Genomic DNA, 72089 nt, shown 5'->3' on the forward strand with positions numbered 1-72089 from the left:
TAAACAAACATCACTTACCACAGGTTGATCTTTGTAAACAGTTCATTATTTTACTGCATAAACTGAGATGTAATTTCTTCCTGTTGACGTACTCTTGGCTGAATGGATAAAGTGTGACTCTCACAGAGCAAAGGAATGATATCTCTCTGACCCACTAAATGTTTGCTCACATATTTCATGAAAAATGCAATGAAGAAAACCTCTAGGGTAGTTAGGGGCGGGGGTGTCTGCATCAGTATGTTTTAAAACATAGAGATTATGGAAGAGTAAAGGTCTCTTCTTTCCAGACTAATTATGACCGCATGACAGCATTCTAAAACTAGGTCTAAGAAGCAGGGAAGGGAAAAGAAGGGGAAAAGGGAAAGAAAAAGAGCAGGATAGGAGAGATGTATGAGTAGTTGAATTCTGAAGGAAAAGAAGGGGAAAAGTAAGTAAAAGAATTTGATCCAATCTGAATTTGCTGTCGTGATTCTGTACTTGAAGCTTGGAACACTGAAGAAGAGTCAAGAAGCTAGTGAACCACTATTAAAAAATCTGCTTAGGCTTCCAGGAATGCTTAGACCTTAGTGGCTGCTCCATCCCCAACTTTTCCCCTCTCCAGTTACCAATTTGAAAGTTACACTCTGAAGCCAGGACAACACAGAATAGAATTGTTTAGAATGGCTTTTTTAAAAATACAAATAACACGGCTACTTAAGGGAAATCAAAAACACTGTTGACCCTAAGCTGGGACTTTTACACCTATCCACTGACAGCCTTGTACTTGGCTAAATAAAAGAGAAAGAAAATGTCCAAAAGTAAAGCACACATTTATTTTTAGCATGCTTTTTCACTATCTGCTTGCAATAGTCACTTTTTTTCTCCCATCCTGTACTTGGACTGAAAGTTCCCCATGGCAGGGACCATTTTCATTTAGTACAACGGAGTGCTCTCTACTGTGGTTGTAGCAGTCAAGAGGTACAGTATAAAGGTATTTAGAACTCATCATTATAATGGCATTCATACTCAGAACTGTTATTGTTTGTAGATGCTACTTCCCCCATGCTGTTTGGTAAAAAGCCTTTACTGCAGGGTGTCATGCAAGCCCTGGCACTAAATAGCAAGGTTCCACTTCCAAGGAAGATGAATGAAAAAATGGAAGGAGTTGATTAACTTTCCATCAGGTTGACATTAATTCACAAAGAACCTACTCCCACCAATATGACTGCAGATGTCAGCCTGGAAATGCTGAAAAGCTTCAAGTCTCAGCCCAGTGTTAGGCTGAAACTTGGCAGCTCCAGAGGGAAATCAGGACATGGCCAGATGGGAAGAGAGGTGAGCCAGAGCCAAGAGTCCAGAGAGAGGGAATCTGGCAGCCAGGAAACAAAACCTTGGTTTAACTACATAGAAACCATCCTGTAATATTTCCATCTGTCTTCCTCACTATTTTGTAATTTTTCCACATTAATCATTCCACCCAGAACAGGGCAACATTGTACCCCAGAGCTGAAGTCTAGTGTTCAGTGCTCCAGTGGCGAACCAAAGGGAAAGAGCCAGTTGGTGACTTGGGCATAGCTTAGCAAAAGTAGAATGATCACAGTTTAATTCAATTGTTGCTACCTTGTAAAAGAGAGAGAAAGAAAGAAGAAGGAAAAAAATATCCAACACTTTTGATGTTTACCTCTGCACTCTAGTGTTCTGTTCCTCCTTATTTCACATATTTCATATTGCTCCCAAATTTTTTTCTGGAGTGAGCTTACAAGACCTCTCCAAGTCACAATCCAGTGTTGGTTCACCCCTTGGCTGCTCTGCCTGGACAGTACACATCATATTTTTTACCACTTTGGTTCACAACCAAACACTCATAAAACATTACATACACATGAAAGGACCAGTATGGTTCATGTATGATTCAATCACAGCTCATCAAAGTCCTTTGGGTAATTTGAACAGAGGGAATAAATAAATAAGCAAATAAATAAATAAATAAATAAAAACACACATATTTCAAAACCATCATGCCCCATGCTCCATGAAGGGGCTTAAGCGGTCCTAGAAAAAAATCTGCAATGTGACTGCAATCTATTCTGATTCCCCCTTTTTATCAGATGTAATTAGTGCAGAAACATCAGTTAAGTTTATGTTACCAGTCGTCATCTGGAGATCTGGAGGAGCCTTCCCCTCCACTGATTGATACAGAGGGAGTTTAAGGAGACCAGTCTCCTGACTTAATCATCTAAATTAATTCCCTAAAGATGAACATTGTGAGTACTTCCTGTGTGTGACTAAACTCATGGCATTTGTTCCAATGGAAATGAACACTAGTAATTCAGACAGGTTTTTGCACTAGGATGCATCCAGGAAATTACCTGATGATGAAGTAGAATTACAGTGTCTTTTCTTTATATAGGGCACCTTTAATGATAAGCTTTATACAAGATTCTCCACTGTAAAATTTTAGCTGTGTTCAGGAAAAAAAAATTATATATATATATATATATATTTGATTGCCAAAGATGGTATTATTGTTGTACCTGGCACATGGCAAGCCAAAGATCATAAAGCATGTTTCAGGCTACAATGAGAACTAACCCTAATTCTCTTGAATCACAAACATGCTGCTTGGGTATAGAGTCTCGTTTCTCTCTGAAGAGCAAAACCTATATGAAATGCAGAACAGATAATATATGCTTTTCTCTCTATCAAAAAATTCATGGGAGAATATGGACAGCTTTTCACACACAGCTTTTAGAATGAAAAACAAACTTCCTGGTAAATTTAAAATTTTTAAGCACCAGTTCTTCGCTTAATCGAGCTTATATTAGGAGAATGTCTAGCATATTTTAACAGTCGCTTTTGCAGTTCTGAAAATATTTCCAAAGAACAGATTTTTATTTTTTTTTCTTCAAAAATCTTCTGCATCCTGTGGAATGCTGCTAATTCTTTTAGTAGTGATTAGGCAAGCATGTAGTTACATTAAGTTAGCAGAGCTGGAAAAAAGAAGCAAAACAAGTTCACTGAATATAACAGCATGTATAGTTTACACTTCACCCTAGAGAGATCTGTCAGCGTACAGACTTTGCAAGTGTCACTGTTAGACCAAAACATTATGATCAGTTGTCTCAAGAGTAGTGGTGAAGAGAATTTCTGGGAACAGAGAGCATAAGAAAAATTAAGTGCACTGCAAGGCACCGCAGAAATCACAGAATCACAGAATGGCCAAGGTTGGAAGGGACCACAAGAGAATTAAGGCACAACAAAATCACAAGAACATGAAATTTTGGAAAGATGTGAATTTGGTAGTCAGACATCAGAAGAAGAATGAAGAATAGATCTACAGAGCTTGACAAAAAGGCAAGAATAAAACTCTGAAACAAAAACTGAAGGGAATGGGGGCATTTCAGAAATGTGCAAGTATTCTGAAACAGATGGTCCTTGGAAAGGAAGACAAGACTAGGGAAATAAAAGGAAAAAAAGAGGATGAGCAGATGTTATCAATGCTTCATGTGAATGAATGGTAGGACTAAATTCTACCCCAAAACTGGGATGATGGGAGAAATTACATCATCACCAGGAAAGGTATGCGTCATTACCAGAACACACTCACATGTCTAGAGTTTCACTTGGATAGCCAGAGCCAAAGACAAATTTGGAAGTCAGATGGAATGCAGAGGAGTCAAAATAAATGAAGCATAACCAGCCCTACCAGAGCAGATGGTTTGAGATGCTGCTGGACAGACTTGACTCCTGCCTCAATGTCACTGAGAGATTAGTGCCATGGGGATGCAGAAAGTGACTAATTAGAACACTTCTCTGCAAGTTCCTTGATTTTTTGACCTTCCCTAATCCTTATTTTGCAGTGAGAACAGTAAGACTTAAGCACATGGTTGGGATTTAGTGTGAGGAGGTTTCAAGAAAAGGAGATATTTTATCTTCGTTTTAAATTTACACAATGAAATCTTAATTCTACCAGGGACTAAATAGAATTCCCTCTTCTTTATTTTATTTTTCAAGGTCCTTCTTTTCTTCTCTTTTTCCTTTCCAAAGGCCAAATGTTTTCAAAGCTTTATAGATTGATTCAGCACTGAATTAGCTACTATTCAATGTTCACCTGTGAACTAATATCCAATGCTCTTGAAGTGACATACACAAGTGGAGCTGTCAGAAACTATCATGCCTGGAACTCCCCTACTCTTTTTAAGCTCAATGAGTTGCACTATCCAAAAGGAATTAGTGAGTGAACTCCCTGACCTCCATTCATTACCATCTTTCTGACCATGAAGAACAGCATGTGAAGCATATGCAGTCCTCTAGACCAAAAACTTCCATAAGAAAAAAACCCACATGAGTAGAATCAGCCTCCATTGTCTGGTTTCAGTTCAGGTCACAACCATAAGCATGGTAACATGCTTGCTCTAATTTCAGTTCTCTGTGACAAGGCTGTTATCTGTGCACTGAGGCTTCAGTTAGTTAAAGTGGAAAGTATCACTTATTCTTCCAGAAAATAAATATCTGGATTTGTTAGTGCCTTAAACCAACACACTTCTCACATTAATCTTCTGTCAATTAAGGAAACACGTCGATATGACTCCAAAAGGTACACAATACTTTCACACACACACTAGAATTTTTTCACAACCTGTGTTCATTCTTATTTAATTTGAAACCTGATTAGAGGGCCAGAATTGCTACAGCCCTTGGGAAATAACAGTTACAGGCACTGGCTAGATTTTTTAGGATAAAACTAGATTCAAAGTAAGTCAGAGAGCAGCAAAATCCCTATTTTAAAAATAATTTCAGCCCATCGCTTTTTTTTTTTTTTCTCGCAGAAACTCATCTCAAGATTCTGTCACCCACAACAGCTATCTTTATTTGCCAGCAATCTGTGCATCAGGACCAGGACACCACTTTGTGACTACGCATTGCTGAGACCTTTCCTCCAAGTTCACTCCACTCTACAGCAGCAGGATCTGCAAAGAATAACAAGGCTCTGTTATGAAAGACCACAATACCAAATCTTTAGTCCCAGCACAAGATTGGTCCTCATGCCATGATGTTGTGATAGAGAAAAGCTGATATAAATGACTGATGGCAAGAGTAAGTGAGTACAACAGACCAAATACAGCTCTGTGCTTGTCATTACCAGTTATGTCATTGTTTCAGTTGAACTAACATTTCTCAAGAGACTAATTGTTATTTGACTCCCTATTATTTACAATAGGTTGCAAGGTAGACCAGAGCTCAACACTCACTTTGTATAACCATGGGTAAAAAAAATGCTTTCAAATTACAGTAGGTCTGGAACATCAACACTTGCCTCTCTGGGATGGAATTGCTCCCAGACCTTTTCCAAGTCCTGTGGGATATTTTTATTGACTGTGATGTTCTGCTGCTTGAAAACATCAGAGACTAAATGATTAGAGAAAGTTATCTTAATCCAGTTTAAGTCAATGCGAGCTTCACACTGGCCTTCAAATATGGGCAGATTTCATCTTGAAAATTTTCTTATTCTTTACTTTGACTGGGGGAAGAGGAAAGTAACATAACAGACACTCAGATAGGCAACCTGAATTATGTAAATGTGTCAAGTATTTTATATCAGTCTTACTTAATTTGATATTAGAAAAGAATGTCTAAAGTGCTACAAGTAAGCAGACAGCCCCTGGGTTGGATCCATATTGTGAGGAAGTTGTTCCCTGCCCTGTGAGTGCCTAGGACAGGACTGTATAACATGCTGATCTCTAAAGAATTTGCTTATCTAGTGGGAGGTCAAGAGGAGGTGAGGAGCAACACGGGAGCACATACTAGCAAGTAGCTCCAGGCCACAGCCTGCTAAGCAGTACAGCCTCTTCTGGGCAGCACCAGAGCTAATATGCCCTGACAGACAAAAATCGGTCCCATGCAGAGCCATGAAAGTGACTTTGTGCCAGGCATTCCTGTTATGTTGTTCTCAGGCTAGCAAGTCCTGCCAGAATCAGTGCTGGGAGGTTTGTGCAGAGACAACCAAGAGGAATAGCGATGACTGTTATTGTAGTGCTGGTGCTGAGCCAGAGTGACTCATCCTGATAGTCTCCATATAGCCAGCTGTGGATCCTAGTAATTCTTGTACTTGCAGGATTTTTCTATCAGTCAGATTTTGCCAGTGCCTCAGTAGCATCGACTGTGGACAGCTGGCATCCTGTTGCATCGGTCCATCTCTCAAGGTAGTTCCCTAGGAAGAAAGATGGTCATAAAGTACAGAGAAGTCACCTGTCTCTGCCACAGAGAATCTTGGCTCTTGTAGTCTACTTTCAGGGAGATTTTTACTGCTTGAAACCCAGGGAACAGAAAAAAGAACCCAGACTCTCAATCAAATGTGGAAGCTTCTAGGCTTAGTTTCCTCAGGTGTGTTATCTAAGCTGCAAGAGAGTAGAAATTATGCTAAACTTCTGCACATTTCTGCAGAAGCTTTACTTTAGACAAAAATGCAAAAGTGATTGGTATGAAATTTAACTTGGATGATAAACACACAGTAAGAAAAAGCAAACAGTTCTAAGAAAGGGAAATGCACCAAATGTCAGAAAACAGGTTGTGCATCCACCCAGATGTTCCATACATTCCTTTCCATACGTGCACAGAAAGAGAACATAACTCATAAAAATGTAGCACTTCTATTACACTAGAAATCAGAGCCTCTTCAAAAAAGAAGAGTGTAGTTGGAGAAAGACAATAATTATTTAGATTTCTGAATCCAGCAATGAAAGGGAAAAAAAAACTAGGATGACTTAAAGCTGAGCTTTTCATAGGAGGCTACAAAAACTAGGGTTGTCAGTTCACACACACACACACACAAATGTATATATATATAAATCCCAAACACTTCCTAATGGTGTCTATATTTATCTAAGTGTAAGAAAGAGTCTTTCAGTTCTGTAAGGGCAGGGATAGGACTCTTCTCTCCGCTTCATCTCTCCTCAGCCGTATCATTCTGAGAATTAGCATATTAAAGTTTCTGATACTGTTTCATTCACAGTTTGAGTGGGCAGAATGAAAAATAGCAGTATGGCTACTTTAAAACATTTCCTTAATGTAGAAATGTTAAGATTTTGAACATTTTTAATTTTCAGGATGATCTTATCTGTTATGTCAGACTGAGATACCCTTGCTCTGTGTTCTGTAAACCAATAGCACTATCTGGGAGCAAACTAAAGTATTCATGACTGTAAATGAGTATGCCTAAGCTTCTCTGAATTCAGACACAACCCTTTTAGGTTTATCATCCTGCTAGAAGAGTCAAGTCAGCTATAAGGATCTCTGAAAAAAATTGGGCATGCTGGACAACAAAATTGGATTTTGCTCTGATGTGTAAAACTCACCCACCTCTGTTCTTATATGGGAAGCATTAAGATTGTCTTGGCTTGAGGTACCAGACATGAAGAGCTGGCATAACTACACCTCTGGAAACTCTCTCTGGAAATTCAGAAAGTGATGAAAGGCAAAACCAAGTTTTAAAATTGATGAGAAAACAAAAGCCTAGTAGGGGCACAGATCTGGATATAAAAAAAATAAACAATATTATATGGCATGCCTGAACGAGAAACATGTTTACTAGAACACTGCCAGAAGCAGATGCATTAAAACAGTTGGACTTTATAAAGTAACTGATATTAAGGTGACCAGGCTCATACCATGGAGCTCTTGAAAAGAAGAGCTTTAACCTTTCAGCATAGATCACTCATACTTTATGAGGGATACATACAATTTAACTGATAAATTATCATCTGAAAAGTCTGAGCACTCATATTAAGGAGCTAGCTACATAGACCTTGGTCAGAAAAGAGGAACAGATTTCAGGGGGGGATTGCTTTTGTTTTTTTACATGAAAGAATGAAGTCATGCAAGGACAGGACTTTGGTTATGAGTTTCAACTTGCTTATTATGTACTGGGAAAGCTTTCAAGGATGAGGCAGAAATAATCCCAAGTGTCAGAATACTGAGTAGGAGGCAAGTGGCAATTTGGAGCTAAAATAAGCCATTTTTTTAGACACAGTAGGCATATTACATTGTGGTTCCAAAAAAAAAAAAAAGCTATTGTTGAATACTGACTTTTATTGAGTTGATAGAAGTCTTGCTCTTTACCTGAAACTGCAACATTTGAATGCCTTACTGGAGGCCTCTGTGTCTCCCTGACTTATGCAAAATTTACTTAAAATGGGTGGGACTTGAATTTTTAATTTTCTGAGAAATGACTAGGGATACAGATTTACTTTTTCTTCACAACTGAGAAAAAGAAATATTTCAGAAATATAAGAACATATGAAATCATGTTAAAAACTGAACTGTTTTACCACCTGAATTTTTATAGGAGTTGTTGACATCCTATCCAAGTATGAGTATATTTACTTGTACTTTGAGTCTCCAGGGCAGCCAGACTTGGATCATTTTGCATTTCCACAAACTCTGAACAGCAGATTTCAGAATGTCACATTATATCACAAAGAATGTCAGACACAAGCTGTGTTTTTGGCCACTTAGGTCTGTTCTCCCTGCCTGGCAGCAAACCTGGGTTAGCAGACAGAAAGGAAGGGGTCTTACTCCAACATTTATTAAACAACAGAATTGACCATTGTTATTCTGGGTCAGACAGTAAAGAGGGGCTTATTAAGGTGTCTTGACATTATATTGTTACAGCACTGGATGCCTAAGACTAAGAAACAGAAGCTGTTTCATAATGCATGTACCTTGTGTGAAACCCTGTTAAACATTAGAAAAGGTTGATCATTGTTATTATCCTGACTGGGAATGGATCAGAACCAGAAAAACAGACGAGAGCATAGGAAACCGGTTGATAATCCAGACCCTGCTTCAGAGCCTTGTCCCTTGCTAACCCAGTTGTCAACACCTTACAGCATCCACCAAATGGCAGCAACACCCTGCTCAGGACTGCTTACATCCTTTTTCCCCCTCCTCAATGCCTCTCCTTGAGACTTGCTCCAGAACCTCATCACTAAGGGTTAGAACCATTTTCTGTTTCAGTCTATTCAGGGCCATTTTTTCCCCTGTTTTTATTGTGCCAAACCATCCTCTAGATTAAATATTTTATTATCTTTGGCACTATGACATTCCCAGCTGCAGCCATAAGTAGAACCATCTCACAGAAACTCTGTGAGCTGTCATCCTCTAACTCACCAACCCCATCAAGAAAGCAGTAGGGCCTGACACAACTTCAGCATCTGCTGTGGATCTCCTATTTCCTTCAGTATTCAGTGCTCCCTGCCCTGAGCATCACTGGACTGCAATACCATCCTTCCATTCTGTGCAGTTTTTGGTGCTACCCTTTCAATCACTTATGATTTTTGGGTTGGCTTGCTATTTCCTTCTTCAGCAAGATTAAGCAATAGAAAACTGTTACACCCCTGGATCCAACACCTCCTCCAATTTCCATATATTTTGTGCTATCTTACTATTCCAAACTGATATTCTGCCCTGAACATCAGAGGACACAGGAGTTGAGGGCAAAGTAGGAACGTTTGGGGCCAAGACACAGAATATTATGTGATTCATTAGGCTGAAATTATGTAGCATGGGCTCCTCAGTTTAAGGCAAGAAAGCTGGCAGTGTTAATTGATTAGGAAATAATTGGACAGTCTTGCACAGTAAACTAAAACATTTACATACGAATTAAAAATTATGCAAATAGTAATAAAATGTATTTATTCTGTAACAGTAACACAGTACTCTGCTGGGGTTAGGAGCCCTCTAGGGAGTTCATGGGGATGGGGCAGCTGTCTTCAGGCGTGTAGTAGCAGTAAATTTCTTAAAGATGGAGACTTAATCTTATACAAAGAGGTAGCTGCTCTGCTGATGTCCTGTACCCTTCAGGACCTCTTTCTGTCATTCATCCTTTCTGTCATTAATCCACACTCATGTCTATCTCTCCAGCTAAGACCATGAACACAGTGCTGCAGGCTACCCATGCCATTGCCAGGATCTGAACAAAGGCTTTCTTAAGACCTCCCACTCAGGACTTTTAAAATTAATAAGACTGGGAAGAGAAAATCCACTGAACCTTCTCTACAGGAAGAAATCAGTAACAACAACAACAAACCTACCTGTATGTTTGCATGGCCTGGTGGCATCTGGGCCAAATACACTGCCAGTCAGGCTGTGCAGGACCTTTACACAGCTTCCTTCCTGATACTGATACCTGAAAGAGAACTGAAAGCCTGAACACAGCAAGAGCAGAGACCATTCACCAGACCTATAATGTATGATGGATGGACTAACCCAATTTGAACAGCATAAAGGATACATGCCAATTAACAGGTATGATGAGTGGTAGACTCATGTACAGTCTCAATCAAATACCTGACTTGGACTGAATCTTCCTGTCAGCTGTGGCACCTTGTATCCTGAGTGTCTTACTTGTGTATTAATGTCAGAGTCATCAAGCCTAGCACTATTTCTTTTCATTTACTTTCTCATAATAACTATCTACATATGTAGACAACAGCATTACCTGTACACCAGTCAGTCTAAAATGAGAGTAAGATTAACAGCATGGATGAGGATGAATGGAAAAGTTTTATGTATTTTAATTTTAGTAAGTGGAAAGTAAAATCCTATTATCTTTAAAAATTATTATTATTATAATGTTATTTTACTTTAAAGTTACTTCAAAAAGTTACAATAAAAAGCCACTTCCTCCTTTTCTACTTTACTTTTCTAGTACAGATTGGAAGGCTACTGGTCACTGACAGTGGTAGGATACTACAGACAATGGCAAAACAGTCAGATCCACCATGGAAAATCTTATGTTTCAGTCTCACAGAGTTCATTACTTGGGGTTTACATTTAGAAGAAAAGCTGTTTGCCACTGTAGTTTGACAACAGATAAACAATAAATAGAAATGCCATTTAATGGCTCAAAATTATAAACAGGGAGCTCCTTAGACCTCTTGTCCTTTTGCAGAATCTGAGCAAGTGTGCCTATATGTTGTCATGTTCTGGATTTAATGTGTAACATTCTGCAATGGGACACACTAATCCACAAGATACAGCACCAGAAGACACATTCAGGTTAAAACTGAGAGGAAAGATGAAAAGGGAGAGTAATACAGCAAAAAGTGTTGCAAGTAACCTACTCAAAAAGCAAATTTCCCTGATGCTGTCAATGAGTCAGGAAGCTAGATTTTTATTTTTACATGAGTAACCTTTGCACTGGCAATGCTGTAAACCTGTTTCGGTTTTTCTCTTGACACAGATGGCTAATCGCAGGGAAAAACCTAAAATCAAAAAGACCTGAGGGAGAAAAATAATGTTAGTTTAGGTTACTAGATGAGCAAAGAGAAACAGACAAGCAGAAAAAGCTAAAGGAGAATTAATGGCAGAAGAAATGCACGCCATTCAGAAAAGCCTGCTGTTTCACTGAGAGCCTTGTCAGAGCCTTGGGGATTCCTGGTATTCAGCAATGATGCAATCTGTATATGTAAGTAAACTTTGTTTCCTCACTAATCACACACCCCATTAAAAAAATAGCTAGGGAAAAAAAACCCTAGCAACAAATTAGATTGAGGTAAGTAGTGATTTTCTGTGGCCCTTTATTGGCAGAAATCCTTTTCTCTTTCAAAGGAGTGGCTACTCTTTCACCAAACCAGAGTTTCTGGAAATGATAGTTCAATGCCGCAGGAGCTGACAGCTCAGTGGAAAATTATAAGAGGACTAAGGACAGTCAGAAATGGCTCACAGAGTGTCACTGTTCCTGCTCCAACCTGCCACTCTGCGTTTAGATTTGTATCGTCCTTAACACAAAAATAAAACCGCCAAAAACTTTTCCAAGTGGTGCTCTTCATTGCTACAAACTTTACAAAGATGTCTTTTCAACTATCCAGTCACTCCTTCTCTCACACAGTTAGGCTTAAAAATGCATTTTCTGTCTATGAAGATATAATATACAAGCCATTTGCAACAGCAAGGAGTTGAATGGTGTTTCTCAGCCTCTTTTAACCTAAGAAATCTTGTGGCTCATCTTGTACCACAGCAACTCATTGTATTGTTGGAGTTATTGCTTCATAACACATTAAAAATAGAGAAAACTCTAAGTGTTATTTCTTTGCTTTGAATTCCCCTCACTGTTTCATAGAGAAATGCACATTTATTTTAAGAAAATAAAGCAATTCCAGTAATTTCATGGACCACATGTCCCAAGGAGCATCAGTGGACCAGCAGATGGGAAGCACTGGTGGAGCAAAGCGTGAGCTATCTCTAAACCAACAGGCCACCTTGATGGAAGCACTATTCCCCCAATAGCATGGAGTTTCTTTATGATCACATCAAGATTGCTTCTGCTACTCTGTCTTAGTCCAGCTAGCTTGGCTGTCTCCGCAGTGCAGGCACACTGAAGAGACAATTAGCAGTGCTTCTTCCCACTAACACCAGTGGGACACACATGGTCCTAAAGTCAGATCAGGTAAAGATCAGGGCACACAACCTCCTTAGCATGTTAGCCTAAAGGAAAATATCATGCTTGAGTCAGAACTGCTACCTGTAAAAAGCAGCCATAATTTAGAAACTGTCTCTGCCCTTCATCTTCAACACCACACACACACGTCTACGTATTGAGAGGAAACTTTCCTCATCACTACACTTGCTCAGCCTGGCTGCAATAACTCTGAATGAGTTTACAAGTAACAGTTTGTCATTTCTGCTAACACGCATGCTCAGTTCAGATGAAATACCCTCTTTAACCAAGTCCTACCCACAGCTCTATTTCATCAGTTAATGTGAAAACTAAACATATTTGTCACTGCCTTTACTTATTCCTGCATAAAATCAAGATAAAGAATGAAAGGCCATTGTAAATTAAGACACAGCAACCTTTGTTAAAGTTTGCTCTACAATGCAATATGTAAAAACTTTAGATCAATTCTGGATGGAGGGAACCTAGTTAGTTCACATTTTTGTCTCTCACATAGACAAAATGAGTCTTTCCCCTGAGGAATTTTCCAGCATGGAAGAGAGATATCAGGGATTAGTTTCATATTTGCAGGTTAAATGGTAGAAATGGCTGCAGAAAAACTACTCAGCTGGAAGTCTGACCAGAACTTGTTCAGGCTAGGTTTAAAGTAGGAAACACTTGACAGTTTTCTCTCCAAACAACACTAGAAAGAAATTTTGGTCCTTTCTCCAGCTAGTTTTTGAATTAAAAAAATCTGCACTAACTGCATCTGCAATAACCCGAGTTTAAAAATCTGTCATTATTTGAGAACTATGTGATAATGTAAAACTACTAGAATATTTAGGTATTGAGTTACATAAAATCTGTAAGTGGACTGTTTATTTTAGAATTAGGTTTAGGATCTCAATATTATCCTACATGATACAATGGAACTTTACATCATGTTAGTCTTTAGGATGTCACTCAAACCAATTTCTAGTACATACATTGGTTCACAGGCCTGCCAGTAAGCACTGAGATTGCCTTCTGGACAGAAAAGTTAGAAAGAATAAGACCAAGACCAGGATGTATTATTGTATACGAATCTTTTCATTTCAGGTAATTGCTTACATTTTAAAAACAAGTTAGAAACTGGATTATTCATCAAAGCAATAGAGATGGCCTTCTATTTCTAAATCTAGGGATCTCTCCTCTGACAAAAGTGACATGGTAGTCTTAGACCCTTTTTCTTGAAATTACAGGAATGATTGAACTGTAATGGTGGAAGGACTGCACGTCTGCTGTTGCTTACATGAGCTAAGAGTCCTTGCTCCTGGCTGCATTGTACTTGTAGTGGGATTTGTCAATCTATTCTATCAACACTATTTTTACCCTAAAAAAATGTTCTTAAGACAGCAAGCTAGAAAGATTTCTCAGTCTGCTTTTTAGGGCACTCACTATGGAAAGGAGGATGTCAGAGTCCATTCCTTATTCAATGAATGTTTATTTATGCAGACAAGGTGGGAAATTTTCAGGAAAAAAAGAATGAGTTTGGTCTTTGTGTGCTTCTCACAAGCACGCACCACTCATCATTTGCTTTTAACAGAAGGCCTCTTCTACTGCAAACCTACTGCAAACCATGCTCAGCCATGTCCCAGATATGTTCTGCTGAAATCTACCTATTCACTGTGAATTTTTTTGAAGCAATTTAGGTAAAATTGTGGAGCAAGAGATGCTGGACTATTAAACTGAGCTTCAAATTGGGTATAAATTACTAATTAATTGCTACCAATAGTCATGTACACTGTTATGCTTTTACAGCCCTGCTCTAAGGGCAGTATCAACATGTGAAACATTTTTTGGAAGCTGCAAGATTTGCCTCACTCCAAACCTGGTGAACTGTCTCAGGCTGTTGGGGAGGGTGGGGAAGAAGTAGCATCTGACAAGATAACCCAGTAGGGTTGCAAGGAGTACAAATAATTGGGCTACACACATAATGTTCTCACAAATCCTGATTAATCAAAGAAAGAAAACCTAAGATAGGCAAGACAGACAGAAATAACCACCAGAGGCTTGTGATCATAACAACAGTCGTTAAACAGCATTGAATTTCAGATATATTGTTAATGTAACATTTTCCACATTTTGGCTTGCTCACAAAGTTCTGCATAAGACAGTGTTAGTTGGGGCTGATGTACCACGTTACAGAGGGAAACAGTAGTCACAGGGCACCCATCACACTCATCTCCATGGAAGATACAAAATCACATCTGTTCTTCCAAACTAGAAATAAGTCTGACAACACTTTAAGATGTTGCACAGGTGAAACCAAGTTCTAGTTTGTATTGCTAACATCTTTCTTGATACACTGGTCTGTGCAGATTCCTAATTACAGGCATGGCAAGACACAGAGCTCCATTTTGTGCAAACAGCTGTTTTCCAGGCACTACGTTTTGCTCAGTGATGCTCTGTTTCCCCCATGTTGGAACAGAATCCTGTCATACATCAGGCAAAATTGTTGCATGGAACACAATATTTCTGTTTCCTCCCAATGCATCATGTTAAGAGTGATAAATATACCCATCTGTCTGACCCTAAACATGTTTTCTCAAACACTTGGACTTAATCTCTCTCTTGAGATGCATGGGTGTTAATGCCAAAAGGATTCTTCATGGCGACAGGGTTCTAGCAGCTCTTAATGTTCTCCTTTTCACCGTCTGAGCTAAATTAGAAGGAAAACGAATGGGACTAATGTTGGTCATTCTACATGGAAGGATGGCAGACGAACTGAAGTTCATTTTGCCCACAGATCACGCTGTCTACAGGTGATTAAACATTTGCTAGATCACAGCTCATGCTTATTAAACTATGTAGCTAGTGGACCATAAAACCAAGAAAATGCTTACGCTTGTTCCCATATGCCCACAGAGATATGTCTCTGGTGATGAAGAGGGGTCACAATGCAGCCTATTCCCGGTGCTCTGAAATCACCTGTAAAATTCCTTTCTGCAAGGTGGTTCACTATGACAGGCTAGGCAGTAAAGCTGTGAGCGAGAGATAGGCCTTGTAGCCTGCATTTCTTCCTTGACAAAAGGATGCAGCTTGTAGCCGTGGCAAGAGGTCCTTCTACAGTAGGAGGAGGGATTTTCCACCACAGTGAAGAATCATTGCAAAGTATCAGGTGCTGCCTTCTCTGTCATAGCCACCTTCCCCCTTCCCCGATCCATTGCTCTTTCAGCTCTCTCCAGCCACTTAAAATCCCTATCACTAACATGCAGCAGCTAGACGAGGCTCCTAGGAAGAAAAAGTGAGGCTATGACTCTAAGCAGATGGAAAAGAAGGTGAAGGGCAGGGAAGAAAATTACCTTCAGCTAGTAATAAAGGCTGTGGAAAGGCAGGGGAGAAGAGTGAGGCAAAACTGAACTGGTGATGGGGGTGTATCCTCATCACTCAAGTCTCTCACTGCAGTTCTGGAAGCAAACATATAAAATCTGTTAAAGCCAGCAATGTTAAATAGCAAATGTAACATTTTGGCAGTCAGATTCACCACCACTTGCAAACACAAAGAATGTGATAAGAAAGAGAGTAAATGAGCAGTTGACGTGTGCATGTGGGATCTTTAGCCCCTGAATTCTCCTACATGAACTGCTCCCAGAGCCTCAGGGTCAGGAAGCTCAATTTCTTCAGTTCATCCTGATCCAGAAAGATCCACCAAGAAACTCAGCACAACTGTCCAGAATTCCTCTCTAAATTCAGCAGAAGTTCATTGAACTGGCATTGCTCTGAAACACATTCTTTTTTTGCAAAGGAATCATTTTTATTCTTGACCCAACTTTTCCATCTTTAGTAATTTTCCAGTATGGTACTGTCTGTTCTCAGATAAACAGCAGGAGTAGCAAGCAATCATCTTTCTCTGAGAAACACATGTTGCATTTCATGCTCACTTCTATTCTCCTCCACATACTTGAAGATATTTTCCTATCAAGAATTGCTTTAAAACTGCAAAAACACAGACGGTAGGTCCTGAAGCCACCTGAATGACCTTTTCCATTGTGTTAGCTCAAATAAACTAGGGCAAATCAGCAGCGAATCACCTGTGCATTTTTGACTTCTCTAATTATGGATCAGCTGGATATCTGGCTTTCTATATTCTAACTTCAGCATTAAGACTTTCTCTATATGAGAAGTATTTTTTGTTCTTGGGAGTTTTCCTAACAACTTCTATTTTAAACATTATTAAAGCTTAAGGCAATGCAATTATCATTTAATAATTATGGTTAGTACTAACAGCAGATCTGTTTGGTTTGTAACTGTTGGCTCTGCTTCAGAAAGGCTAGACATCCATTTTATAAACAACTTTGATACCACTTAAAACATCAGATGAATAAAAAAGAAGCCATAAGGTTGCACGATCACAGTTTAGAAATCTTCCACCTCAGTCTTCAAGGCTACCAAGAAGAATGTATGAAACATGAACCAAGAATGCAGGGTGTAAAACACTTCAAAAATAAGAAAATTAGGCAATATTTCTCATTTACAATTGCTTTGATTTTCTGATTCATCAGACAGATTAATGAAGGGGAAGTTTCCCACTTTATCGATTTTCCTCCTGTGAAGGCAATAAGGACTTTTGTTTTAAAGGCATTGGCAAAGCAGTTTAGGAATCCTCTGGGTTTTTGATGCCAGATCCTCCCCTGACATAAAGAGGAACTAATGGCTGCAATCACCTTGCCTGCAGCAGCAGCAATGTTTTTAAAGCACAAGTCTCTGGATTTTTTAAGGATCAGTGAGATTCTATTTGCAAGGAAGCAACTTATTAACAAGGATGGGGGCCTCAGGAGCGGATTGATCTTTCCCATAACTGAAACCTTCTTTGCAGTACATTTCATTTCAAATTCATATTAGGAAAAACAATTACTGACACTCACATGCTAGAATTGATTAATTTCCTGTCCCCTCTGGCTAAAAGCTTACGTCACAAAAGATTGCACAGCAGCACACCACTAGCAAGTTAAAATAGTATTTATTTATTTTGTCTCTGGAAGACACAATTTATACACAATTTCAGTAAATACTGCATCTGTTTTCTTTTTTTGCCTCCTGTTCAAAAACCAGTGAGTCAAACACTCTTCCTACTCCTCCTGTATAATGGGATCTTTCCTGGGATCTAGGCTTTCTGGAACACTTTAAGTCTTCAGACTCCTGAGGCTATCTAAAGGACAGAACACTTGCTCGGACCCTACAGAAGAACTCTCTGGCCTCAGATCATCTACCTAAAGGGCGAGAGCTCAATTGCCCAGATTCCTTTTATATTCAGTGAGAGAGGCACCTCCAAAAAGTAGTTCAGACAAACTTCATCAAACCCATGTATTTCCTATCATTCATTACAAAAGAAACCAAAGGGGTCTATAGCTATGTTCTGTACTTCTAACATAGTCTATGTTATTAGACAAAGGTCTGCTTTCCAATTTCTAGGGGTTACTTATATGACTTTGCTGCTTCATGGGGGGAATAGCGCTGACCATGCGCTGGCTCAATCCAATTCTCCATCACATACTTTATTTTCAATGGAAAGAAACCCAGCCAAAAGGTGGGGAAGAGTGGGGCACCATGCTACATTCCAAGAGGTGCCCAACACAACCCTCAGGGAGCACTTGCCTATTTAACAGAAAAGTGTAGAAAAGTGTCAGGGGCCATCTGTGCAACAGACTCACTTTCACCCAACTCCTTTTTTTTTTTTTTTTTTTTTTTTTTTTTTACCTGTCATGGCATAACACATTCCTGTTACAAATATTTTGCTCCTGTACTAGAAAAGAGAGTTTGGTCTGGCTTTACTCACCTGCTTGAAGGTACAAGCACTGCAGGTTTCAGAAAGGGCAGAAGACAGCATCGGGCCTACATCCTGAAGCTTGATTTCAACAAAAAGCACAAAGCATGAATGGCATCTCATGTTGTCACAGCCAGGACAGCAGCTCCTGGGAAGAATCTCAACTTCTATCCCAGAGAGCTCTTTGAGGTGTAGCTACTATAAAAAGGTCAATGCAATATTAACTAACAGCCTCTCCCTCTTCAGATTCTGTAGACAATGCTAAATGGTACTCTGGCAGTATTTGTATTGGGCTGTTTAGGTTAATGTTAGTCTAGGTATGTCTTCATTTTTGTCTAAATACAAAAGACAACAATGTACACAACTTCTATGCAGCCTTTGTTTTCTTTTTTTGCTTATAGAGAAAGGAAAACTAGCTTTTTCCTTGAAGCAGACTGTGCTTTAACTCTGCTCCAGGCTTAAGCAAACAAACCAGGGCATTACTGAACCTGCTCATTATGACAGCCAAGATGCTCTTAAGAAAAGTGGCTCCTTACAACTTTGTACTGAGTAGGAAAAATGCCCTGGAAATGGTTAAAGGTCATGTTTGCTTCAGATAGGCAGAGCTTTAGGAACACTATTTTCATCAAGCACGGAATCCTTTCCAAGATACTCTGAGGACAGTTCTGAAAAACAATTTTCAAGACAACATACTTAAGTTTAAATTGAGCTCAATTAAACTAAATGGGACTTATATAGATAATGATCCACACACACTATTCAAGGGACTCCAAAGCTAATTTCTAGACTGTTCCCATAAGGAAAAAAAATAAAGTATACACACAGCTACTAAGAAGCAGGTTTGCAAATAACACAGAGGGGAAAAAAAAAACAAAGGCACTTGTCAGAAATTTTTTTCAAACTCAGAAAAATTAAGTAAATGACAAAACAGTTCCTCAGTTAACAGAACCAAGCCAGGACAAAAGAAAAGGCTATACAGGCTGTGCAATTAGCCAGGGTCAGAGTTATGAAAATGGCCCTGCATCTTATCTGAGATTTGTAGCAAACATCAGGTTTTAGGAATCTTTTCACCTTTCTATTCTCCAGATGTTTTAAAGTTTTGTTCTCTTCTGATACTAGATTTTTAATGGAATTGGAAAGCTGTGTAATTTATAAAGTCCATAGTGGGCAAAAGCACAACCATAACTCTTGATTTTTAAATACAGCCACATAAAACACTTCTCAAAGGATAAAGCCCAAATTATATATCAAGTCAGTCAATCAATATACTGCAGCAGAACCTGCATAATTACTTTTTCCTGTGCTGTAATAGGGCCACATCATGCTTTATAGCCATCATTAATTATTAAAATAGTTTCCTGCACCAGCAGGCACCTATACATAGCACCTGCTATCAGTCTTCTCAGGTCAGTCTTTTCTACTGCCTTGTGTCTGTCTAGTGCCTATCCATCTAGGTCCACCAGCATTCCCTTGGGATTGCAGTCAACCTAAGCAATGTTTCTGGGCTGACTGTTCAATCTATCTCTAAAGTCCCTGAGTCTTTTGTAATCAAAAACAACCTGTCTACATTTGATGATAAGGAAATACTAGGGAGTTTCAGCCATGTTTATGAATGAATACCATTCTGCCTTCTTCCAGTTATGCAAGGTTAAGCTGCTGACACGGAAGTTTTAATACAACAAAATGATGAGATGCACACAATTTATCAGAAGTGGGACCAAACTCAAACCAGTTTGTAGTAGTGGGTGCTCCACAAACAGGTATTTGCAAACATGCTAGCTGGTCATTGCGAATACTGTTGAATGTCCTGAGGCTCTTGAGTTCTTAACACCTAAGACATACAAAAAACAAAGTGGAAAACTGTCCCAAGATGAGCAGTCCTTCCTTTTTAGAACTCACAAAATATCAATTCACATTCCAAATGACAGTAAAAGTATTTTGGGGTGTATTTTTTTTTAATTTTTAAAATACAAATTCACCTCTTTTGCTCTTGTAATTGATATAAATTATTTATCTTTATGTTTGACTTTTCCTTTCAAATGTCTTCTCTTTTCAGCTGCAACCTGATCTTCTCTTTTCTATAATGAGAGAAACAGCCTCCATTTTAACTTCTGTTTGTTTCTCATCTCTATCTGGCTGCTTCTTATTAGAATCACAAAATGCTTTGTGGAAGGGACCTTAAGACCATGTAATTCCAACCTCCCTGCCATTGGCAGGGACACCTTCCACTAGACCAGGTTTCTCAAAGCCCCATCCAGCCCAGCCTTGTACACTTCCCTTAAATACTTATATCACCTCCCTCTACCTGCTGCTCACAATTCCTTTGATGCTGCCCAGGATATGGTTGGCTTTTTGGACTGGAAGTACACCTTGCTGGATCATGTTCATTTTTTCATCCACCAACACCCTGAAGTCCTTTGGTACACGGCAGCCCTCTATGCACTCATTCCCCTGCCTTTATATGTTCTTAGGTTTGCCCCTGCTCAGGTGCAGGACTTTGCACTTGGCCTTGTTGAACTTCATGAAGTTCACACAGGCCAATCTCTCAAGACTGTCCAGGCCCCTCTGGATGGCATCCCTTCCCTCCAGCATGTCAACCACACCACATAGCTTGGTGTCATCCACTCATTCATATTAACTCTACTTCTTCATTTTAAGTTGGTAATGATTCTTCATAACAGTAAGTGCAAGAGGCAATCTGCAGCATTTTTGGTATCGTTAGTAAACAGCATCTAGGTACTGACTTGTATGCCGAAGTTTTAGACACACAACTGCATTAAGCATCTGAATTTGTACTTAACGATTTTCTTAGTACTTACTGCTACCTATCCATAAATGCTAAACTCATGTGAGGTAGAATTTCTGAAGATCTTCCAAAACAACACCAACAACACCTAAAAAAAAAAACTTTTAGTTTTTTTCATTATTTTTCCAATGTATTATTTCATGTGATTATTGTTGGGGGCATCTGTCCCCATTAGATCCTAACTCTCCTCTGCAGCTGCACAGCTCGTTCCAGGTAAAGAAAGAGGACAAGCAGGTTATCCTGGGAAGCTATGAATTAGGGAAGGAATGACTTCTTTGGTAGGTGATATCCCTTGAAGAGAGTCATTTAGTATCTAAACCTTCATCACTTGTCCCTATCCCTTCCTGACTCAACAGTTTTTTATCCCAAAGGAAGAATTTCTGAAAAAGTAATAAGCTAGAGAAAACAGGGCTCATTTTAGAATTATGGTTTTATTAGCCAACAATGCTACTCCGCAGTTATCACTTCCACAATTCCCCACTGGGGTGAAACATAACAACCACTTTACCTAGCAACAGTACACAGTACATAAGGACAGAGAGAGAAGAACAACTGCAAGAGGAATTGAAGTACGTGGTAAATAATTATCTCATTGATATTTGGCCACCATACAGGTCTTAGCTCTTCCATCTCATGCAAAGCTTCACAAAGACTTTCAGCATCCTAATAAGCCTTTACTTAGGTTTTATACCATCTGAATGATGACTGCCACAATGCTTAGGATGAACCCACTACTCCACTCACAGCTGCCAGGTTTACTTATGTCTCCTGACATAAAGCAGTTAAGACTGATTCTGCTCTTGCTTGCATCATGTCTCGTGTATAGGGTTTCACAGCTGTGCAAAACTAAGTGCAGAACACCTATGCATATTGGTCATCATGCTTTGGTCACCTGCTTTGTACCTAGACTTTGTGGCTGCTAGGTTTCCACTTACATTACAACAACTTCAGCAATTCTAAACTCCCCTAAGCCCCAGTAAATGCGCTGGCTGCCTGAAATAGTTATGGAAAAGACATCCTAAATATTACCCCTTTTCTCTGGGTATGCTAATGGCCTATATATAGCCAGGTAGATTATAGAGAATATTGAAAAAGGTGAACAACTTGTTTAATGATTTAAGTAACAGCATAAGATCAACCACAACCTGCAGTGAAGCACAGGGTATCAAATGCTTTCATGTGCTGTTTTATAAGAAAACTTATCTTTAGACTTTCTTGTTGCCTAATGAGCAGTCAGAAAATTAAAATCCTGTTTACCATAATATTCAGAGCTTTTTTTTTTTTAAAACCTAATTATCATGTTATTTATCCTGATGATACTGATCAGTTTAGGCTTTCCAAAAATACTATCAAGTTTCTTTAAAAAAAAAAAAAGTAAAAAAGTACATTAAAAACTCCATGGGATATATTTTTAAAATAATTTCTAGTCCCTGTTCAGGAAAAGTAATCATCTGAAATTTTGGTCTAGGTCTGAATATTTCAAAAACTCAGTGTGTGAATATTTCAAAAGCTTGGAACAGTCAGAGTCTACAAAATTAAGGGCTGTAATGTAAAACTGATCAGACCAAATCCCATGACACTGCAGTCATAGACAGGAAGCATTCATAGGACCAAACCTTTACAAAAACTGTAAAGCCTCCAGGTTACAATCTCCAGATCACAGTGACAAAACTCCTTAACTAAATGAGTTTGATATGTGGCAAAGATACTGTATGTTTGCATTAACTTCTTTGAGTTGTCCTTAATTTGCTTTGAATAACGAACTCAGTGTGTTATGGGCCAGTGAAAGAAAGTGTTATTTTATACAGAGACTTGTGCTAGGTAAGTTTCTTCCATTCTAAAACATGGTACAGTATACAAAATATTCCCCATACTGAAAACATGAAAACTTCTCATGCATGGCGACTTATTTTCATACACAAGCATCTTGGGACACTAATTTCTGTTTCCAACCAGCAGCTGCTACTGTCTCAGCATGCAAAGGGATAAGGAAATGGCTGGCTTTTTCCTCTGTAAACTTTCCAGTTATATTATCACAGAGTAATGCAACCCTTTTTCTAGGTCTCAGATTCTGCTTCCTCGCTGGGTGCCACATTCTCTCTGCACAGAACAATTCAACCGTGTGTATGAAACAAAAGGACACCAGAGTTAAATTATTCCAAACAAAATATTGGCTGCAATTCAGCAGGGAAAATGAGATTCCCAGAAATGCTCCTATTTGTGCTCCGTCATTCCTGAGTGAGTGGGGTATTGATGACAAAAAGTTAGAACTTTTGACTTCTTTGGCTACGGAAACTCTGCAGTACTGTAGGTGCCCAAAGATAATCTATGAATGGACTCTGTAATTTGGTGCATACTGCGCACAGTTAAGGGAAACAGTACACTGCCAAAAATAATAACAATTTCTTCTTTTGCAAAAGGAAGTTTTCTGACAAAACCTGTTAAATTCTTCCAACCGCTCCCAGAGAATTAGAAGGTAAAACACTGGTGTAGAGTGATCACAAAGCCCAAAATAGTAACTTCAGGTATATTAATCTTACCTAGTAGGCCACATTCCCATAGTACCCCTAAGTACCTCACAATCTTGAGTGTACTGATCACTGAGAAAAGAAGAAGAATGAGTAACCCTTACGCACATGCATGGGCAATTTTAACCCAGCAAAGTAAGATCATTTTTTTCTTAAACTAATTATAATTTTTTTAATTTCTTGAGTTTTTGGTTTCCCCACTTGAGATATCCAAAAATAATCCAGTTTTGATGGAGTGGCAAGCACCATCATCTTGAAAGCTGGTATACCCCAAATTGGCTCATGACAAGAGAAATGTCTGGCATAAGTGCAAGTGTCCAAAATAAGACAAGTCTGTGAGAAAGCAAGTCTCCAATAGCTCAGGCTGAACATCTAATAACCACCAGATTCTCACTGTCCTTCACTTTGCTCCGTCACTTCCTTGAAATGGCTACACTACCTGGAACTGAACAAGATACTTCAATTTACGAACAAGATACTTCAATTTTTAATTTACAATGTACGTAGAGAAAAATCATTTTTGGACATTGTTTTCCTGGTCTTTCTTCTCTCTCTTCCTTTCAATCATTTTTACTACAGTTTTACTGGCATAAGTCAAATTAAGGTCTCAGTGAAATTACAGATGATTGCCTAACATTTTCTCTGTGCATAATCCTTATAAATTCAAAATATGCCAATGCACAATAGCATAACAGGAATTTATAAATAAATAAAATTACTCAGTGAAAGGGCATCACCTGTTCTCTTTATTATAAAATGCCATCATCTGTATGTTCTAAGTCCCATGTTTAAGAGAATTTCTTCAAATGTTTAAAGGCCATATAATTATTTACATTACACAGTCACTACACTGTCTTCTTCTATCTTGATTTTTTTAATAAGATTTTAAAGAAAAAAACAATCTTTCTTCAGTCAGCATCATTCTTCTCTCTAAGATATTGAAGTTAGCTATGTTTTTTCTTCTCTTATCAAATTAGAGAATTTACCTTACCTAAAACAACTGTCTAGAGTGCACTATCACCTAGACTATGACTCAAGGAACTTAAAATTTCTAAAAGATATTTAAAAGACATCCAATATTCACATGTGTTTCCCATGAATGCCCTTGAATGGAATTTCCATAGACTGACAACGCTAAACATCATTCTGACCTAAAATCAGAACTGCTTAAGTACAGGAAAATGTCAGTTTGTCATAATTTGAGTTAAAGTTAAGATATAGAATCATAGAATATCCCGAGTTGGAAGGGACCCATAAGGATCATCAAGTCCAACTCCTGGCACCGCACAGGTCTACCCAAAATTTTAGACCATGTGACTAAGTGCACAGTCCAATCTCTTCTTGAATTCAGACAGGCTTGGTGCAGTGACTACTTCCCTGGGGAGCCTGTTCCAGTGTGTGACCACCCTCTCAGTGAAGAACCTCTTCCTGATGTCCAGCCTAAACCTCCCCTGCCTCAGCTTGACACCATTCCTGCGGGTCCTATCACTGGTGATTAAGGAGAATAGATCAGCACCTGCCTCTCCACTCCCCCTCGTAAGGAAGCTGTAGACTGCAATGAGGTCTCCCCTCAGCCTTCTCTCTTCCAGGCTGAACAGGCCAAGATACTTCAGCCGCTCCTCATATGTTTTCCGTATCTTCTATATATGTATATATAATTTGCCTGACTTCTGGTGTAACTAATGAATGATGATGTTTTGAAATAATTCAATCATTTTCTTCATCTTTTTCATGGTTTTCTTTTGGTTGAAAAATCACATAGACAGTACCCTGTGAAGCTCTAACCATTGCCATCTAAACTCTGATTGCATGGTTCAAAGTATGGTTTGACAGAGTTCAGCTAACAGTACCAGAAACTACATTAATTTTATAAAGATATCTTGCTTTGGCTTAGCTAATATCTTTGCCATATATTTCCTTCTATGGGTGTTACTAGGGTAGCAACGCAGCAATCTGTGCTAGAAATCTCCACTCTCTAAAACCTACTTCCAATATATTTCTCAAAGGTCACAGCTTACTGGTGTGAAATTCTTATCTCCTTTTATCTGGCTGCCACAAGTAACTGTGCTGTATAATTTCAATTGTAAATTAATCAAGTTCCATCTTAAGACAGGGCAAGTAATTCCTACCCTTAGCACCAGTGGCACATGTTCCTCTGCTCTTTTTAAAAGGACCTTTCAAAGCAAAGGGTTCGTAAGTGTACAGATATAACCCATGATACTGGACTAAGATACATGTTGCATACCCAGGAGGATGCATCTGGATTACGCAGGAAACAGATGAAAAGATACACAGCTGGTTTCAGAGATAATGTTCAAAACATCTGGTGTCCTGTTAAGGTTTTCCCTTTTTTTTTTTTTCCAGTACCATAGTAGAGGAAATCTACCTCATTCTCCTTGTTCTCCACTTCCCTGGACATTAGGTCTTATCTGGATTTAGTAGCAGAACTCCAAGCAAGGGACTATTTGCATCAGCCTTGCTTCTCAAAGAAGGCATCTTGGAAGAAAGATTATTGAATTGGTGTTTGATGTGCCAGGTATCAGAGGTATGGGCTTAAACCTGGAGAGAAAGGACAACATTCTTCCTTCCCTGGCATTTTCTACATCTCCAGCTATATAACTGCACTCCCATTAACAATTTAATTGAATCAACGTAGTTCATCTCCCGTGAGTAGCTTTCCCAGGAGATAAATCTGTTGATGAAAAAAATAAAAAATAAATTAACACATTCAAAGAGATATTGTGCTGTTATGTAACATCAGGACACACAGTAGAAAGTTTCTGGAAAAAAAAAAAGGAAAGAAAAAGAAAAAAAAAACAGTTTATAAGACAGATTGTTATGGGATTTCAATAAAAGGTATGCTTCCAACTCATAGATAATGCCAGGCATTTTGAAAGTAGATTGCGATGGCTGATGTCCATTTGGAAAAATATTTCTTTTTAACAGAAATAACCTCATCACACAGAACACAAACAAAACAAACATTTAAAAAAGGATAAATCACCCTGTCTTCAACAGAGTGTCAAAGGCCACACATCATACCCATGATTCTCCTTACTTCAAAACTCAGGTCAATAGAAGGTTTATTCAGTTCCTCTGAATGAAGGCTTTGATCTCATTAGATAAAATGTTCTCTTTGTAAAGCTACAAGGTATCTGAAAGATAGTCTTCTCATTTTTGCAATGGAAATAGCCTCACTTGCTTCTTTATCCCATATTGTTAACAGGAAATATACACTTGACTAAATCACTTAAGGTGTCATAAGGTGAAGCTGACTATGTTGAAGTGCTTCTACAAAACTCAGACCATTTTTATTTAAATATATCTTATATTTAATAATAGAAATATGTTAAGAATAAAACTGTGCTTCTCTAAATCACGGCATTTAAACTCTGACAATAAAAACTAATTGTAGAAAGTATGTCTTTCAAAGACGGATTTTTGATGTTGAAAATATTCCTTGAAATTCATGAAATATAAATATAAAAAATGGTAGAAATTACTTATCAAATTTTTCTAACACTTTAATCTGAAAATACACAGTTACGTCACTCAGGTAAATTTTGGTACCAATTTACAAATATAAATCTAAAAGTAAACTATACTGGAATTGAGTGAAATACAATTATGTTTGAAAACAAACATCAGATTAATATACTTGATTAGAATTTCATTATGTAACATGAAGAAGACAACAAATCCAGCACCAGTAAATAGAGAAAGTTAGAACAATATTAACTCTGGCCATTAAACTCTATGACTTGACATCCGATTAGAAGATCACTGTCACCATTTCAGCCAGTATAAACCCTCCTGATTTTCTTACTTTAGAAAAGACAATTTCAGCTCCATTTTCAAAACTTTATTTAAAAGGTCATAGACTATTTGGACCCTAGTGGAGGACAGTTCAGAACTCAGGATATTAAACAAGCGTCATTACAGCAGAAGCATTATTTTTAGAAAAATGCTTGCCGTTAACTCATACTCTCTCCATTCCCTTCTCTAGCCTTCTATTGCATATTCATGTCGTTTTTAGGACTTCATCAGCTCATGGCAAACAAAATTTTGTTATTTGAAGTTACTTCAGGACACTGTTCTGCCAGTCCCAAATGCTCAGCTGCAGGGATCTGAGGAGGAACTGGGCACATTTGTCATTCAAGCATCTGAGTACATTCTCTGTATTCCACAGCGTACATATTTCATTTGCATTCCCCAACATAAATATCAAGTCAGATCTATCAAAAATCAGAGCAAGTACCCAGCTAATGCTTAGGAAAAAAAAAAAAAAAAAAAGGAAAAAAAGGAAAAATACATTAAAAAAAAGATTCTAGTAGAGCATAAGAACACAAACAAGATATACCCTAGGCTTTGTGCTAGATGAGAGGCTCGTGAAACCAAGGGTCACCATTAAGCAAGACTTCCAGTGACCTACACTGGTATAAGTACCACTGTCAACTCAGCAATATGAAAACCACTGAGAGTCACAAATGGAAGAATACAGGTCAGTTCAGGTGGGCCTTTGAATATGTAGCGTTTTATATCTTAAAGATGAAAAACATGGATCAAATCAGTCCTATGGTCATGGCACCTTATACCCTCTGTCCCATGGGAAAAAAAAAAAAATATTGTACACCCTGTTTGCAAAGAATGTAAAAAGTATGGTGTAGCTGCTCTCACAGACTCTAACTTAAGCCTACAACCCTTTCTGTCCCCTTGACTGCTATACAGTGTGGAAGGACAGCTGCGAGTCCCTTCTGGGGCAAAGAGGCTGTGGCTATATTAACATTTTAATGCAAGGCAGTGCTGAGCTGTTAAAACAAAAGGTGTCACTCCCACATCTAGTGGGCTGATGCAAATTTCAAAGTAGCTTGGTGTATGCAGCCTAGGTACCTGGTAGAGGAAATTAAGCCAGACGATTTGTTCCATGTCCATATCATGAGCAATTTCCTCTTAGGACATACAAGCCTATAAGCGTGTCACCACAAAATCCTCAAGCATTTACTGAGGCCACATGCTTTAACAGAAAGTTCACAAAATACCAAGAGCTAAGTTCTGAAACAAACTGTCATGTTAGTCTTGATATATAAACAGCCAATGCCATCTGTACCCCTGTATTTCCTGTGAGCCACAAATGAATAGTTCTTGCTGACTTACGCATTCCTTTACCCTACCTTTCTCCTGCCTTGATAGCCTTTGCCTTTCTCACATGCTGTACTTTTTTCCAATCCTATTTTAAACCCCTTATTTCTTCAAGCAACTCTTTTAACCCCCTTCCTTTACCACTGCTGTCTTTCCTGATGCAGAACCAACCTTTCCAGCCCACGAGACCCAGTGTAGTTCTGCAGGGGTGTAGAGGAAATCACACCGCCCACCCACCTGGACCACAAGAGGCCCAAGAGCTCCTGTGGCAGCAGCTAAAGCCAGTGAAATAACAGAAGGCTGCTGCCTCGTGGTTACCACCAGGGATGAGAGGTCTTATCAGTGCACCTCGGATTCCAGAAGAGGAGGGTCATCTTCCTGAAAACCCATGACAACTGAGCTCTAGGGCAGCCCATGTCCTCCTAGTACAGAGGTCTTGAAGAGATATCTGTCCACATCTACTTGAAAGTTCAGACTCTATACTGTGAGCCTTGCAGAAGACATTGGTTTTGAGGAACCTGTGACCTTGAACAGGCCTTATCTTCTCTACTGGGCCTTGAACTTAGGGCTTGAGAAGCCCTTATGTTAGCAATATGATCTGTAACTTGTAATAACTTTGAGAAAAGCAAACTGTATGGCGATCAAGGGATGGAATGTTTTGATCCTGGCTAGGAGATCACCATGCACCAAGGAGTTAGTGATCCATATAACTGTAGGCACAAGCCTGTGCTGTGTTGAACTATGCTGCAGGGAGTGTGGGCTTCAGGCTGTGTTGTGGGGCACAAATCCCTTGGCAGCAGGACAAACTCAACCTGCTCATTGTAACAGAGGAGCCTGACAGCAGCTCCCACTGGGTGCCAGCTATTACACAACCTGTTATCTAAAAGTACAGCAAGTTCTCATACAAACATCCTTTATGTTGCTTTCTTGCAAGCAAATTATAGAATAGCTTGACTGAAAAGGAGGAACCTCTCTCCACAGACAGTATCTGCGTAGCCTACTATGGGAAAATCCATCCAGGGTCTCTGACGCTGCACAAATGCAGGGTTCCCAGCATCTGAAGGGGCATAAGATTTACTCACTATATATATTCACAGCCATTTGTGGTTAGCCCTTTCTTACTGAGATCCAGAAAGAACCCCACACCGTCTCTCTCCCTTTCTTTCACCAGCACCACCTGCCCTCCCTGGTGCAGACCAGACCCCATGTCCCAGGTTCCCCATGTGGATTCTGGAGGAGAGGACAGTCTTTGCACTCACTCTGAGGTCCTCATCCATGGATTCTGCAGAAAACCTTGCAAGGGAACATCAGCATTAAAGAACACCTTTGTGCCTCACTGCCGAGGTGTAATGCATTACTCCGGGTTCACAGCCCAAGACAATACCACTCCCTTGTGCCCACACTCCCAGTCCCAGCCAGGCCCTGTCCTGCAAATGACGAGCATGACAAGTACAGACAGATTGAAGAGGAGGAGATTTCTATGTATTCAGAGTACCGGGTGGTAATGGCAAAGGTAGCAGTTACTTCTGCTAATAACATTCTTCTGTTCCTCTCCACATTCATGTGGGTATGAATAGTTGCACAGTCACCTGCCCTCAGCCACTTGTGCCACTGCATGCAGCACAAACCTTCTTCTGAGACCAACCATGGCCATACATCCCCTCTAGCTTGGACTGTTCTTCAGTCTGAACAGGCAGAGCACAGCCCAAAGCAGATTTACCACAGACACCTTTAACCTTTACATCGTGGGCAGGCCAGCAGAAAGCTTGACTGCTGAAAGTTTTGCAAGTAGGAAAGGAAAGGCAGTCTCTGGAAACCAGTTCGGACCATGGGGCATGGCCATTATGAGCAGTGCTTAGGCTTTTAGCTGAAATGCAAGACAGATGGATGATTTTGCCTAAGAGCTGAAGCAGGAGCTGAGGTGGGAAGCTTTTGACTCTCAGAGGAGAGTGGAAGGACAAGGTGAGAGGCTCCCTTTCCTTTGTGTAAAGCCCAGTCAGCCAGCTCCACCTTGCTAACAAAGATCTGGTCAGTCACTACTCATATTTTACTGGCTCTGTGCTGAAAGCATCCTGAGGGACTGGATCTATAAATACTGGTTCTTCAGAAAGCATAATAGACCTTGTCAGAAGAGAGAATGTGGGGTGCTTGCTTTTCCTATAATGATTGGATTTTTTTGGTAATGTAATTCCAGTGTGAGAAATATCAGCAAATACAACTGTAAAAAAAGAGAAGGAACATTTTACCCACACATCATGTTTGCAAGGATGTAAAATAATGCTTCACGCATCTTCTGCCCTTCTTCTGAAGGGATTGACCTAATTCTCCACTGTTGTGGAGCAAGGCAAGGATATAAATGACCACAGAGATGACAATGGCTTTGGCTCCCCTTGTTCTGTCCTGTTCTTCCCCAACATGAACCTTCAAGTTGTACCTCTGAGTACTCAAGAGTGACCCACTGGTACTCTGCTGCTTTAGTTTCTAATCCCCCTTGCTCCCATTCTCTGCCTCAAACCATCCTGACAAGCCTGGATGGCAACCCCAAGTCTAAGAATCACAAAACCCATTATTTAAATCACCATGTGTGGATGGCTGTGTTTAGCTTCTATCTTAAAAGATTCCGCTTATAGTCATGTTTATAGTTTTTCACAGTATCACTAAAAGCTTAGACACACACTTTCTACAATGTTAAACCTGAGGTTCTTATCTAACCATATAAATCTGAGAAGTGAGGAGCCCTGGAAAATATACCAAAATATTCCCAGGAAAATTGCAAGAGATGATAACATCAGACAGGTCCTGTTGTAAAAGGTGGCACAGGTATAGGATAGATGATGTGGGTAACTCTTAATTTAAAACCTTCACTTTTCCTGGCAGGAAATTCCTCATGCAGTGAACTTTTCTAGGGAAACTACACCTGTCTATGCAAAGTGAACAGATGAAACTCTGAAGCAAGTTGAGAGTCCCAACCCTTTAAACCTGGCCAATGTTCTCAGAAAGAACAGTCAGGTACTGTGTGCAATCCACCCATCGGAGATTGCTACCTGTTAACTTCAGAGAAGTCAGTAAGTGGCATCAGACGGCAGACAACCTACACTTTCTGAAGAGCCTAAGAGAACTAAAGACCTATCTGCCCTCAAATTTTAGTAGGACTCTTTCCTCCAGAACACACAGCCCCTTTGTAAAATGCCATGTGCAGAATTTGTCTCTTTAACACAGGTGCAAAATATTTTGAACCCATTTCTGAAAATTTGAGATGCTGAAAAAAGTCTTTAAACAGAAGCAGATCTACCAGAATTCACAGACTTGTTTGTGAGCAGCATTTAGCCTTCTGCATTTTCACCAAAGAGCTTATGTTATTCCTTCTACAGCCTGACATCTAGAAAACCCATGTTGCACATACCACAGTTGTTAAGGCTAAACTCGAACTGGTCACTTAGAAATGAGACCATTTCTAGGCAACTTAAATATACTTGACAGAGTTTATTGTGTATGTGAATGGAACATAACTGATATAACCATCAACATATTGGTGATACCAAACCACAGGAAGGAGGCTTGGGCAACTCCAGATGGTAACCGCATTGGCTACAGATAACGGAGTATAAAGCAAAGAGTGACCTCATCAAGACTGAGCCTTCTGAGTCAACAGCCAAGGTACTTTCTCCTCCATCTTGCAATTATATCAACAACCATAAAACATTATTTTTAATAGGGATTTCATCACCCCAGAGCTCAGTTGTAAATTAGTTTTAATTATTTCATTTCCAAGCTTTAAAGCTTTTCCTTCCATGAGCCTTTAGTGTCTTGCACTTAATTAAAAAAAAAACCATACTGTGAACAATGTCTTAAGAATTTGTTGATTCATTAGAAAAATAACAATAATAATAAATTATTTCCTCTTCGAGATACAATTTCTGATAAATTAGGAATTTTTGAATTTTGTGCAACTGGTTTTCAAAGACATGGCAAAAATGTTTCCTTACTAGTATTAAGGTATTTGATAAGACCTATAAATATACACCAACCTGTAGCAATGCTTACAATAAGATGAGTAGATCAGTTATGCTTAAAGAAATGTGCAGAAGTTGGTATGTTACCTTAGCTGTAGTCTGTCGTTTATTAGTATGCCTTTTTTTCTGTTTTTATACCAATTGACAATCTGAAGAAATCACAGAAAAAATGAGTATCTAGAACATTCTCAGTTTGATTAGCAAGTGCAGTTTTTAAAGCTTTACATAAACTTAGTCATCTTTAAATATGCACAATCCAAACCTTTCATTAAAAAAGTGCCTGAAGTAAGATGCATGGACGTACTTTGGTGCAGGCTGTACATTTTTAAGGAATAAGCAAGAAGATGATGAAATGGCCTAATAGGCTCTCTCCCATTTGGAGACAGAAGAAAGATAAAAAAATGCTTCTATGCCTTTTCTGCTGATTTCTTTAATTTACTATTCAGATAGGACTAACAAATGCAGTAGTCTTTGTCCTAGTTATGGCTTTGCCAACACACAAAAGTTCTGCCTTTATACAAGGCATTCTGGCCTTCAATTTAGTTTTCTTAGTAATAGACAATTTAGGTTAAAAGCAGCTTATGTGTGAATAATTATTGAAAGCCACTATGCAGCCAGTAGCTACTACTTTGAAGCTGTCTGGTGGGAATTTCTGGTAAATATGCCAGACATTAAACAATTCTTTATCCAATCGAAGTCTCTTTGTAAGTTTAATTCCTTATTAAAACCAGATGGCACAATCTTAATGCAGGTATACAAACAGGACCAAATATCTTGGTGCAAATCTGAGAAAAAAGCCCAGTAAATGACACATGAAGCTGTGGGAGACCTCAGCACAGAATTGCACTGCTGCGATAGCCGTCAGAGCTCTCCGTACACACAGCACCAAATCAAATACTTTAGCTCATATAACTCCCAGTCTCTGCCAACTCATTCTCCTCTACCAACATCATTACTGGTGTCTCAGATGGCCTTAGTACCAAGAATTGCAGGCAGAATTGCCAGTCTACCTTTGGAAGCCACACAGGGTCTTCTGCATCTTTGCCTCCTTCAAGGCACATAAAATAAGACAAAAAGAGCCCCAAGAATGGGTCATGACTCTGCTTGCCTAGCTCCGTAGACAAAACAGAGTCTCTGTGCCCCTGGGGTCAAGAAATAACATGACTCCTGGAGGTGCCTGTTGATACCCTCTAGGCAAAGCAGCTCCTCTCCTTTTTTGTGCTCCTATCACATAATATAGCTCTGACCGTCCATAGGAAATTACCTCTATGGCACCTGGCTTTCAGATACTTTGACTTATTAGACCATCAGCTGCTCCATCTTATCAGCATCTTTTCCCAGTATAGAAAATTGGCTTTTGATCATCACCAAGGATGCCTGGCTATGAAGATGCTGTTAATGAGTTCTTACTGAGCACTGACATCTATTATTTATTCTTAAAACTGATGTGGGCTCTACAGCAGGAACCTACCACAGCAGTCTATTCCTATTCATGCCTGATTCCTGGAAACACGAAAGAACATTCCCTGTGTTCTTCCTCTTTACTGTTTGGGGTGGCTTATTTTTTTGATTGGTTGGTTTTGTTTGGCTGGGTTTCCTGTTGTTGTTTTTCCTTCTTTTTTTCTTTACCATTTGTTTGCTTCAGGTTTGGCTATCTTTATTTTGTTTTCATTTAAAAATTGCTATTGATTCTGTTACAGTATGAACACTAATGGATTTGGTTTTGCAGCACGCTGCTTCTTGCAGACAAACTATGCACAGCAATAGTATAGTGGCACATTACACATACACGAGTATATTGCTTTTGTTATATCTTCCTATCTGGCAGATATTCCTACAGGTATTTCTCTATGGACTGTGGATGGTAAGAGCTAAGGTTAACCACAAGAATAAAAAATGTCATTCTCTAGAGTGTTCCTGTGTCCTGGGTTGTCTAGGGCACAGGAATACATCTGAATGCCAGATATAAAGGATAACATCCAGGACTAGTCAATGATTCTTTGAAGGTGAATTTCTTCTCAACCAGTCTCTCTGTTCTTCAGGTCAGATGAAGAGAACTGCAGGTATGATATGCGTACCCTACTTCCTGATAAGTAGAATGAAGAAAAAGGAAATCATTACATTCAGCTCTACCTGGAGAAGTTCAAGAAAAATTCAACCAGTTAACAACCAAAAAAAAAGTAAATACAGAATGAAGTTATTTGGTTTTGTTGTTGTTGTTTGTTGTTGTTTTGTTTTTTTTTTTTCCAAAAAAAAACATAGTGGCCATTAAATCTCCAATAATCTCCCACCCCCATTCACACGCGCTCCAAGTTAAGGGTATTTTTTTTTCTCTACATGACATTTTAAGGACAGGCTGCCAAGCCCATCTGTCCCCTCATTTGCAGTAACTCTTGTTTGCATGAGCTTTCCACATGCTGTTCAATTTTCTGGTAGAGAACAGTTCGTTTTCTTTCTGCAGTGGGTTTCCTTTCTGAGAATATTCTGCTCTCCCACCACCTGGGGAGCTGCAACCTTCACGGAAACTTATGGGTAATCAGTATTTCTGAAAAATAACCCAAATGTACAACCAATACACTCAAACACTTAATAACTCACAAAGTCATATCTAGCGTAATGCAAGTGGGCATCTTAAAACAGAAGCACCCAAAGTCAAAGTACTGTTTTGGCCTATGATTTTCCATGACATTATTACTGCATTTTTGTCAACTGCCTAATGAATTCCACCACCACATTTGCAAACAATACTTCCACTACACATGAACTGAAAACAAGGCCTTAATCCCTAAAAAGCTATGTAACAGATATGGCCACTCAAATAGTACCAATGGTACCACAACCACAAGAGGCTGAGACCTCAGACTTCCAAATAGTGCCTTGAGTTATGCTGCTGCACAATTCCTGTTTTAATAACTTTGTTTTTAAAATCCTCTGCTACAACAAAATTAAGATCTTTTAATTGCACCAAAAGGAAAAACAAAAACACAAACAAACAAAAAGAAAACTAATGTTACCACTCCACTATCAGAAGAGCTGCCCTATAGCTTTTTACGTAAACAACAGGAGCAAAAATTCACACTTTATCATATTAGAAAGCCACTCTAACTCCCATAGAGGAAAACGAATCACTCTCTTAGAAATAGCAACACCTGAAAAACCTCCTTTAGAATAACAACTGGAATGCACTTTTATAATCAGATTTTGTAATATCTCATCCTTGTCTTCAGTGTAATGGAATATGCTCCATCTTTTTAGAACATAAAATATCATCTAACTACCACAGATGACTAGATTATCACAATTCATTTCCTTTGATCAGATCTATTAATAATCTGTTCTGTATGTGGGAAAACCCACTGACAGAATTTCAGGAAATAATTCAGATTTATTATTTTCTGTCTCACTCCTTTTCTTCTTTTATGATTTGTCCTTTTATTTTTTTTTCATTTTTATGTGGATATTCTAAAACAAAAGACAAAGAAGTGCTTTATTATACTAAAATTGTGCGTGTCAAGTTTCAACCCAGAAGGAATTCCTATAGGCATTTTAACTGCATATTCAATCTTTTAATTTTCAGCATGCTTATAGTAGTTTTTTTGGAGGGGGAGAAGGGTGGTGTTTGAATATCAAGAATATTTATCAAAATAAAAGGGAATTTGTTTCAGAAAGTAAATTGCACTACACAGACCTCACCATAGTAGCACCTCCAGATACTTCACATTCATGAGCTAACATTAAGTAATGCACTTGTGGATTAGAGTGCAATTTTCTTCATTATTACGTACATTTCTACTTCACTAATTACAGAAGAAAACAGAGTACTCTGCTTTACCCACTTAATGGCATTTCTTCTATTGCACACTAGAGATGTGTCTTTACAACATATGCATTTATGTCTTCTTTATAGAGTACCGAATGTACTTTGTCCATCTTCAACTTGATAGATTCTTGGCAGAACCTTCCACACCTCTCTTTCTCTGTATCCTTCCCATCCAGTATTTCACACTTAATGATGTTGTTTCCTCGTTGCTAGTCACACAAGGACAAATTACATTGGCTGTTACTTTAGGTTTGCTTGATACTCTGAAAGTTAGGTTTTTATCTGTCAGGCTAAGTTGAGAAGTCTGCCATTTGGGAAACAGATACTTTCAAGTTTGCATTCTTCAACATTTTACACTAAACACCATAAAAACCTGAAATAAATTTCAGTTTCTAGGCTAAAAACTATTTTCCTTTGTCTTCTTAAAGAATGAAAATGACAGCTGCTTTCCCATATCCTAGCCACTGAACATATGGAAAGGACAAAGAGGCTTAAATCATATCAAATGAGTTCAGGTCTGACCTCTAGAAGAAAGCCTTTCTTATTCTACAAATAGTGAAGCACTGAAAGATGCCACCTACAGAAAATAAAGTTCTCACATTAGGAGGTAACAAACACCAACAATGGAAGCTTTTGAGGGAGAGGTAATATTCTTTATTATACTAAGTGTCATAATTGTAAAAAATGGCCATCTCTTGAGGCACATTAGTCCTTCTTCAGATATAAGAGCACAGCAAACATCAAACTAAGTGGAGGCTGAGACATCACTCTGTGTAAACTAATAGACTAGATAAACTTAGGAAGTAGATTGCACCAATGAAAGACTGAAGGTGTAGCAAAGATTGTATATGAGGAAAATTATACATAATCATGAAAAAATTATCTTAAGCATTCAATTTTATTTATCCACATTACAAAATTTATTCTTAATATTTTTGCAGTTATTTTCTGTAAATCATCATCAAGGAATCAGGACAGATAGGTCAAAGATGGAGTGAATATTTTTGAAACCCTATTTATGCAAATAGCTACTCATTTGTTCTTTATCAATTGCCCATGTGAACATATTCTGCTGCATAGAGGTTGTCCATTTTCACTCATACTTTCCAAAAAAGTGGTGAATGAAATATATCACAAAAAGCATTCTTGTGTATGGCTGAAACAATTGACCTTACAGCAGAAATTTTACTGCAATGGAAATGTGTTTGTCGTTCTTACAAGGCTGTTACATCTAACGTTTGTTGGTCTGCAGAAAATTCATTTCTGCTGATGTGTTTGCTTGGGTTGAGTGGTTGGAAGTGGGAGAGGGAATCCAGAGTAATGTTTTTTTAAGTCTCATTTTCTTCTACATAAATTGTAGTTGCTGATGGCTTCTAACAGAGATTTCAGCATCAGGTCATGTGCAACAGTTGCTTGGAAGTTTTGTGATACTTTCTTCCTTGCACCCTAGTGACAGGAAGTTGGCTTATTCAAAAATATGTTTTAACTGTCTGGAGAAATGTCTTTGGTGTAAGTCCTCTATGAGTTTCTAAGGCAGGTGGTAAGATCAGTTTTTCATGGACAGGTGTGGTAAACAACCAGACTGCCAGATACAATCAACAACTTTGGGGTGTTCAAGATGGTTTCCGATTTTGTGCGCAAAAATGGGTGGGTCAATAGGATTTTGCATATAGTAGATTTTAAGTTCCAAATTTTATGATGTTCATGGTTCTGAGAAAGTCGCTGTGGGCTGTTGTGGTTTAACCCAGCTGGCAGCTAAACACCACACAGCCGTTCACTCACCCTCTCCCCTCCCTCTCCGGGATGGGGGAGAGAAACGGGAAAGTGAAGCCGGAGAGTTGAGATAAAGACAGTTTATTAAGACAGGAATATAATAATAACAATAATAATAATAATAGTGATAATGATAATAGTATTAATAATAATAACGTGTAAGAAAACAAGTGATGCACAACGCAATTGCTCACCACCCGCTGACCTCCTGATACTCCTGAGACGGTTTTATGTCAGTCAGTATTAATGAGAAACTACAAAAACAATGAAAGATCCCTATCCAGGTGAGTAAGGTGGTAGAGAACACTTATCATGGATACAGTAGTGTTTTAGTGATTCAAGTATCTACAAAATCTTCCTAATATTCTTCCCAAATGCCAATTAATTACTGAACTTAACTCTTGATGACCTTAATTATGCCCAGAACCTTAAAAAAAAAAAAAAGTTATTTAGTTATTTAAACTGGACTTAACAGCCAAAAGCTTGGACTAGATATTCTAACAAGGTCTCCCCCTAAATCATGCTTCATAGTTCAGTGTTTCACACACATAGGAAAAATGTAAAGGGAAATTCTCCATACTTTTATTAAAAATGAAAATATTCAGTATTACCTATATCCATAAGCAACACCTGCAACAATATTCTAGCCACTTCACAGGAACTAAAACATCTATCAGACTGTTTCCTTATAACACCACCTTTTCAATGGATATTGGATGAAATTAAAAATGAAGCTGAAAATCACAGAAGTTGAGAAATAGTAATATAATGCTCATATAATTGGAACTTTTAAAAAGATTTTAAAATACTGAATACTGTTAATTGGTTTCCAAACCCACAAAACTAACATGGAAAAAGAAATAATCTTAAGAATGCACAATATTTCACCCTGGACTCCAGGTAACAATAAAGCTTGTCTATGTCTAAAATAGCTTTACTTCATCATCTTTCCCACTTCAGTTTCTGTTATTTGAATTTGTCTTATATTTACTATCTCCAAGTGAAAACTAGGCATCATTCATTGCACTAGAAGTGAATAAAATCATTTACCATGAAGAACTGAGAACAGATTTCATGAGGTTTTCCGGTATAAATCTAGCAGACAGCAATATAAAAGGTGACACCATGCTGATGAGGATCAGGGCTTCCTTGATAGATTCTCTTTAGAAATCAAAACTCAGGTGGGGAGGGAACACAAGAGAGCTCAAGAGCATTGAGTTTCATTGCCATTTAATGACAAAGATGCACAGTTATGTTCTTGCCTAGTTTTAGGATACAAGCTCCCTGTTTGTACCGCATAATATGTCTGCTTGGAAGGAAAGGAGCACACATACCTGTCTCTAACAAAAAGAACAGTGCTATGCCACACAAAGCAATCAAGTAGCATGGAGGAGCAATGCACTGTACCGCAGTGTGATAGGAAATCTGTCAAGTTTTAGGCATGAAACTTAGAGCATTTGTCACACAGTTAGTTTATATGCTGTAAGTAGATTTTGAGTCATGATGTTCAGGGTGCATACCTCTCCCTTCTAGGGCACAAATGAGCAGACATTTCCATGGATGCCATTTTGAAACCACATAATCTTCAGATAAATAAACATGAAAGAAACCACTCTGCTGCATCAGGTGGACTAACAACTCATGCAGTCTAACTGGGCTAAACCTACTGTTTGCAAATTAGCAAAATGCACCTTCAGCCTGTAACATGGGCATAAGTGGGTTCTTGATACTAAACTGTGAGGAACTGTTGACTACAAGTGGCCTTGTAGAGGGATCTAGGTACATCAGAGCATTGGGCCATCAGCAACAGCATGAGGTTCAACAAAGGGAAATGCTGGGTTCTGCCCCTGGGACAGAGCAATGCCGGACCCAGGCACAGGCTAGGAGCTGGGTGGCTAGGTAGCAGCTCTGCAGAAAGGGACCTGGGGGTGCTGGTTGGCAGCAAGCTCAGCATGAGCCAGCAGTGTGCCCTGGTAGACAGAAGGCAAAACGCTTTTTGGAATGCATTACACACAGCACAGCCAGCCGGTCAAAAGAAGCTATTCTCCTGCTGCATTCAGTGTTGGTGAGGCCTCATCTCGCATACTGTGTGCAGTTCTGGGCTCCACAACGCAGAAGGGATGTTGAGGTCCTTGAAAGCCTCCAGAGCACAGCTGGCGGCAGGGCTGGAAGGCATGTGCTGTGAGGGGAGGCTGGGGACACTTGGGCTGCCCAGCCTGGAGGAGAGGAGGCCCAGAGGCGACCTCGCTGCTCTCCGCAGCCTCCCGAGGAGGGGAAGCGCAGGGGGAGGCGCCGGCCTCCGCTCCTGGGACCCGCTGGCAGGGCACGGGCACGGCACAGAGCTGCGCCGGGGAGTTCAGGCCGGGCATCAGGAAACGTTTCTTTGCCGTGAGGGCGGTCACACACCGCAACAGGCTTCCTGGGGAGCTGGGTGCTGCCCCGTGCCCGTCAGTGCTCAAGAGGCATTGGGACAATGCCCTCGACAATATGCTTTAACTTCTGGTTAGCCCTGATGTGCTCAGGCAGCTGGACTCAATGGTCTCTGAAGGTCCCTTCCAACCGAACTATTCTAATAATACATTCTGTATCAGACAAAAAAAAATAAAAAATGATTATGGGCAAACTAGTCACCATTTACAGAAAAGGTGTGGAGAGAGACTTGTGTCAAGAATTGGATGTCTCTCTCTATCTGAGGGAGTAATGTAATCTCCTTTGATACCATTGAGAGAAGAATTTCTCAAATACAATTGATTTCAGCCCATGATCAATATCTAATGTAGATCAACATGAATCCTGTCCCCAAACTACCTGTTTGTTTTCACTGAATATAAAGAGAGCTTGGAGTGAACAAGCTCAGGGCAGAGTTTAATACTATAGACAGTCAAAGCTAGGTAAGATGAATCCCATAAAATATAAGTTCTGGAAGATGATCTGAAACATTAACTGGTCATAGTTATTTACAATCATTTATTTACAAAGGTACAAAGTCAAAGAAATTCAAGCACAAAACATACCACCAGGACCAGATGACCTCCAAAGGTATCTTCCAACTTAAACCAATCTGTGATTCTGTGAATTTTATCCACCCTAATGAACTCAGATTACATTCCATTTATGGTGGTATTTAGGATGCTGAATAATCATAATTTAGTAGAATATGTGTGGATACATCACAGTGGCACTTTCTGATAGTATGATATAACTATATCTGCTGATGTCAGTAAAGAAGATCTGTTCAAATATTTGAAAAGAAGCCATACAACTTAAAAAAAAAAAAAAAGCACTGTGAAGACTTTCTGAAGGACATTTAAGCTAAACTTGAGAACCTGCAATCCAGAAAATCCTACTCTGAGAAAAGTTAGTACTACTGTAGAGAGTCTGAAAGTCTGTATCACCTTCGATCTCTGGGAGTGCCAGTGAGGTCAACAGACACTTCTGTCCTAATTAAGGGTAATACTCATGGCTCTGCAAATACAGCTACCGTTTCAATTTTGCCTTTAGCAACATTACTACACTTTTCTTAACAGTAGAGAACAAAGCAGAGAAAAGATCTCTAAAAGGAGCCGGGGATCTTCAGCAAAGCTCCTTCATTAGTATGAAGGAGCTAATGCATGAACCCTTCAGGGAGCAGCTAACCGATACCTGCTGATTCATTCTGACAGATGCTATCAATTCATTGCACATTTTCAAGGAAAGTGATGCAGGAGTAGCTTCAGGCAAGCAGGAGTCACGAGAAGTCCTATATTCAATGGAGCCAGGATGAGCTGCTGTCTTAAACAATCCATTCTTGAATATTCACGTTTCATAGTTCCCTGTCCTACACATCCACCATGTTGGCAAGTATTAACTCTGCTCTTCATGTGACCCAGTGACTCCATCCCTGCAGTGCTCTAGGTGGTCAATCATCCTCTTTGATAATATGCCAAGTATTAAACAAACATAATGATATCGCTTCTGTCTAAAAGCTGAAGCACAGGGAATATCTCTCCAGGGATAGAAGAGACTCTCTAAGGAAAGCCTAGGGGAACTTCAGGCTTTAAGAACAAAGCTGGATATAGCTATTAGCTTTCAGAAGAAAACTGTAGCTTTCTTGTATGTAAAGAATAGAAAGACTTTCTCCTAAGAGTAGCACAGAAAGAGAATGCAACTTATGTTAGTGAACGTGGAATAATACAACCAACAATTTCACTCGTGCATTCCAAGCCTTGTGGATTAAGCATATAAAGATTAGCATAAAAATACAGATCTGTTCAGTGGTGTGCAATGAGTTTTAGTTACCACGTCTCATTTCCTCCTTCTCTTTCCTTGACTGTAGAAATGTCTGTACAAAGAGTCAGGACTCATTTGGAAGTCCTGCTCAGTGTCCTACTTCACAGGCTAGATATATCTATATGTGTGTATATATATATATATATAAAATAATAATAAAGTGTGTGTGTGTATATGTATGTGTATATATATAATAATAATAATAAAGCTCATCATACTTGGGCACAGTGTTGATACAATTGGTGTGCTCAAAGGATTACAACATACAGAGGAAGAATACCTCAAATGATTCAGGCTGTTTTAGTCGAAGCCTGTTCCAAAACATCAGTTCATAAAGGACAGGAATAGACTTCAGCCCCTGCTGTGACAGCCAAGAGGTGTAGATAGAACTAGCACAGCAAATAGCTCTACAGCAGCAATATAGCGGTGGCAACACAGGGCACAGCACAGCTCACTGAGCAGCTATCTGGCACGTATCCCACTCTAAACTGTAGTTAGCTACCAGTACCTGAGCCTCTCTGTTCAAAACTAGCACAAGTGTGTTTATATACTGGATTTCAACTCACAGCTCTGCCTACAGTACACCTGTAGGACTAAAGTTTTATAACACCAAAGGAATGGGGGAAACCTATGATATTTAAACACTGAGCAATACCATGAAGACTATATAGTATTTAATAATACAACAGCAGGGGAGATCCTCTCAGGTACATATTAGGATGTGACATCATTTTTAAAGGTCTGATGATTTTTATGCCTGATTCAATGGATAACAACTCTGTGATACCCTTTTCCATGACTGAAATACCATTACATGGTTATTCTGTGAAATATGGGAACATACTTTAGCCAGTTTTTTAATGCTTAAAAATACTGATATAGTGTAGTTTCCAGTCCAAATATATTACCCTGTAATTCAACTCTGGACCTGCATTCCAGAATGTTGAAGTATTTTCATTGCTAATCTGACAGCAAATATACTTCAACTAAGTGATTTACCTATACATATTACAAATTATTAGTTGTCAATTAGATGCACTGGTAATACAGATAATTATATATTTCAAGTAACAGACCTGTACTTTGACAGGCATTTGCAGACTAATTTGCACTTCTGGCAGGCTTCTAGAAATAGTGTTCAAAGTAGCAGTAACAAAGTAGTTTTGATCCAGTTCTTTTTCATATTCTTCTGTTACCCCACGACTTTTTTATTCATATATTTATGTTTAATGTTAAGGGGGAGTTTTTAGCCTTTCAGAAATAGTGAGACTGTTCTTTGCATAGATTTCTGTAAAGTTTCTGTTTGTCTTAAGAATCAAGCAAAATGATTTAAAAAATTCTCATCTTCATTAATTTTTGTGCATAACAATTCATCCTATTCCAAAGGCCTGGCCTGTAAAGAGCAGAACTGTTTGGTGGCCTTAAATGTTAAATGTTTCACAGACATATGGAGGAATCATCAGAAAATGGTTTTAAAGCCAGAGTGGGCCGAGAGAGCAACTAGTGGAATGCAAGAAGCCTTCTTCCATTAAATGGCCTTGCTGCAAACCAAAACGCAAAATCATAACTCTGTTTCCAAACAGCATTTGGAAGTTTTTGGTCATGTAATAATAACAACAGGCATTGAAACAAAAAGAAAATGCAAAACCTTGAAAGCCACTAAGAATAAATTCTTGCCTTCTGAAAAACTCTATGGCAAAGATCAACGTTTTTGTATGAGGCCAGTGACAAAGGGCCGAATTTTAACCATGATTATGCATGTACAAAATTTTTGTTGTTGTTGTTCTGTTTTCAAAAATTCCAGACAAAGTCTTTCAGAGGTCTGTGGTGATGTCTGTGGACAGAAGAGTAGCAGGAATGCTGTTCTATGAAATCCTAAATGGAAGGCTTTTTAATGACTTCTGCCAGTGAAGAAAATCCTGGCACTCAAATGTCTCTTAAGACCTACAACAGAGATAAGGAAATAACTGGGAGTCTCTGATGCATGAGAATTTATAGATGTCTGTGGCATATAGTTTTTGCTATTGTGTGAGCAAGGGGACAGGAATGACTGGGATTTAAAAAATAATTAAATAAAAATTACTACAGAAACTTCTGTCCTTGCCAATTGAAGCCTTCATCCCATTAACAAACTCTTCACCTAAAGCTTCTGTTTTTGAGATTTATGAATGAAGCTACGTACATAAATCTTAATATACTAATTTATAGTGTCTGTATTTAATGTGACATGACCTCTCTACTTCAGAGACTATTAAATCAGCCTTGGAATGAAGCATAAACCTTTCCAAAACTACAAAGCTTACTAGCAGAGCTTCCTTCAACAATGAAAGGCATTATAGCTGATTAATATTTTCTGCTCTTTATTAAGACCATACAGAGTTTCAGAGTGAGATACAAGACAAAGGAAAACTCATAACATACACCTAAGTGGCATAAGATAGAATTTTTTATTATTTTTTTCCCCCTCAGAGGACTTCTGTAGCTGGGAAGTATAGAACTTAAACAAGGCTAGCTGTTTTGTGTTCCTTTCTAAAATGGATGCTGTTCGTCTGCATGAAAGCGCTTTTACATAGGTTAGTGGGACCCAAACTTAATTATACAATTCGAAGGGGGTTGGGACTAGATGATATTTAAGACCCCTTCCAACCAAAACCATTCTATGAATTTAGGTATTTTTCACAAATCCATGTCAAGTGTACAGTAAGGACTCCTCCAGCATAGGTTAGCCCAGAGAAACACCAGGGTGTCCTTCATCCTTATTTTACTCTGCCCTGAGTCAATATTCCATGAAGGCAAGCAACACTATATTCATGCCTACCAACAAAGGAAATCACATCACTGTACAAATCAAACTTTCTGTAAAAACACATACTAAGACTAAGAATCCATGTTTGCTAAATGCTTGCGTAGTTTTTGTGATGCCTTTCAGAGTGTTTATAAAGGACAAAAATGGAAAATATATGTTAGCAACCAATATGCTTCGCATAATCTACTTCTGTAGGAATTCAGCTGACTGTTCAAGAGCACAGGCACACAGAAAGGGTGAGCAGAAGTACCAACTTAAGATGACTCTTGGGCTTCTGCTGCCATTATTAACATCATCACCGTTACTGCAATGGTATCTATGATCAAGTCACTTGCTGTGCAGTGCACGATATCAATACAGAACAATAAGAAGAGCCCCACGAAACTTCCAATTCTAACTTAAAATTGTCCTTTGAGTGCCAGTTCCCAGAAGTCATTTTCTCTCTCTCCTTTCACAATGGGATTGTGGAACACTTCATTTACAGCATGCCACGCATACTTCATATGAAGCTGCAGTTTCACAATGTAACAGATGAGTTATTCAACTGTACTCAAAAATCAGGAGGTGCCAGGGCACCCAGGTGAATATTCCCTACCCATTCCTTCATCACTCACCAAGACACAGTACCCTGGACTCTGATGAGGAGAAAGAATTACATGTTTTCAGTCCAAATAAGAAAGAGCTTCACATGTGAAATATAGTCTACACAGCAACTTCTCTATGTCAAAAGCTACTATGCATTTGATGCTATGTTAGGTTTCCTCATATGATATTAAATGGGGATTTTGTGATCCCTTATCTAATATAACGAAACTTACATTTAAGACCATCCCAAAACAAACTATGACTCCCCATTACATTTATTACCCTTCCCAACACAATTCAGTTCCCAATTACTCTTCATTTAGTCTCTAATTCCCTAATTAGAAAGCTCCCAGAGGGAAACCTGTACAATATATGAATGGATTTTACAAAATTATTCACTTTAAACATGCTTAATTAACAAATTTGTTCGTCCAGCAAATAATCTGTCACTAATTAGCACAGAAGTACTTATATCACTATTCAAAACCAGGAAAGCTGCACCATTATTTGCAAGTTCATCACTTCACATTATTTTTGCAGCATATCACCATCTCCTGTATTTTAAGTTAAGAATTCATTTCTGTCCTTTGTTACCACAGCATGTACTACCCAAGTCTTCGATTTTGGTGGGTTTGTTGTTTTTGTTTGTTTGTTTTGCAAGGCAAATTAAATAACAGTTAAGTAACAAATGCTGTCCCAGGAGTCTTTCCTCTCTCACTGCGCTGTTTGATGCATCATAAATATGGCATTTCCTAAATGTCCACTGCCAGAGTTCACAAATTTAATATTCCTTTAGCATTGTGTGTTGCTCTATCATCTTCACTGTGTTTGTAGTATACCATTTATACTCAACATTCAATTATTTTCACTAGATAAAAATCTTTTCTGAGAGAAGCAAGAAACAATGACTTTTAAAACAGAAAATCCCTCTGCTGATCATCAAAGGCCAGCTGTAAACAGCCATCTTTGAGAACTCTAAAAGAAAAAATTGCCTTTATAGTGGAAAGCATGAGCTGACCTAAATACAAGGGAGACTAGCAAATTTCCCTCTAACTTATACGGGTAAAACAAGCATTAAAGCACACTTGCGAGGGAGTTCTAAAAATCATGCATAAATGTTCCACAGAACAGAAGCCCATACATTTTCAGCTACAGTCCCTCCCTTTCACCCTCTACTAGGATACACATCTTTGCACGCTGAGAATGCGGGTCAACCTTTGGGTTACAAAAATTAATAATCACACAAATTGCATAACAGGCAGATAAGGAGTTGCGCCTGTGTTCATTACAGAAGCCTTTTCTCTACCCCTAATAGTGGGTTGTACCCGAAAACCATAGACAAACATCAAGACACTTATTTTTAACACATGTAGCAAACAGAATGGTTGCAAAAAGAAAAATACTGTAATAGTTTTCTCCAACCAACAGCACAAGAGCTATTTGTTTCTAATCCAACCCTGTTGATTTCAAGAATGATTCAATCGAGTCACAAAAGAGCAGTGCTTTTGCAAAATCAAAGCCTGACACCTTTTACAATTTTGAATGGCATCACAACATTCTGTCATGGGTAAAACTGTGTTTGCCAAGAGATCCTGGCAGCAGGACTTACTGGAAAATGGAAGAGCTACAATCCCAGTGTCCAGGTGAGTGGAATAAAAATTATTACTTATGGAAAGAACAGGCTGAGGACACACACAGAACAAGAATTGACATGCATAATCTTAACTTCAGTAAAGGGTCCTGACTAGCTTTACCTTACTACTTCCATTAATGTACCTGAAGCTTCTTCTGCTGGCATCTGTCCTAGTTTCTATGAAATTCTCATTTAAAATCTTCAATAATTCAGCTGTTCAATTGTCAGCCAATCAATTATTCAGCTATTGATCTGACCCACATGGAAAATAAAACTTGGATGGACAGTTTACCTTTCACAAACAAAAGAATGTGAGTTGCTGATTACAACTTAGATTTGGTCTCTGCTTAGGCACAATTCTCTAGTGGAAAAAATTAAATAAAGATAAAATGGTATATTTCTTTTTCCTCCTCTGCAATTGTCAGATTAGGCCCCTTATAGTTTCAGAAAAAGAGAAACATCTGTAAGGTTCTTACTCCTTGCCACCACAAGTAACATTCAGGTGATGCTTATCTACCTCATTTGCTTCTTGCTTAGGAAATGATTAGGACTGAAATGCTGTTTTATGCTGGAGATAATTAAACACTCTCCTGTGAAAACTATAATGGAATTTTTAAAACTCAGTTGCATTATTTTTGTTCTCTTTTTCTCTTCTCTTCTGAGTTCCTTACTTCTGATCTACATCTTTCTTTTCAAACCTGCTACCCACCAGTTCCTCCTCCTGCCATTCTCAGTGACCATTAGGATGAAAGACTCTCTCTTTCAAATTCCTCCCACAAGACCGATGCTGATTTCTACAAGGACCGTGCTTGCTTCTGAATAGCTCCTACAGATAGACACTAGTATCCTAAAGTGCTGAGACCCTGTTAACCAACTTGACCAACCAAGTTCATCCCAGGACACAGAACTGACGCCACAGATAATCAAACTTCCGTGCTGCTTAAATGCTGCCTCCACCAGTTTCATATCCTCTTGTTGAAAGAAAAAAAAGGAAAGCACAGAGAGCCAGTTACTGACACAGCAGCATGGCCTTACATGTTTTGTTTTTGTTGGGTTTTGTTTGTTTGTTTTAATCAAACCTGTTTTCTAATGTCATTGTCACTAGCTTTTTATTCTATTCCATTTCTGAAAGGGAAGCCAGACGTAAAAACAAAGGAGAATACTTTACACTTTCCAGAAATGAAGACAGCTATTTTCAAAACAATTTCTGATGAACCATGGGTATCACAGTGTTAATAGTTTTATGAGAGGAAGACAACAGCAGAAAAGTGAGAGGAAAGTGTGTCACAGAGAGGTCTAAACCAGCAGTCCCCCTGCACATGGATGGTCACCCCAGTACAAGTGCTAAAAAAAATTCAAATGGGGCAAGGTACTGTAATTCCTCCTCCGTCTCTGAGCAGAGTTATCTGGTTCTCACCATCAGCTCAGCCTACACAAACATGGCCATTACTGCTTTTGTCATAGGCTGATGAAAGACCTGAGAAGGACCTACATTGTGAAGGAGGCACGAGGAACCAACTGGGTAACTCATACAACTTATATGATGTATATTACATAAACACACACCTGTAAGGGTGTTTAGTTTCACCATAAAGTATTTTTCCCAGTTACTGTTACAGGAAACATAGTAGCCGTTGCATTCCATGATTGCTGCAAAATACTACTTATTCCACAAAACAGACGTGTTATTAAATGTATTCATCTTGAAAATGAGCTTTCAATGCAGTGAAACATTTCTAATCAATAATCTGTAGCTTATGAACATTTTAAATTGCACCACTGCCTAGCCCTACCACATGAATCCAAACCGTCACTTATAGCAAAAGAAAAAAGCACAAGCTCTTCAATTTTGAGTTTAATATGTACCAAATGTATGTAAGTTTGTGCAGATAAATATTTTTTCTAGTAAAGCATCAACACACAAATAATAAATCAACTTTACCATGGGGAAGAGAAAAAAAAAAAAAAAAGATTTATTTCATCAAATTATTAGGAAATATGCACTGAAGAGGAAAAAGATTGGTTGTTTCACATTCATGCTGATAGAACTTGAATCACACATCTGTCAAAGATAGTTTATTAGTTACTTTAAATAGGCATTCAATAATTGAAGTACCCTGAGGAATAATTACAAGCTATATTAAGATGACAGGAATTTAAATTCATAAAGCTAAAAGTACATGTCATGAAGTGTCAAAGACACACTGAATGAGTCCCAAATTCCTTTGCATCTATTCCTACCCTTGCACTTCTCCTCCCTATTATTTACGTACAAAGAACAAGCACGTACTTTCAGTCCTTTTTTTTTCCTTTTTTTTTTTCCCCCAGATATTTGGAGAAACAAAAACACACACACAACCTGAGAAAGAAGTGTCAGTGAAACCTCCCTGAGAAACACATTACACCTGTACATATCATCACCTGGGAAGTGCCTTCACCAGAGTGAAACTGCCCAGAAGCACACCTGTGTGGCAAACAGAAAGCAGATTAATGAACAAATGCTCCTTACACAGTGTCTCCTAACAATCATGCTGTTCATGCTAAATTTCTGCAATACTACTGTGTTCCACAGTACATAAAATCTCAAGGACCACCTCTGAAAAATACATCAGGAGACCATCTCACTTGAAGACAGGCAACAGTTCTTCTCTCCCTCCTTTCTTTCAGCTTAGAGAAGGCATTATTAAAATCTCTGTAGAAATAATGACACAGCACAAGGTCCTTGGTCTGATTTTGGATGTCTCTGCTCTCACTAATCTGGGGCTTCTTTCTTCCAAATGTCCCCATTTTTCCATAGGTTGTGAAATGGCTACTTTCACCATCACATCTCCCAAACACTCTCACCAGTGAGAGCACTTACAAAATGGCCCACACAGAGGTTGCCTGGATGTTCCCTATTTTTCTTCATCAACATCTCCATAGAGAGGTATAGTCCAACACTCCACCAAATGGAAAACAAACAGCCTAACATGGGATCTATTTCCAAGAAAAAGGAAAAGAAAAAAAGGTGGGAAAAGAAAAATAAAAGAAAATAAAAGAAAAAGAAAAGGGAAAAAAAAAAGTGAAAATCATAAGAAGAAAAGAAAATGCAACACATTACCACTGCTATTTAGTAGCTAACCACTACCTCCACAGTTCATTACTGTGAGAAACTAAAGCTTTCTCCCTGCAGTGAAACAACCCCAATCTTACAATCTTACAGCAGTTAGACTAAAGTATGGAAAACAGGAGAATATAATGGAGGAAAAAAAAAAAAAAAAAAGTGAGAACATAGAAAATATTTTAACTTACATTAAAACTAACACTTTACATGGCTAAACATTTCCACTAACATATCTGAAAACAAAATTATGTTAGCAGGGGCTATTGTTACTGCGCTGGGTGTCCTAAAATAATAGCTTGAAATAGAAGCAAGGAGCATCATCAAGTCCACATAACCTTTAAGATAATTTTAGATGACTCTGAAAATCAAGTTATTTCTATGTAGGATTTCACGTACATATTTTCAGGCAGAAATGCAAGCCACCTAGATTGAATATTTTGACCTATTGATAAAACCAGCTGTACCACACACAGAAAAATCCACCTATAAAGGATGCACAGCATAGTGTAATAACAGTGCTTTCCAGAACACTGTGATCATAGTTGTTTTTGATTTATTTGGCTTGAAACTAGGCAGTGAATCTTTTCAGAGTTATATATCTTTCTTCCCTGGTATTCTTTATTTTATTTTATCCAAAGATTCATGTTCTAGCTTATGCTGGAAGTTGTATTCTCAGTCTAATAATTATTTGTGTTAATTAGTCTAATAATTAGTTCCCACTGAAGTGAAATTTCTTGTTTACATGGTATTTTGCCTTTGAGGTACATATGACAAAGCATAAATACAGTACTATATAAGTGATTTAAGTAATCAGTATTTAAATGATTAACAGGAAAATATACTTTGTCTGATATGAAATTTGCTTCTTTTCTTAGCGTGTTTTTTCTTTCCTTTCCTTGTCTTTTTGAGGAAGACCAAGGTTTGCATTTGTAATGAAACACTCCAGGTAAATTGCCATCAGCTCTAGGTACAGTAGTGCACTGCTGTATTCAGAGTACACTATACAGTTCAGTAAGTACCTGAAATACCTTACATATTTACCTCCATGATTTTCAAGAACGGCTGAAACACTTACCTTTAATCTGACATATCCTTTATGGCAGGATACATATATTCTGCTACATATATTCTTAGCTCCAAATATGTACTGGTTTGCGAATAAAACAAGATTTTTTTAATAACACTTTTAAGATATTGAACGTATCATGACCATATTGTGACTATGCTGCTAACAATCATAATTTCATACGCTGTGAGATATGCCTGTAGTTTGCAAACACTCTTACTAATTAAAGGGTAGAAAATACTTCAATCCAAACCCAGTATGATTGGAGTCTTTTTCTAACCACTGAAAAAAAAATAATAAAAAAATAAATAAAAATCTGTATACAGGGTTCTGCATACAGTATTCTCTATAAATGGTTATTTTGTATTTACAAGTCACTGTTCAATAGGAAGATCCCTGAGCTACCCTGATAAACATACATCAGAAAGCAGGCTGTGTTGAGAGTGCTTTGGGTGAGAAAAGCTCTTCTTAAGCCATGCCTGCCTCTGAGAAGTTTAAGACAGGAAAGTTATTTCCTCAAGCCTTCAAGTAAACCAGGCATCCGAGAGAGTATTCCCTCCTGGGAAGCTGCTACTAAACCCAGGCATTAGGCATACATCTGTAACTACTGAATTCAAAAAGCAATGTTCTACATGTTATCTTTGAAGTTTATCTCAAAGCCCAATGGGTATAAACATAAGCAAGTCTTATAACTTCTCCCCCACCATACCTACCCCAGGCAACCAACACTTGCACACACAGAGCCTCTCAAAATATCTTATTCATGTCTAAATATACATGCAAAGAGTAAGAAGCATACACTGACAAGCCAAGAAACAGATTAACCTGGTAGTCCTTAGGGAAAAAGAAAAAATAAAATAAAATAAAATAAAATAAAATAAAGCTATTTTCTTTGGACAGATACTTAAGCCACCACTTCCTCAGTGAGTTTAATAGCTTCCTCCCACACTAGGTTTATTTTTTGTTATTTTAATTCTTTCCCGTGGCACAATCTGAAATGCCTTCTACTGTGTGCTTGGCAGCCATTCTTTCACTGTCCAGCTGCTTTCTCTTGCCGTTGACACTGGTATGACTTTTCTATCAATGAATAAAATTTACAAGCACATTACAAGCAAAATTACAAGCCGTCTTCCTGCTCGACAGGAACAGTATTGAATTATGATTTCCAGACAAGTATCTTCCACAAACAATGTATGCAGTTTCTCATTTCCTCTTGGCAAGAATGGTATATCCAATCTCCGTTAATTGCTTCCTGTGGACACACTTCTAAATAATAATTTATACCAAAAAAAAAAAAAAAGATTATTTTAGCCAAATCCTTCTCAGTTTAAACTTTCTTTGGGAAATAACCTGAGACACAGCATAGCAGTAGAACCCTAATGTTGTCTCCTTCTGTTGAATACAGCAGAATTTTGTTCACATCTAATTTATCTCTGTATGACACCAGGCATAAGTAAAAGAACTTGGAACAATTTCCTGTTAGGTCCAATTTGAAAACTACACCTAAGTTATCTTTCCAAAACAGTTAATTTCTTAACCTAGAAGTAACTAAGTCCGAACAAGACTTAGAGCTGCCTAATATAAGTGTAGTGGGTTTACATGGCAAGGTTTTGGTAGAAGGGGGCTACAGGTGTGGCCTCTGTGAGAAGAATCCAGAAGCTGCCCCATGTTAGAGAAGGGCCAGTTTCAGCCAGCTCCAAAGGGACCTACCGCTGGCCAGAGCCAAGCCAATATGCCACGTTGTTTGTGCCTCTGTGAGAGCAGACTGAAGGAATGAAAGAAACTGCTGTGCAGCTGGGATAGAGGAGTGAGAAGGAGCCCTGCAGCCCCCAGGTCAGTGCAGCAGGAGGGCAGGAGGTGCTCCAGGCAGGCAGCAGCAGTTCCCCTGCGGCCTGTGCAGGGAGAGGCCCCTGGTGGAGCAGGCTGTCCCCCTGCAGCCCACGGGTCCCACACGGAGCAGATCTCCACGCTGCAGCCCGTGGAGGAGCCCCCGGTGGAGCAGGTGGATGTGGCCTGGAGGAGGCTGCGGCCCATGGAGAGCCCCCGCAGGAGCAGGCCCCGGGCCGGAGCTGCAGCCCGTGGAGAGGAGCCCACGCAGGAGCAGGGGGTCTGGGGGGAGCTGCCGCCCGTGGGGGACCCGTGCTGGAGCAGTTTGCTCCTGGGGGATGGACCCCGTGGTATGGAGCCGTGTGGGAGCTGTTCTTGAAGAGCTGCTGCCTGTGGGAATCCCATGCCGGATCAGTTTGGGAAGGACGGCATCCCGTGGGAGGGACCCCACGTGGAGCAGGGGCAGAGAGGGACCCTGAAGGAGCGGTGGAGACGAAGCATCAGGGACTGACCGCAGCCCCCATTGCCCGTTCCCCAGCACCGCTCGGGGGGAGGAGGTGGAAGAGGGCGGATGGGGGGAAGGTATATTTGATTTCTTTCCTGTGTTTCTCACTTCTCTAGCTTGTTAGTAATAGTTAATACATTTTACTAATCTCCCTATGCTGAGTTTGTTTTGCCCATGATGATAAATGGTGAGTGATCTCCCTGTCCTTATCTCAACCCTTGAGCCCTTTTTGTTGCGTTTTCTCCCATTTCCCTTTGAGGAGGGGAAGTGAGAGAGTGGTTGTGGTGGAGCTCAGCTGCCCACCTGAGTAAAACCACCACAGTTAGAAATACTAATATGAGAGATTTTTCTCGAATACATATTTTGTCAATATCCAATCCGGTCTGAAGCTGCAAAATTCAGGGTCAGAGCAAATAACCAGACTGGAATGTGCCAGACACTAAAGAACCACAGGCAAAAGCTGATAAATCAGTTCATATCCATAACAAATGTATCAATATTAAATACCTAAAAAGGTGGCATCTAATGGATTAAGCACCTGCTAATAGTCAGGGTATTTAAGATCTATTACTGGCTCTGGCTATAAACTGTTAGATGATGCATGGAGAGGATAGCCACCTCAGTGCTTCCTGTTCCACATCTTTATGCCTCAGCCTTTCTAGACTGCTTCCAGGATGAGGTTTTGTTTAAAAATGTTATGTTTTCATACATATATCATATGAGCTACCCTTAAAAAATAATAATTTAAAAAAAAACCCACAGATTATAAGTGTGTAAAATTGATATAAAGGATACCCAAGAGACGACCCTTCTTCCTATCTTCCCACTCCTAAGTTGCTATAGTCTTCTTTCTGTTCCCTGTAGCCCCTTATTTCTGTTTCACATTATCTAAAGGAAGTATTACGAAGAACTACTTTGTAAGGGCACAAACCAAACAGATGAAAATATGTGTGATGAACCAACCGCCTGCTGGCTGCAGTTGGATTTCTGGTTTTCATCAGAGCATTAAGAATGGAACATGCGTAGTCAGCAGAGATTCTGTTTTAAATGCAAGAACGTACAGTATCAAGAGAAAAATATGGTCAAGTGACTAATACTTTTCAATACAGGGTTAGACAAGTATCCCAGTGGTGCATTCCTCTACTGGGACTCTACACTGCAACATGCCTCCCAAGGCTGCTCCAACTGAAAACTGCAGTGACACCACATTGATCTCCAACCATTTCATAACTAAGATATTTTCCTTCCCTACTTGCTGCCCGATTCCCATAACATAGAGTAAAACAGGACTCAGTTCAGTCCAACCACTTTTATTTGATGACTGATCTGAATGCAAATGCCAAGACTTAGGCAATGTGTGAGCTTGGGCAGCTTTGCCTATACAAATATACACAGAGACCCAAGCTTAATATTAAATTAAGATTATGTTGGTTGGATAAATAGAAGTAGATGGTATGAGTCAGAAAAATACTTTTCTCAGCAAGGGGCTGTCTTACAAAAAAGATCACTGCAGAAACCTGTGTGCTGACAAGCAGCAGAAAACAAGATTATAAAGGGGGGACTTTTTTTTTTTTAACATCTGAGAGACATTCAAACTGAAATGTTGTCAATGAAAAATAAATAAATAAATAAAAATCCTCTGGGAGGTTAAATTCTTTAATTCCGCTTTAGGATGATGAGCCCCAGAAAAATGCAAGGCTGACTATACACACTGCATAGAGAATTTCAGCTCGTGCTTTCTGAACGCTGTTCACTTAGCTTTGGTTTTGGTTCCATAGTTTGCTGCTTCCATGGTGATAAGATTTTCGGGGGTTATTGTTTGAATAAATTCATTACTCCTCCATCACTTAACAACAGCTATACATTCCAATTTATTTATTTTTCCAGTGGGAAACACCAAAGAGGTTTAAGACTTCATTTTTGACAGGCATCTTTGTGTAAACTACTATTCGTGAAGGGGTGGGCTGTTAAATAGCAATTTCTTACTTTTATGAAAATAAATGACACTTTTTTTTTTGGTAGGAGGAAAACAAAAATCAAAATTTACTTAGTATTTGCAAAGCCAATAAATTTGTGTATATCAATTAATTTAATATATTTAATAAGGAGGTTATTGGTGACAACCAACATGGCTTCACTAAAGGCAGGTCCTGCCTGACAAATCTGGTGGCCTTCTACAACGGAGTTACAGCACTGGTGGATAGGGGAAGAGCAACTGACGTCATCTACCTGGACTTGTTGTGTAAAGCATTTGACATTATCCTGCATGACAACCTTGTCCCTAAATTAGAAAGACATGGATGCAATGGTTAGACCTTACTGGTGGGTAAGGAATTGGCTGGATGGTGGCACTCAAATACTTGTGGTCAACGACTCAATGACCAAGTAGAGATCAGTAACAAACTGTGGTACTCAGGGGTCAGTACTGTGACCAGCACTGTTTTATATCTTTGTTGGTGACATGGACAGTGGGAATGAGTGCACCCACAGCAAGTTTGCCAATGGCACCAAGCTGTGTGGTTTGGTCAACACGCTAATCGGAAGGGATGCCATCCAGAGGGACTTGGACAGGCTGGAGAGATGCGCCTGGGCAAACCTCATGAGGTTCAACAAGGCCAAGCTCAAAGTCCTATATCTGGGCCAGGGCGATCCCAAGCACAAATACAGGCTGGGCAGAGAATGGATTGAGAGCAGCGCTGAGGAGAAGGACCTGGGGGTGTTGGCTGACGAGAAGCTTGACATGAGCCAGCAATGTGTGCTTGCAGCCCAGAAAACCAGCCATATCCTGGGCTGCATTAAAAGAAATGTTGCCAGCAGGGTGAGGGAGGTGATTCTCCCCCTCTACTCTGCTCTCATGAGACCCCAGCTGGAGCATTCAGCTCTGGGGCCCCCAGCACAAGAAGGACATGGACCTGTTGGAGTGAGTCCAGAGGAGGGCCACAAGGATGATCAAGGGGCTGGAGCACCTCTCCTATGAAGAAAGGCTGAGAGAGTTGGGGTTGTTCAGCCTGGAGAAGAGAAGGCTCTGGGGAGACCTTACAGTGGCCTTCCAGTACCTCAAGGGGGCCTACAAGAAAGCTGGGGAGGGACTCTTTGTCAGGGAGTGTAGGGATAGGACAAGGAATAATGTCTAAATTGAAAGATGGTAGGTTTAGATCCACAGAGTAACTGTGGATGCCCCATTCCTGGAAGTGCTCCAGGCCAGGTTGTATGGGGCTTTGAGCAACCTGGTCTTGTGGAAGTTGTCCCTGCATGTGACAGGGGAGGTGGAATTAGATGGTCTTTAAGGTCCCTTCCAATCCAAACCATTCTATAATTCTAATTTTTAGATCCAGTTTATTCTCGTTATAGTTTGACCTCCAAACTCATACAGATGCTTGCTATATAATGAGATGAGACTTACACAGCAGAATATATTAAGAGTTAAAAAATACTACAGATAATCATAACACCAAATTTCACATAATTAAAAATGACAAAAGCCCAGATCTCTTAATTACTTTACCTTGTGTTTCTATACTGGTTAATAATATCTGAGGACAGCAATGGTCTGATCTTACCCCCATTAAATGCTACAGGAACCTTGGCACTTGTTTTAGCAGAATTACAATCATGCATTTAATCATTTCTATATTTAGATGTTTATGTTGCAAGCCAGTAGATATATTGAAATGCCATGTACAGTGCGTTTAGCTCCTTTTGATGTCCATATACTTGAAAAGCATCTGTATCTTTTTTTCCTTTATGGCCTCACTCAAACACAGTAATCATGACAAATCTGAAGGGATAGACCACACACTACAAATTAATCAAGGTGCTGTAAGCAGAAACAGTCGTCATTCTAAAAGATCTATGGTTAACAACATCTAAAGCACTCCAAACACTCAGCTTTTACAAATTCATTTAATGGGAATGTCACTGCAATGCAAGAGTGGGCTACCCTCTGATTCATTCTAATTGTATGAAAGTCACGCACTTTGCTCTCACATATGGTTAGCAGCCTACAGTAATTGTTCCAACGCTCAGCAATGAGTTTATTTTATACTTTATTTTGCATATGAACACATAAATCCATAAGACCAATTCCAGGCCAGCAGACTTGGGAATCTTATCAAACCACACAGCTAACAATCTGGGTGCAGGAAGTGATCTGGCCAACACAGCAAACATTCAAAAACTGACAATGAGGGAAGCAGTCACCTGGGAGGGTGACACTTTCTGCTCCCTTTTTCCACTTTACTTTCCCTGTCTTCTTCATGTCCAACTATCTACCAACAGGAACACCAAATGAACTTTCACCCTGCGAAGGCTTCCAGAACTGATACTTCGCATTGGGTTTTGCAGACAGGGAAATATAGTACAGCGGTTTGTGCCTCCAGTTCTGGGAAAGGACAGATTTGGATGGTTAATCTGCATAAGTCTCTAGCTGACTGGCCTTGCAAAAAAAAAGCAGACTTGGCTAATTCAGAAAGAAGTATTTTCTACTTGGGAAGAATCAGGGTGGTATTTTCTGGTTTTATACTGATACAATCAACTCCTAGTTGTCCCCAGGTAACTGAAGATATTAGCAGCTAAAATAAATAATTATTTTTAAAAAGTCATTGATATTTGATACATGACGGTTAAAGTTTTGAGGAAGAATGGCTGAGGCACTATCTCAGATAAGATTATCTAACAGAACAAATCACGAGCTAAGAGGGAACCAGTACGCAGCATGTCTTTGGATTCCGCAGTTCATACAATCACGAAATGGTTGAGGTTGGAAGGGGCCTTCAGAGATTGCCCAGCCCAACACTCTGCTCAAAGCAGGGTCAGGTACAGCAGGCTGCACAGAGCTGTGCCCAGTCAGGATTTGAATATCTCCATGAATGGATACTCCACAGTCTCTCTGGGCAACCTGTGCTGATGTTTGACCACCTTCAAAATAAAAGGTTGTTGTTGTTGTTGTTTTATGTTGAAATGCAATTCCACATATTTCAGTTTGTGCCTACTGTCTCCTTCTCTGCTACCAGGAAGCGTGGTTCCACCTTCTTCTTAAAGTAAAATATCCCTATCAGATATTTAGGCGTGTTGATGGGGTTCACCCTGAAACTTCTCTTCACCAGGCTGAAGAGTCACAGTTCTCAGCTTCTCCTCTTAGTACAGAAGATCCAACCCCTTAATCATCTCTGTGGCCTTTTGCTGGACTTGCTCCAATATGTCTATGACTAATGCAGCCCTGTACTGATACAGCTCAGGATGCTACTGCCCTTCTTTGCTGTAAAAGCACACTGCTGTATCACGTTCAACTTCTTGTGTAACAGGACCATAAGACGCTTTTCTGCAGACCTGATTCCTGCAGAGTCGGCCTCCAGCCTTTACTGCCACAAAAGATGTTATTCCCCCTCAAGATATTCTTCCAAGACAAAAAATTCTGCATTTCTTTTTTCTTGACCTTCATGAAGTTCCTATCAGTCTACTTCTCCAGACTGTTCTAGTCTCTCTGAATGGCAGCCCTGCCCTCAGCGTATTGGCCATGCCCCCCAAATTGGTGTCACCCACAAACTGCTGAGAGTGAATTCTGTCCTGTCACATAGGTTGTAAGTAGAGGTATTCGACAGCATGGATCCCAGTAATTGATCCTTAAGGGACACTACTAGTTACTGCCTGCTAGCTGGACTTTACATCACTGAACTGGACTCTGAGCACAGCAGTCTAGCTAATTTCCACCCACTTTACTGCCAAATTACCTAGCCCATATCTCACTAACCTGGTGATACAGAAACAGTGTCAAAGGCCTTGCTAAAGTCAAAGTATATAAAATCCATTGGCCACCCTATTCTTCAGGGCTGGTATCATCATTACAGAAAGCAATCAAGCTGGTCAGGTGCGATTTGCTTTTTGTGAATCCGTGTTGGTTGCTCCTTTCTGTCCTTTATGTGTTTGGTAAAGGTTGCCAGAAGCATTTGCTCCATAACATTCCCAGGGATTGAGGCAAGCCTAACCTGGACCCTCCTTCTTACACATTTGTAAGATCCATGTGACATTTCCTTTTCCAGTCATCTGGATCCTTCCCCAGTTGCTGTGACCTTTCCAAGAAGAGCAGACTTTCCTGAAGCATCCAGAGCAGCCATTAGAATACACACTTCTTCTTCTCCAAAGGCCTTTGAGGACATCAGCAGAAATGTTCATCATACTTGACATCATGTCCTCACTGGCTAGTGAAGTCAGTGCCAGGTGCTGTTCTTCCTAGCAGCACATCTTGCTGCCCTCAGGCCACCCCATTTTAAGCCAGCTCCCTCCTTGCACCTCACTGCATCTCTCCACCCAAGAACCAAAAAAGACTCCATATTCTCTTTCTCACAGAAACTCTTATCACCTCTTCCCCATCAATATTCTACCTTTTCCAGTCATCGAGTAGCAGTTCACTTATGTGTTTTAGCAAATACACATTAACTAAAATGCAAGCAGTTTTCTCTAAATTTCTAGTTCATCTACTTTAAAGTTTGTTGTTTCTGTTTCAGAGCTGGAAAGCCCAGTTTTTCCATACGTGTTAGTTGATCTGATAAAACCTTATACCTTTATCTTGCCTATGGTATTAACATGGTAATTTTCACTCCATTGTTCACTTTGTGCATAACCCTTTTCTTCCACTTAGAAGTTAAACCATTTTACAAGGGATCTGTGCTACTTCATGTTTCTGCACTGCCTGGCAAAACCGTCATCTTTTATTGTTCCTTGTATTGTTTTATTGCATGATACTAAATATAGTTTGTAACAAAAATAGTAACTGCTGATGATTCAAATGACTGAGAAAAAATAAGTTGGAGGTGGGCTAGCAATATGAAAATGATAAAGGCAATGATCTGGGTGACTCGGTGTCAATTACTGTGTTATCATCACAGGCAAGCAGAAAAGAGACCGATTTGGAATACAGCTGCAATATAATGATAACCCACGTTTTATGGAAAATAGCTCTTAAATTTGGATGGGACTATGTATTTGTCTAATAACTGGTAAATGTGTTAATAGAGCTTTTTATACACATTGCGATAAACTATTTAGTTGTTTCACATGATAAAGGAATAATAGCACTATGCATAATTGCGCTAAACAGAGCAATGATTGTTTGATGGACCTGTCTCAACAGTAACTGTGAGAGCAACTGTGCTGTGAGAGTTTGTTGGTTTTTTTTTTTTGGTTGCTGTTTTGTTTTGTTTTGTTTGTTGTTGTTGTTGTGTGTTTTTTTTTGCCAAGATTGGCAGGAATTACTTCTGAACTGACCACAAGTCCTCTTGCAAGCCCATGTCTTTATGAATAACCCAGAAGAAAAGATCCAATTACTGCTGACATAATTTGCAGATGACAAAAGGGCAACAGAGTGCAAATGAATTGTGGTGACAGTTCAGATTGATTTGAATGGTTTTGGTGAGATAGGTTCATTTAAGTAACATCAATTTCAATACAGCCAAATACAAATCTAGTTAAAAAGAACATATGCCAAAGCACATAATAGATGGAGGACTCTAATCTCAAATTTAGAAGGATGCTGGGGATCATGGTGGATTACTGACTGAACTCAAGTTCCAAGTACAATGCTATGATAAATGTAGATGTCCACACTGCAAGTGAAAAATTGTAAGCGACTTTAGAAAAAATACAAGAAAGATACAAGCTCAGAAAAGATGCAGCTATGACTAAGTGATTTAATCTGTCCAAAAGAATGCTTAATTAACCCCCTTGATCAGAGTAGAGATGCACCACTGTCAGGAAGACACTTCTGATAGAAATCGCAGCATAATGAATGCTAGGTAGAAATCTGGACTAGAAACAAGGCATATCATTGCAACAGTAAGGGAAAATAACTTCTGAGGAGAGCTGACTAGAAATGCATGTAACTATCCATCCTATGTAAATTGAGACGATATTATTCTTTAGAATATGTCCTGACATCTTCTGTGTTTTTGTTGTTGTTGTTTGTTTGTTTTGGTTTTAAATCACAAGTTTTAGGCAAGAATTAAGTTTCACATCCTGGATCACAGAGGAGTTCGAAGTATATGATCCTTTCTGGCCTTAAAAACCTGCAAATCTGAAGTCACTCTTCAGGTCTGTGACAGAACGAGCATTTCACCATGGTTCAAAAAATTTTCCCCAGAACAATCTTTCTTCTAAGTCAAGAAGCTATGTGATGTCTTCTGTTCACAAAAGGTGAACTGTTCAGACAGAGGTCATGTTTTCACATTTGTTTTCTTCTGTTTAAGATTTAGCCAACATCTGAGAACAGGTTCTGCACAATCATTAACCTCACATGCACCGTGACTCTCTCGGGCTGCTGTAAGCAGCTCGGGTCAGTCACACTCAGGTGTGACTCTGGCATTTGTATAATTGCCTTTAGACTCAGAACTTGATACCACACTTAGCTCAGTTCTTGCTCTATTTTACTTTCTTCTAAAGCAGTATCTAATGGTAAAACATTAACAGCCCATAGAGATTTAATCAGTCAATGACATTTCTAGTCCTAGCTCTCTCCAGCCATATTACTGAAAACAGATTCTAATACAGTATATTCTAGGCCAATACTTCAGACACGTTCTTGCTTATAATTGGCAATGCCAGGCACCCATAATGAGACTACTGGTACTGACACAAATTGCTTATTTATGTATCCTTTCAGCAGTCACCTTTGTGCAATTATTATATTTTTCTTTTGCCTCCATGAGTATCATGGCTATCTCTGATATGCCAGGCAGATATTTTTCATGTGTTATGTGAAAATTGTGGAACTTTGCAGTTCCGCAGTGTACTACCATTATACTGCTATAAAAATAACAACTATTGGAATTCCTACTTAATATTTTCTGTATGAAGAAATGTAGAAATGAAGAAAAATTCTGGTAGGGTATAACTAGTCTACCACAGACAAGCCATATTCATCAACTTGAAAGACTCTTTATTATGTCAAGTCTAGCACCCATCTCCTTGCTTTATTGTCTAGGCTGTTCATTAATAGTTTAGAATACCTGAGATTTACTAGCAACCAACATCATTATTCACTTGTAAAATTATTGCCTGTCAAATGGCATAGCTTGTGGAAAACTGGTAAATGTTGACCAGCAGAGCTGAGTATTGAAACTATTTGTCTAGTGAGCATTTTCCTCCATTAAATGTGAGCAATTTTTGTTCAAACTTTTTTAAAAAAATTAGATATGAAACTGCAGGTCACAAGATGCATTCAGAACCACTTGGCTGTATCCTTCTACTTTATCCTGATGTTTTATTCCTATCTCAATTCACATGTACTGTATAGCTACCTTACCCTAGTACCCCAACATCATGACTTGGGATTTGTTGTTTTCACTGTGTTCTGAACTAAGTGCTGGACCTGAAGCCAAGCCTGGAAGCACCATTAAGCTTTCTGAACACAGGCAAGTGATGAAATTATTGTCCAATAGCACTTTGCATCAAGGAAGTGATCTGGAGTCTCATTTATTGCCATGACAGACTTTCAGACATAGGGTTGAGTATTGTCTCTTACTGTTTGTTTCAGTCACTTAACAGGGGATAGAGTGCTTCAGAGTTGATCATTCAACTAGAAATCAAGACAACACAGTCTTCATTTAGTTTATATTAGGATCTTAAATGATTGGTCATATGTTCAGTTCTGTATCAGTGCAGGATAATCCTTGCCTCTGATCTAAGTGTAAGAAATTGTGAGTAGTTTGGGAACAGGGAAATTCCAGGTATAAGAATGAAATAGATCTTTAACATTCTGAATCTGGGTAATTCCAGGCGAATAACTGGAGAGCAGTACGATGAGTATGTCATCTTATTTTAAGCTTTTATGTGCTGTCAATGTAAAAATAATCATTCTAGACTTACCTCTCACACCAAGTCTATTTTAGCAGCTCTATGAAAAGTCAACTACCACTGAAATCCCTCCCAGTAAGTCCAGTTTCAGTGCATGGCAAACTTTGAGCAACCAGGTTTGCTTCCTTAGCAGAATATATCCGTAGCATGAGTTAAGTGCAAACCTCCATCAAAATGCATTCCCACAGTTTTGTCCTTGAGTCAGAGAACTGCAAGTACAGTACATTCTGCTGTTTCTTTAGCTGCATCCATGCTGTTGATTCTCCCACCAGAAAAGTTTTCAAGAGCACCAAGCTGTTGTTATGACTCATAGTAAACACCAACGCAAAGCAAGCAGCCCAATGTTCTTCCCTCATTTCACTCACACACATTCAGTTAGAAGGGAAAAAAGAGAGAGAGGGAGAGAGAGAGAGAAAGGAGAAAATAACAAAGATTCAGTTCTTATAAGCCTGTAAGTCCATGGTGAGAAAAGAGAAGGCTGGAGAGGACTAGACAAGAGTCGAACAAAAATACCATAGCAATTCAACACATGGTGAGGAGGTGGAGTGGGATAACACTACAGAAATGAATGCTTATGACTCTTGCATCATCGCCCCCAAAATAATCAGCCAAGAGGGATAATTACCAGGTTTATCTTAAGTATGTGTACATGTATATGTAGACAGGGACAGAATCAAAGGGGCAGATCAAAACCTCCATCTCAACTGAGAGATGGGTTCAACCCATTACTTGGTAGCCAAGCATAAGCTCTAGGTGAGATCAAACTTTGAGTCCCAGGATTTCTGACAGCACTATCTGCCTTACAAACATGAATTGAGTGAGTAATGGCACAGAGATAAGATCAAAGCCTGCAACTCTAAAACTGTTTATAAAAAATCCTCAGATAGCACTTCTGAATGTAAAGGTTCAAGAAGTTCATCCAAACGCATGCTTCACCCAGTTTATGAGCTTTACACACTACTAGGTGAGAGGCACAACCCTGGAACTGAGGATTTAGCTGGAGAATGCTCACGGGGTCTACAGAAGAAGTGAGGGCAAAGACCCAGGGCATTCCGCAAGTCGGGGCGCATCAGCAAGGCCAATCCGTATCTGCTTCTGCAACTACTCCTTCATGGGTCTTAAACAATATGAATGACAAAATCTATGGCAATAGCAGGTACTCATCACCTTTGATATTCAGGCCACTTTTTTTTTTCTGAATCCAGATTTAGGAGTGTAACTTGAGACGCTCATATTTGGCTTGAACTTTGAACCAATTTATAAAACTGAACACTTGCATTTTCAGCACACAAACAAATGAAAATTAAAATGGAAAATAAATGACATAGCCTTGCTACATACAAAAGCTATCCTGTTAGTTCTCTGATTTAATATCATATGCTGTTTTGGAAAAGAAAATAAATAAATAAATAAATAAGACAGATGTAGTACAAGGAAGTCTGGCAAATGTAGTCTATAAGCAAAACAAAAAAAATATATAAATTCCCTCAAAAGGTTTATCTATTTCAGAGTGATCACTGCTAATTTTAAATAACGCAATTAGAGGATAGAGCTAGCCAAAAGTTATGTATTGTTATATTTGAAGCATAATTTTAAATCATTATTCTCTTCACTGTTCAGCTGAAGATCAACATTCAGGTAATGCTGAAATGTTCATCATCACATTTGTCCTTAAGCAAATTCAACTTGGACTTTATTTTTGGAAACACTGTTACCTTAAAAATGTGGTAGAAAATGTGGGTCACTTTTATTGTTCAAATTAAATACAGAAGCCCACATCATGGTCTGCTTTTGTAATAGTAGTTTTCATTTGTTTGTTGCTGGTTTCTTTTTTTAAAGACAATTAGTCAAATTAAAATTTGCTCTTAAATCTCCAAGCTGACAGGACAAATCAGTCCATGAGTGGTCCTCCACCCTTTCCAGAGTCAACAAGATCCTCCAATGTACATCAGTTCCATGATGGCTTCTACACAGGTCAATCATCTCTATTCTGCAGGCATTAAGAAAGTCAGAAGTGAACTTGCCTATGCTTCCACAAAAATGCTGAGGTGCTGAATAAAGAATTCATCTGAAAGTCCAGTCAGGCAATTACTCATTGGCTGGTAAATGTTCATTGTGTTTTGCTACTGATCAAATTCAACCTCCAATATTCCCTTTCTGGAACAGAAGTTTTAATTTGGGACAAGTCATAAACCACATTTGACAACAGATGTTATTCCTCCAAAGGACTAGATACAAAATAGGATTCACAGCCAAAAATGTGCATTGAAGATTTCTGTGTTCGGAATATCAAGATCAAAAAATAAACTACATTTAATTGTGTTTACCATTACATATTTGAAATGCACACACTTCCTGTAAAAATAATTTTGTTTTCCCCATTTTCTCCACTGGAGATAGCCATTAAAAAACAATAATAATAATAAAATCCCATGGCAAATGTTCCCATCAACACTAAGTTCTTTCTCAGTATAGTTACAATCAATATCAGTTCGTTTCTGCACACTCAGCACCAGCAGTAGGTGGGCCACATGCAACTACTGAAAATGTCACTCTTGGTTAATGTTTGATAGCAAGTATTGAGCTTCACAGCAGGAATAACTATTACCAACAAAGGACAATGGAAAAATGATTGAAAGCTTCCTGTAGCTTAGGGAAAACTTCAGGAGAAGTTTCAAAAAGAGGGGGAAATGAGAGCAGAAGAATCACAAAAATGGCTCATAACATAATCCTAGTCAGAAAGGCTAAAACTGAAACAAAATCTTTCCATGGGCCTTGGGGGTGCCATCTACCACACGTTTTGGGATCCTGGTCTGGAAGAATGGTAAGAGTTTCTGTGCAGAATGCAGAAGATGTAATGTTGCCGGGGCAAGGAGCCAAGGGAGCTATCACCAGTCAGGAATGAGCTCACTTCATTTCTGAGTGGGTGTTCTTGCAGGATTTGGACAATTCTGATCCAGGATTTCATCTGTTTTAATGTATTCCCAATTTACTATTTTGTCTATGCTATTGACTTGCCACTTAACTGCAAGAGGAAAGTTCCAGAGACCAAGGCAAGGCATGCGTGTCTGCAACCCAAGCAAAGAGGCAGCTGGAATAAGTAGGGAGCTGACACTTCAGACTCCGAAGTAACAAAATAAACTTCCCATGGATTGAAGAGGACTGCCGAGAACTTGCTGCTACCTAGGAAGCTACTGAGCTGTCTGAAACCAGAAGGAAACAAGAATCCAACTGCAATGACACACTGCCAGGAGGACGCTGTGGTATGGACCTTTATTTCTATTCCATCTCTAGTAACCTTCAGCTCTCATTGTTTGAAAAATGAAAAACTGACTACTCTAATTTATATTCTGATAAAACCTGACTTCTCTTCAGTTAAAAAAAAAAAATGCAGTCTTCGAGAGCTCACCTCTGAAGAGTTTTAAGCAGATCCACCTCAAAGTTCTGGTAAATTCAAGGTCAACTTTTCCAGTTACATCAGGCATGGAATTACCAGAAGGCTACAGGAATTTTAGCTCCTTTGCCCACACTGCCTGTTGGGCTACACAACCACATGGGTGTTATCACCTGCTCTCCCAGCCATTTAGATCAGGACAGTGACTAGTTAAATACCAGTTAGGAAATATGAGTGGGAGGGCACAACTTATAGTAACTGTATAGGACTTCTATCAGGGCAATATGTCCTAAGCAGATATTCTTTCCTGTTACATCACTCTAAATAAGAAAAAAAAAATAATGCTATTTTTGTCACTTTCACAGTCAGCAACACTATCAGCAGTTGTAGCAGCATCTTCTGGAAGGAAGGAAACTAGATAGAGAGCCAGCAAGAAGGAAAGTTTAGACTCATACAGTGGTTAACTTTATTTAATCAATTACCTTACCAGGCTAAGAAAAAGATCTGGCATGTGCCCTGCACTGCAGAGACTGCAGTGGCATGCATCCAGTTATATATATATATATATGGCATCTAAGTTTTTCTCCTCTCTGCTCCTCATCCTGCAGCTAGATTTGTCATAGAAGGTGATTCCTCTCTTTCTCACCTCATATATGAGCACAGGTGAGAGATGTAGTCTACTGCACAGCTGAGTGAGTGGGTACTGCTGGTACTTTTCTTTTTTACATGCAGGAGGGCATGCCTTTTGGAAATATTTGATGGTTAGCCAAAGGTTAACATCTCTGCAGCTAACATCATTACAAGTCAGTGTTATTTCAGAGAAGAAAACATAAATAAACAGCTCCAAATACTCTTTTAACAACTAAATTATGACCCTAAAGACAGGGAAAATGTGAGGAATCTGAAAAGAAATGTAACTGGGGCTGATGGTCTTGCATTGCCCTCAGTTTTTCTCAATGCCTTCTTCTGTTACTATTTCAGCAGGTTTTGATATACATACATATTAGCTGCTTAGCTAAAAGAAGACACAGAAAGGCGTTATTCTCTAATCACTGGCACCCTAGATGGTTGTGTCATTTGCTCTTCACACAGGAAACAGATCGACAAAGCCCCACATGGAATCAAGTCCCACATACTTGTCTCTACTCCTTGTCACACATGCGCTGGCCAAGCGTCAGCTCTGACTGGCTTCTGGCAGTGCCTACACAAAAAAGCACATGAATGCTATTAAAAGACACATGTATTATTCAGTGGGACACTGCCCAAACATCACACACTAAACTGAGCAAAAAGAGTGCAGGAAATGCACAGGTCAGGCAAAAGCATTCTTATGGGTGTCCATATACAGAGAGAACCGAGCACTGTAGTTTAATAATCTTGTACATAAAGTGAGAAAAAATTCATGTAACATCTCAAGTACTTACGATACTTCACTAATCTGGTGACCCACTTAAAAAGGGTCTTATGAACTATCTGATCTTCCCCTCTTTGTGTTTTTTTTTTCCTTTTAAGCTGTTATTTTTACTTTCTCTGTGCATTAGTCAGAGAGTCACAGAGTCACAGACACCATTAACAGAAACATAACAGGAAGTTCAAACAAATCAGCCAGCTGAGCTCTGATGGCAAGCTGAAGGGCCTGGATACCCATTCTCAGTAAATGGTCCAGCAAATATCAGCTGGGGGCTTTCATTGTCCTCTTACAGCACAGTACATAACTGTGCCAAGAGAAGGAAAAAAAAACTTCTCTGCCCATAGGCTTTCACCATGTACTATCCTGAGGGGGCCGTACGAGCTGGCTCTCATCACACTTTGCTTTGCAGTGTAGCACTGAGGAGAGCTTAGCATCTTTGCACAGCCCATCCTCTACATCGGCAGCTGCACGGGCCACAGTATGCACTAAGTAACGCAATGCAGAAACAAGCAGCTACACTCTCCTCTCAGCCTCAGTTTCAGTACCTCAGTTTGCTGCGGGTTTGAGCTGTTTCACCAGTTTTGAAGCCAACACATCCTTCACAAGTTACATGTTGGGGACTGGTACTCTACAGGGTCTGATGAGGGATCAGGAAAAGGTAAGGGGACAGAAACTAGCCAGTCCTGTGTCTGAAGTAGGAATCACAAACCTTGGCACTCTGCAAATAATTACCTCATAGGGCTTCCCAAGAAAACTGGTGCTTATGCACAGTCTCTTCCAAAAGTTTGTTGTATACCTAAACATTTTTAAACTACCAAAATATATGCAATGTTTCCTCTTTTTACTGAAAGCCAGACTACTCACAAGATGATTTTCAAAATGTAGGTCTGTCCTTTGCTCCATGCATTCTTCAGCCTCAATCTGTTGAACTCAGCATCAGCATTCATGAACATTGTTATCAATCTATACATTTTCCTTATCTATTTGCTTTCTTTGACACTACTGTGCCCTGGTTATCAGCCATCTATTATAATCCTACTGTCTTCAGAACAAAACTGGTGAAACAGTTTCATTATTGCATTCCCTGAAGCTGTTGCTTTTGCTTCTGGTCTTCTAAACATTCAGTTATATTAACACTGTGTTATGAAAGACACCAGATGGACAGTGCTGGAAAAATCATATCCTTGTTTTCAGTAATACATGCCTTAGGTCATCACCTTCCTCTTCTTCTCCATATCAGGAAACATTATTACATTTCTAAGAAAAGTCTTAGGAGTATAGCACATGGAATTTTCCCCACGTTCTGTAAGCAGACAAATAACAGCCGATCACAAAATGTTTTCCACAATAAAGGTGTTTCATACTGCAAGCTACTACCAGTGGGATAAGAAGTCTGCTGTAAATAGGTCCAAGGTCTAGGTTTCTTGAGACTTGTACTCATTAGCCTGCATTTCACAACTGTTCAGACTGATATCTCTTGTGTTTATTATTCATCATAATATTAAATGGTTTTGGTTTGATTTGGTTTGTTGTTGTTTGGTTGAGTTTTTTTTGTTGTTGTTTTGTTTTGTTTTTATAGGATAGGCATCAGTTTAAAGATGAAACTGTGAAAGTCTCTTGCTAATTTTCTTTCTCTGGATCTTGGAAAGAAGGATAAGAGTAGAGATTTCTAGGAGCAAAGGATTAGTGACATTCACAAATAAAATGAAATCCATCTCCACTTTTGTGGAGGAAATTCCCTTTGCCCAGTGTTCTGTCTACTCTGTGCCTTTTGACACCACTGTCTTTTCTGAGGCTGATGTGCTTAAATGCCTAAATGCTTAAATGTATGAAACACTGAAATAGGTCAGGTGTTTGGCTGACATGATTCTACTGTTTTTTCCCTGTGGAGAAGACTACAGATAGTAAAGTGACAGTATGGGTTAAAAAAAAAAACATCAAGTTAAAATCAGTTGCTGAAAACTGAATTTCTCTTAGGATTTCTTTCAACTGAGTACAGGAGATGTCTCTTTTCTCATCAGCAAACTAATACAGTATTTTCTGTTTAATAGTGCCCTCTAGTGAAACAAAAAGACTTTCAACAGAAGAGGTGAACATTTTTTAACAGGTTAAAAATGAGGTGGCAGAATGTATTGAAATGATTTGAGCCCATTTGTTAATGCTCTTATTACCACCAAGGGACTTTGGTATTAATATATGCCTCTGCTACGTTTCAGGTAGAAAGAACTCTTAGTATGGCAGCTGCTCCTAAAATCCTTGCTAAAAATTTAGATGTAGGGCACAGTATTGTAAGGCAGGTTCACCTGAGTAAGCCAACAGGAGCATCCTCCAACTGCATACACTTGTTGAAATCTAAGACTACTATCTCCACCACAGTAATGAAGCATTTCTCATGCTCTCAGAAAAGGTAAGGACTGATAACGCATCGTACCCTAAATTCTTTCATCTTTCCTCAGGAAACTTTTAGGCCTAGAAAAAGGTGGGCATCCTCTACACTTCACGGTCAATACTGTAATTTAAAATAAACAGTGCCTGTTCCAAAGTCCAAAACAATCTTATAAAAATCTATGTTTAATCAACCTTATTAATTACATTATAATGTAATTACAACAGCTATTTTGGCTAACATTGAAGTATTTAAACAGTCATGAAGGGAGTAAACTAAAAGACCAAAAATAAATGCAGATTACCATGTTAAGTTATTTATTTATTTGTTTATTTATACAGCTGTACATATAATCCATTCATTTTGCTTTGCTGAAGTAGCTGTAGTGGTAAGTCCAGCCATTGTGTTCTGGGATTTGTTTGTTTTTTTTCTCACGTTGTGTCCTCTTTATGTTTATAATTCAAGTACACAGAATAGTGCAGATAAGTAAAAATCTAGACTCCTTCTAAAGCAGCTATTTTAAAGACAGTATTATAAAACACAGAGGAGACTGTAGAAATTAAAGCTAATTAAAATGTGACTCATTGAAGTTCCCTCCTTCCTGATAATTTGATCTGCTCTGAAATGCACCTTTCTTACTGCTAATTCATTTTCAGCTGTGGCACAGAAAAAGAAAAAAAAAAGAAAAAAGAAAAAAAAAATTATTCTGAAATTGATTCCTTAATGTAAAGAGTCACACCCTCATTTAATCAATTACCAAGCTGGCTGACATTTTAGTCTTTTAATACTAAAACAGTAAAAGATAATTCACAGTCCCCCCTCCTTTAACCCAATTACCCTGTGTCTGTTATTTTGAAAGACTATGGAAAACCTTTAGAAATGTCACTAACACTACTGTAAAAACTGACAGTTCTCTAACAAGGATGATCAGGCTACCTTCCAACACTCAGAGGACAGA

General features: G+C 39.0%; 1 long non-coding RNA gene across 1 annotated transcript; it reads right to left on the reverse strand.

The window, feature by feature from the left end:
* Positions 1-4392: 4392 nt before the first annotated feature.
* LOC310888952 lies at positions 4393-51285 on the reverse strand. The gene is made up of 3 exons (XR_014576278.1): positions 47715-51285; positions 10071-10165; positions 4393-4949 (listed from the first exon to the last, which is right to left on the reverse strand). It is a non-coding gene; the product is annotated as an uncharacterized lncRNA (long non-coding RNA).
* Between the last annotated feature and the right edge of the window lie 20804 nt (positions 51286-72089).

This window comes from Anser anser (genome assembly GCF_964211835.1).
Source record: "Anser anser genome assembly, chromosome: 1".
Taxonomy (NCBI): Eukaryota; Metazoa; Chordata; class Aves; order Anseriformes; family Anatidae; genus Anser; species Anser anser.